Source organism: Heptranchias perlo, chromosome 10, assembly GCF_035084215.1.
Source record: "Heptranchias perlo isolate sHepPer1 chromosome 10, sHepPer1.hap1, whole genome shotgun sequence".
NCBI lineage: Eukaryota > Metazoa > Chordata > Chondrichthyes > Hexanchiformes > Hexanchidae > Heptranchias > Heptranchias perlo.
In genome coordinates, this window is record NC_090334.1 from 47,263,384 (window position 1) to 47,325,453 (window position 62,070).

The window sequence follows — 62,070 nt, forward strand, 5'->3', positions numbered from 1 at the left end:
CTGACACTCCATCCAAATGTCAACACATTTAGAATGGGTTTTCCCCTGAGTCTGACATAGGGGTTTTCAATGCATTTTGAAATGATACCCACTGATTTTTATATATTTTTTTTTAAAAAGAACACTGGTTTTCAGAAAGTTAATCTTTCCAAGCCAAGTATAAAGACTGGATTCATGAACTTACTTCACTATTGTGAATCTATCCAGATAGATGTGGATGTCATTATATTCACACCTTGTCACTCAGCCTAGGGTGTTAGCCATCCATTACATATCATTAATACTCTATAAAGATCCACTTTGAGCCAGTAGATTTACTAGCCCAATGGTGCACTACAACTTGTTTACAGTAATTAAATGCAAAATAATTTTAAAAGTGTTTATATTTTTACAATCTTTGACAATCAGACTTAAAAGGAGGAAGGAGAAAAACAAAACATAATTGGAAGAAATAGCTTTATATGAATTAGTGACAAAAAAAGTCCTTACAATCTCAGCACAGATAGTTTAGGAAAAAGATGAGTTAGCCCAACATAATCCATTGTGTTAGGCACCTCCTGCAAATGTACAGCCATCTTGCTGGAACAAAACTATTCACAGAATCTTTTCCATCAGTTTTTTTTATAATTCCTTTTCTAAACAGAAGCTCCCCCCTCAAAAAGAAAAAAAATCTATTTGAGAAGCCTAGTACCTGTATGCAGATATGCTCTCAAAGTTGTAAATAATTAATGGGCATTACAATTAGTCTGTTATTCTAGTATGTCCAAAGATTAGTTCAAAAGGCTCATACATGCTTCTGTCAGCTAAATATAACTGATGTGGCTATAAAAAAACAGGCATATCATAGCAAACAAAACTTGTAAAATCTAGTGTATGGATCACACTCTTTTGCAGGTGTTCATTGTCTACATACCTGGGAGTGTGATTTAAGCAACAGATTTCACCGCTTAGCATAAAGCAGCAGCTCTGACCAGTACACAAGATTTTTATGGTGATGTTAAGAGTCTTAAATCTAAACCAAAAATATAAAAGGTCACAATATTTTGCACCAATTCTACACAAAAATCGAACATTTCAAGAGCTGATTCTATGCACATTGAAAATATTTCTGTACACAAATAAACACTGTAAACTGTTTGGTACTTTTCCCAATACAAAATAAATCTCAAGTCCTTAAATGAAAACATATGCCCTCTTCAAATTGTAAATTTTTTTAAAGCACTGATGAGTGCCTGAGTGAGAGGCTAAACATATTTGAGGTACTATTTGTATAGTGGAGTGGGAGTGCTAGCTTACCTGAAACTTTTGGTCTTTATACATCCCATCCCATTTATGAAACAGTGGATTAAAAGGCAGCACCTTTTACCTGATCAAAAGGTTCTCCCATTGTGCCCCTCAGTGACATGCTCAGTACATTTCTACTGGCTCCAGCATTCTTCCAATACCTTACTTGTGGCCATAATTTATATCTAAGCCTGAACACTGAGTGTTAATGAGTTACTTGACGGTGAGGGCCATTACAGTCAAACCCAAACCTTTCCAGACATACAGGAATCACTGGGTAGTAATCATGAGGAAGCCTGGCTGATTTTTCTCCTCCTTAACCGAGGGATATTCAAACTAATTATAGAGCCCACTGCCATCACGACCCCCCGCACAGATCAGCTCACTCACTAAAGACCAAGGACCTTCCTGATCTATGCAGCTCAATGCTGCACAATATAGGCCATTTACTAATTGAGCCATCAGGTATGCTATTCATATTGTAAACTTTTTAAAAATTAGACCAAGTGGAAAAACTCCTGTCCCTCATAACCCGCTATAAAAGGAGAAAACGCAGGAAGGATGTATTGAAATTTATGCCAGCAATGATTATTTTCACTCAATTTCTAAGAAAAGTTATACTTTTACGATTAAATGGCTCGATGGACCAGCTGGTCTTTTCCTGCCCATCAATTTCATATGTTTGTATGCTCATAAATGAATAGTTTAGTTTGATATCTTGACCAAGTGTTCACATTATGGCAAGGACTTGAATAATGGAGTGCTTAAAGGTTTAAGAGAAAGGAATTCTGATACAGTTGAGTACAGATGAACAGGAACTTTGAACCTTGGATAAAAAATTAAAATGAATGTAGGGCAGGTGGAAAGACAAAATGTTTTGACCCATTTGAAGTGCAAGGTTATAGAATTTTGGATCCCAGTATTGGCTAATAAGCTGAAATTCTAAATGTGATCAATAACCACTTTGAATTTAACAAAATAAGCTCTAGTTTTCCTATGGAAATAAAGGGGAACAAAGTTAGCAGCCAAAAATGTAGCATTGTTCTGGAGCATACCATACAGGTGTTTTCTGTAGTACTGCAGAAATTAGCTGCTTTATGAACAGGTATAATTAGTCAACAGGTCATTTTTAAGCTGATGTTTTGAAAAGCAAATACCTTTTGCAAGTAGTTTGGAAGATTTGAATTTTTATGCTTAGGTCAAGGATACTGCCATCACAGTAATTTTGTAACTGCTACACTTCAAGTCTTCCACCAAAATAGTACAAAGGACTCAATAACATATTGACTATACAACCAGGAAGTGTGGAAGGCTTAAAGGAGCATGCAAGGTTCAATATCACCAGCTTCTCAACTTTGCAACAAAGCCTGCAGAAACAAAAGCAAGCTTAGTGCAACACTGCTATCCACCACTGCTGATCTCACACTTTAATGTACAGTTGCCTTGGCTCATAAATCCACTGCATAACCAAACAGTTCAATGCCTTACAGAAGCACCAAAGCTTCAGTCACCTTTCTGTTTTAGTCTGTTGTTAGAATCAGGAGTCATCAGCTCTGCTGTTGTACTCCACAGTACGTTTTCTCAGGCTGTCCAATAAATGATCACCACCGTCCTTCAGCAGACCCGTGTTGAATGTTTTATTATTGCTCTTATTTGCTTGTGAGCACAGATCATCTTCATTCTCATCATCCTCATCTTCTAACTGCCCATCCTTTGGCTTCAATAGCTTGGTTATTGGCATTTTTTCTTCCAAAAAGAAAACAAATTTGTAACATTTTCACTCAACTTTCAAGAAATCAAAAAATAATTTAATGGTATTAAGGGATAACAGATGTTATACTTGACAACATTACAGCACAACCATAGATTTGATGCAGTGGATTTACTGTTTCTTAAAACAGTAAAAATTACATTCTTGCTCACATCAGGTGAACGTCAATGATTACAATAACTTATTTATTTGAAATCTTACGTATAAGTTCCTTGCTGTTTAAAAATACTGTATTTAGGATCACTTATTGTCAGGTCACCCAAAACACAGCTACAGGAAACACCAATCACATACTCTTCGAATTTTAGAAGGATTAAAACTTGCAAAATAGTAATAGAATCATTGTGTATGTTATTAGAGAATGCCATATAAATGGGATATTGTGAGCAGGTAGATTAATGTATAAAAAAGGGCCAATTAGCCTGTCCGGTTCCTGAAAAGTCTTGTATCCTATTTTGTTCCCAGCTTCTTGCATGGTATACGCAAAGAATACTATAAGGAAAAGTCAAGAGAAAAGACCAGTTGGCCCAAAGGTCATCTCTATAATACTTCAACAGTTCAAATGACAACTGTGCCAATATTAGAAAAACAGCTGTTCATCTAGAAACAATCACTTTTCAAACTGCTGCTTTCCCCCCCATTCACTCTCCAATTACCAAAGCCCACCACTCACGGTCACATAAGGGGAAAGAGGGCTACACAAACATCTGATCTCAGAACTCTCATCAGCAGTTAAAAAACACGGTAACAAGATGCAACAGACAACTGTGGGAATACATTTATCTCCTTGTATGACATTGTGGATTATGTGAATTCGGTACAATACACTGCATTTTTTACTATAAGAGTTTAGAAGTGAATTATTTAGATATCATGAATCTGACATTCTCATTCCCCTTCAACAGTACTGACAGGCTACTCCTGGGAAAGGCTATTTTGGCCTCAAAGCCACTTGCTGCTAAAAGAAAGGTCTTTGATGGCATCCAGGGTATGATTGTTTTCACAGAGCATAGAACTTTTCTATCTACATACAGCCTCTACTACTAGGACACCAACAGTTACCACTCTTTCCACAGAACCTGTTTGCCACAGAGGATGTTTAAAAGACTCAAAACACAGAGCCAATTGGCATTAGTCCACAAACATATAAACTTTACAAAACTGTTTCCTAGCACATTTTGGGTCCAAATTCCCTGCTCCAGCGCAACCACTGGCAAGGCCTTTGGTTCCCGTCACAGGACTCTGCCACTTCAGTGTATATCATTCAGTGTAATGGTAAACAGGGCAGGAAAAAGAACTGGCCTGTCTGTCAGCCTCAGTGCCTTCTGGCTGTTGTTGGAAAAGGGTTCCAAGGCCAAAAATCAATGTTCAAGTTAAAAATAAAAGGTCACTCATCTACAGGCCTGTATTAACCTAGCAGCCAGGCTCTTGGGGTGTTCCTATGTCTGGGCACCCCATCGACGTACCTTCAATAAACTGGTGACAGAAAATGCCCCCTTTGCTTCATCAGCCTAACAACATTGGGCCTGCTTCACCCTCGGGAGAAGTGATTTTGCTCTCAAGCTTGTAAATTCCTGAGTTTCCAGGGGAGTTCAGTATCAATTGACTAGGCAAGTATTAAGATAAGGACATGAATTTGCACTAACCATCATCAAGATGGTAGTAAGTACAGGTATCTTCCAAAAACGTATGAGATACAGATCAGGGGTAAGTAACCCACATGTGTACCACATACATTTTTAGAAATCTTGTACTTACAAAAATTGTACTTTAAGGACGTTCCCTCATAGGTACAGATATACACTGAAGTGGCAGAGTCCTGTGACATGAACCAAGAGGACCTCTGCACAATTTGTCTGCTACATAGTGCTATGACTGGCTTTGATTCATTTCGAAAATCGATCCCGACGGTCTTTTTTTTAAATCATTCAAATTTTTGTACAACACAAATCACAGCATTTTCTTTAAGATGGCATATTCTTTATTACAATGAAGGAAGCAACACCCACACCTCACACTACTCCTCACCTTGACAGGATATTTTGTTACTGCAGGGGGCGAGATGTACACTTTGCAAGCTACATGATCTATCCTGTATCTGTTTCTAGGCAAGTTTCATTCCCTCCCACGAGTTTGTTTTTAAGAGGAGTAATTTGATCGCCGCACTCTCTATCTAGACACCTCTCCCAGTAATTGCTCAACAAAAAGACTTGTTTGATTGGCAATGTAAAGTCTGACACTTCTATGAGCTAAATACAAAGAAAGACTTGAACAACTGGGGCTTTTTCAACAGAGGGTGGGTGTTTTCAGGGCGGGGGGGTAGGACGGTGGCTTTGAAAGGCAGAGACAGTACCTGAGGAGAGGGAACCATCAGCTAGCATCGGGGCCAGGAAGGAAAGCTGGATGGTGAGTAGTTTAGTGGGAATAGGGTCAAGGTAGGAGGAGGTGGGTCTCATCGACATGCTCGGAGAGATCATGAGGGGAGATAGGAGAGAAAGATGCAGGATCGGAGCCAAGGTAGAAGGAAGCTTTGGGGGGGGGGGATATTTGGCTTGGGAAGCCGGAAAGCAACAGAAGCAACTTACCGGATAGCCTCATTCTTAATGACAAAAAAGTTGCCCTCCTCACATTTGTGGGGGCTGCAGGAGAGATGGGTTTAAGGAAGGTTGGTAGTGGAGGAAAGAAGCCGGGAATTATCTTTGCTCCAGGATGATCCCTGAGTAGTGGGCAGTTTTGGCAGAGGAGAGTAAGGCCCAACATCGCCAGATCTGCTGATGGATGGATAAACCAGTTGTGCACCAGATATGCTCAAGTCTATACCCCTCATACTTGGAGTGAGGATGAGGGCCATACCAAGGTGGTAGAGAATAAATGTTTTACTGCAGGACAAGGGCATCAAAGGTGGAAGCGAGTGAGCAGTTGAGCAGATCGCCAGCTGTAGAAGTATCATGGTGAATGAAAGGCTAAAGGCTAGACAGCTGGCAGCTTGAAAGTGCAATTGCAAGTGACTTGAAGGAAGAGTTTTTTCCCCAGGGGCTTACGCCGAAGGAAGTGGAATTGGCAGGGGATAGGCGGATACAAGGAAGTGTTCAGAGATGACCGAGACCATAGAATTGGGCAGCCCATGTGAGATGGCAATGTAGAGGGGTGGCCGTGAATATAGCTAGGAGAGTGAAAAATGAAGGGAGAGGCTTACGGAGGACAGGAAGGTAGTGAAATCAGAGGAGAGAAGCCAAGGTGAGTTGAGGTGGAGATTGAAATTACAGTGGACCATGAGACACTCAGTGCAGAGGCTAAGGGAAGAAAGGAGGGACGATATCTCTGTGAGAAACTCAGGATGGGTCGAGAAGAGAGGAACAACGTGGAGTGCTCGAAGGAGGAGAAGGTGCCAGAGGATTAGGGGGAAGAGGCCAACATGTGATTTGCTGATAAGGGTTAAACTGCCACCATGGTGGTTTAGGCAGGCAAGTGGTGGAAAGTATAGCTAGGCAGGGAGGCTAAAATAAGGGGCAAGGTGTCATAACTCATGAAACAAGTTTCAGTCAAAGCCATATCATCAGTGCAATCATCCACACTAAGACTGTGGATGGTACGAGCCTTATTCAGGAATGAACAGTCTGAAGGGAACTGCAAAGAAAAGCGATGATTGTTGATCCACTGACAGACTCAGAGGAGACAATGGTGGGTGCAGTGAAGGGAACGGGAAGGAGGTAGGTGAGTTAGCCCTCAGCAAACACATCGGTGGGAAGATCAGCAAGAGAGGAGGATGGTGCAGTTGGGGTTGCGCTTGTAAGGTGTCTTAATGGGCTCTTCAGAGGATGCTGAGAGAGGCACAGAAGGTGTCTGTGGACTTATGCAAGGGCGAATTCAAGCCTGGGACGGCAGGAGAGTAGGAAAGCAGAAGAGTAGTAAAAGGTTGAGTAGGGATTAGGGAACAAAGTACCCAAGGGGGGAGAAATGAAAGGTGACATAACTGAATGACAGGAAGGGGAGGGGCCAAGAGAAACGAGAAATCGAAGTAATGGGCTTGGATCTCGAATGGTAGGCAAAATATAGTAGTCTCGGCCGCCTGAATCTATTTGTTAGCATTAGGGAACCTTGAACGATATTACAGTGGAGCCATTCAGAACCCATAAAACAATTAGATGTGAACAGCAATCAGTTTTCGAAGACTAGTTTCTTCCCCTTAGGTGGATTTACACAAATATTAATAACTTGGGAAGCGCACTATATAGTCAGCTACTTCAAATATTAACAACACCACTGGAAGTATCTTAAAAAGAAAAAGATGGACTCACTTTGAGAACAGTGTGGTTGATGTCTATATTGTCGGGATGGCAACACACAGTCTGCTACAAAGACCAGTATCTAAAAAAGATGCAGATTTTTTTTTAAATAATCTCAATCTAACAAGGTATTACCTTCTAATTTTGTACGTGATGAACTATGCCTAAAGTTAACCACTTTTTAACCATGGGTTTTAGTTTCTCCTAAGTAAGATAGCATTATACAACATGTGAGTAGATGCAAATATTTTTTAACCGTTTCATTATAAGGTAACTGCTAGTGATTCCACCATTAATTGCATTAACTGAAACTCACGCCCCATTTGCATTGCTGAAGTGTTTCCATCCAAGTTGGTTGATGTGCTTCTGTTATATAACCTGGTTTGCTGCCAAATATGCTCTGTTCATACAACAGGTCAGATTGGCATCAACATATTTCCATTGTCATGGAAAGACACTTGGTACACTGCTAGCTTGTCTGTGGTCCAAGATTTCAGTCATTCACAGTTAGACCCAAATTGGCAAACCTGAATTAAGTGACACACACAGCACCCAACGGTCTGAGGCGTTAAACTAAAAACCTTCTGACTACACTGGCATCGCCAAGTCGAGTTTATATAGTTGCCATCAGAGATAACCATGTGAAGTAAACGGATTGAATACTGATTGAAAATTTAATTCTTTTTTCTGATATACCTCTATTTTCTATTTTCTTTAAATGCACATTTGCCAGTTCAATGGAGTGTGCAAGTTGGCCAATACAAAAAGTGTTTAGCATAAATCTTACAAGACTGCAGATACCCATGTAGTTATAAAGCCAGAGATTTCAAATTATTCATAGACTAGCTAAGTGCCACTTCAATGTATCCCTCAGGCATTGACAGTAACCACATTTCTACAGATATGAGATTACCAACCACAGCGAGTAGGACTACTTGGCAATTAGTCTCAATTCTAACAATTATGCACTCCTGCTCAAAAATATTCTTTGTCAGTTATTTTTACATTTCTAGCTCTATAATTCTTCATCCATCAATAATAGTTTGGAAAAAAAAGTGGTCTTACCAGCAATGCTCATCTCAGTTGCACAACTCAGCAGCTCAATGTCTTTCTTTGACACACACAATGGCATTCATCAAGTGGCTGAGATACCACGGTGATGAGTAGTACCAGTAGATCACAAATTGATGTTATTAAACTCTTACATCTCAAAACTATTGAGGTGTATAGGAGTCACAAAACTAGTGACTTTGATTAACTATATAAAAACTAGGTAAATGATTTTTGGGCGATACTTGCTTATAATTTTGGCCAGTAAGTAGATTTTAAGATGAACAGACAATTACCAAAAAAAGAGGTAAGCAGCAGTTCACGTGACATAACAGAAATACTGAAAATTTCTATTCTAGCTAAAAACCAAACAATGTTTCAGTTTGGTTCAGTTCACCATGACAATAGCATTCCTGAATGTCGAAATACTTACTTCTGATGTACATGTGACTTTTTGATTTCACCATTCATGTTGCAGATAACTGATCATTATTAGGTATTGAGGACGTCAGTGAAACAGCAGGAATAAGGCAGAAACCCAGCATAGTATTTGTAATCCTTAAGTCTTTCAATTGCAATTTAGTTACTTGCACAATTTCAATCATTGGCATAATTTACATCAACAATTTGGAAACATTGTGTAAGAAATGCCTGAACTATGACGTAAAAAGAATAATCTATAAAAGCCAGATTTATAAAACTTACCAGTCCAAGTACAAGACCAGAAAAAAGTGTTGCCAAAGCAAAAATGCTATATGATCCCCAAACTGGTAAGCCGATATCTTCAGTGAAGTAATTGTGACAATGCTGAAAAATAAATATTTCATGCAATTCAAAATGACAACCATAACCCGTCAGAGAACATAATGAAATCAGATACTGGCAATATACAGACTACACATATTGTTTTGCCAGGAATAAACAGCAAGCATAAGAAAAACAAAGCACCCAAAATCATGGCACAACACACCAGGGCACCAACGTGGCACACCAGAGCAGTAGGAGACATGGGTTTGATTCCCAAAACCATTGAATTTTGATCGCGCTTGTGCTGCTGAAGAGAGGCATCTCATCAAGAGGCGCCAAGCATTTTCACACAGAAAATACAATCATCCCAATTATGTTTTTAGGTACCACATAGCAGCCAGCCTAGAACAACGTTGGCAAATACCATCTGGAATTCACCAAATTATTCTCCCATGTACACACAATTACTCTTTCCTATCCTTCAACTGAAATCTTTACACAAAGTGACATGGGTTAGTAATTGGTTGGGAGGTAGAATGTAGAGTCGGGATAAAGGGAATATACTCTGATTGGCAGGATGTGTCAAGTACTATTCCCCAGGAATCTGTGTATCTGTGTATATATATATATTAAAAAAGAGTTGTATATCCAAGTATGCAGATGACACCAAGTTAGGAGGCATAGTAAGTTGCGTAAATGGGAGCAGTAAGTAACATAGACAGATTAAATGAGTGGACTAAACTGTGGCAGATTGATTTCAATGTGTGGAAGCGTGAGGTCATCCGCTTCAGATCCATGAAAGACAAATCAGAATATTTTCTAAATCGCAAGACTAGGGGGAGGAAAGAGATTTGAGTGCCCATGTACACAAAATGCTAAAACCTAGTGCATAGGTACAAAAAGTAATCAAAAAGGCTAATGGAATGTTGGCATTTATCTCAAGGGACTAGACTACAAATCACATAAAACTGGTAGATTTACAGATAAAATACATAAGCAGTAAAACACAGCTATATACCAAAGACTTACACTATATATAAACTGCTTCAAAACAAGAGAAGACAGTCCAAAATTCTTGTCAGTTCAGTAGCTCTAGAGACTATGATGGATGTTACATGTGATGTGACCTCTCATATGGACCGTTAGTCCCTCACATGGTTGAAGCAGTGCAAAGCAGGGAACAGGGGATCACAAGGCAGTTCCACAGTTATCTACAGCATCCGCAGTATTTTGTGTTTGTCCAGATATCTAGCTATCTTTGCTTTATTATTACAGAAGCAGTTTCTTCTCCGTGGTTAGGTAATTAAAATGTTAACACTTAAAAAAGTTACGATATGAACAGTAATTCCTAGCCATCTAATATTCCATTTTCTTTTGACACCTAACAGCAATTAAAACTATGAATTTAATTAATTGACATTAGCTAGAGATAAGACACAGAGAGAAGTTTTACAAGTCCACGCTGCCAGCAGGACCTTGCTCACTGATTAAACACACTCGTAAAATTGCCTCCATAACACCCATTGCCCTTCAAAGGATCAATATCCCAAATTGTACCACCTATGAGTCAGTACAACATTACACCATCGCAACTTTAATGCTAGCATCAAAATTAAAATAACTTACACGTATCCACATGGACAGCTGGAATAATGCTGACATGCTAGTCATCCTGCAATGGAATTACAACAAGGATATGAGTGACATTCAAGTTCCAGTAGCAGGAATGTTTTTTGGACCAAAAGCAATGCTGCCCCACTACAGGTCAAATCAGATCATGAAACACGCTGAGATGACAATTAGTTGGGCACACTGTTGGTTTGTTTTTGAGTTTCTACATTCTTATACATTAACAGAACTCCTATTTTAAGCAACATTAACTTGCATTACATGACAGTAGAATGCTCTCAATTAACAAATGACTATGTGTGAAACTGCACAACACTTCAGTGGTTTTTATGGGCTCCCAAATTCCAGCTGAAAATATCTGAAGATTCCAAGTATCAAAGTCAATTTTCAAAAGGAACAGCATGTGGCCAAAGGCAATCTCTCACCGAGTTTCATTAAACAATGAATGTTCTTACCTAATTACAGATCAGACTTGTGGATGGACAGACAGTACCAAGGAAGAACATCTTACACTAACACAAGCTTTCTGATACCCAAGGTACATTTATTTCTAGATGAGTGCCAACTTTATCCAATACTGTGGTCTCTGGAAGCTTACCCACATTAGAATTGTATTCTAACTTTTGTGTCCTCTATTGTAAAAATCAGGCTCTTTAGTGCGTTGAACTGCAAATTGTTTCTTCATACTGCACTGGGGTACCCACAAACATTTTCCACTGGTCTTGTGCTTGGTGTTCACCCAAGACTGTCAGCACCATTTTCCATCCCTTCCATAATGAGTTCTCTCTGGATTCTTCTACAATATGTCATATGCTAATAGTCAACCGATTGTTTGGAAGAGTCTATCGCAAACATAAGGGGGAAATAAAACCCATACTAAACCTCATATTAATCCCACTTTTAACTTAAGATAAAGAGGAGGTACATAAAAGGTGGGCAGTACTCAAAGTAGAAAAGTCACCCGGTCCGGATGGGATACAACCTAGGTTACTTTGGGAAGTAAGGGTGGAAATTGCAGAGGCTCTGGCCACAATCTTCCAATCCTCCTTAGACATGGGTGTGGTGCCAGAGGACTGGAGAATTGCAAATGCCAAACCCCTGTTCAAAAAAAAGAGATAAACCCGGCAATTACAGGCCAGTCAGCCTAATGTCGGTGGTGGGGAAACTTTTAGAGACAATAATCTGGGGCAAAATTAATTTGCACTTGGAAAAGTAAAGTATGGGCTAATAAATTAAAGTCAGCATGGATTTGTTAAAGGAAAATCGTGTTTGACTAACTTGATTGAGTTCTATGATGAAGCAACAGAAAAGGTAATGCGGTTGATGTCGTGTATATGGACTTTCAAAAGGCATTTGATAAAGTACCACATAATAGACTTGTTAGCAAAATTAAAGCCCATGGAAATTTAGGGACAGTAGCAGCGTGGATACAAAATTGGCTAAGGGACAGAAAGCAGAGAGTAATGGTGAACGGTTGTCTTTCAGACTGGAGGAAAGTATGCAGTGGTGTCCCCCAGGGGTCGGAATTAGTACCACTGCTCTTTTTGATATATATTAATGACCTGGACTTGGGTATACAAGGGGTATACTTTCAAAGTTTGCAGATGACACAAAACTCAGAAATGTAGTAAACAACGTGGAGGATAGTAACAGACTTCAGGAGGACATAGACAGACTGGTGAAATGGGCAGACACATGGCAGATGAAATTTAATGCAGAGAAGTGTGAAGTGATACATTTTGGTTGGAAGAATGAGGAAGCACAATATAAACTAAATGGTACAATTTTAATGGGGGTCCCAAAACAGAGAGACCTAGAAGTGTATGTACACAAATCTTTGAAGGTGGCAGGACAAGTTGAGAAGGCTGTTAAAAAGCCATGGGATCCATGGCTTTATTAACAGAGGCATACAGTACAAAAGCAAAGATGTTATGCTAAACCTTTATAATACACTCGTTAGGTCTCAGATGGAGTAGTATGTTCAATTCTGGGCACCACACTTTAAGAAGGATGTCAAAGCAGAAGGATCAAGAACCAGAGGACATAGATTTAGGGTGATTGGCAAAAGAACCAAAGGTGACATGAGGAAATTTTTTTTTAAACACAGCGAGCGGTTAGGATCTGGAATGCACTGCCAGAGTAGGTGGTGGAGGCAGATTCAATCATGGCTTTCAAAAGGGAACTGGATAAGTACTTGAATGGAAAAAATCTGCAGGGCTACAATGATAGGGTGGGGGAGTGGGACTAGCTGGATTGCTCTTGCATAGAGCCAGCACGGACTTGTTGGGCCGAATGGCCTCCTTCTGTGCTGTAACCTTTCTGATTCTATGAAAGCCTTAGAGAGGGTGCAGAAGAGATTTACTAGAATGGTAGCAGGGATAAGGGACTTCAGTTATGTGGAGAGACTGCAGAAGGTGAGGTTGTTCTCCTTACAGCAGAGACGGTTAAGAGGAGATTTGATAGAAGTGTTCAAGATCATGAACGGTTTTGATGGAATAAATAAGGGGAAACTTTCCAGTGACAGAAGGGTCGGTAACCAGAGGACACAGATTTAAGGTGATCGGCAGAAGAACCAGAGGCAACAAGAGGAATCATTATTTTTACACAGCAAGTTGTAATGATCTGGAATGCACTGCCTGAAAGGGTGGTGGAGGCAAATTCAATAGAACTTTCAGAAGGGAAATGAATAAATACTTAAAGGGAAAAAAATTACATGGCTATGGGGAAAGAGCAGGGGAATGGGACTAATTGGATAGCTTTTTCAGAGAGTCGGCACAGGCACGATGGGCCGAATGGCTATGTACTTTCAAGACATTATTCCATAACCTAACAAAGCACATCACTTCACTTCATCACTGAATGCCTTTAAGCATTCCAACAAATGCAAAACAAGCACAGAGAAATGTAATTGAAAAGCCGTACCTTAAAAATGAACAGAAGAAAACTTGGATGTATCTCAGGTTATTTTAATAGATTGCCAATAAAAAAGAAATGGTTAGGCCTCAGCACGAGTACTTTAAGAAGGATATCAAGGCCTTAAAGAGGGTGCAGAGGAGGTTTACCAGGATGGTTCCAGGGATGAGGGACTTCAGTTATGTGGAGAGACTCAAGAAGTTGGGGTTGTTCTCCTTAGAGCAGAGAAGATTAAGGGGAGATTTGACAGAGGTGTTCAAAATCATGAATGGTTTTGATTGAGTAAATAAGGAGAAACAGTTTCCAGTGGCAGAAGGGTCAGTAACCAGAGGACACAGATTTAAGGTGATCGGCAAAAGAACCAGAGGTGACATGAGGAAACATTTCTTTACGCAGCGAGTTGTAATGGTCTGGAATACACTGCCTGAAAGGGTGGTTTAGGCAGATTCATAGTAACTTTCAAAAGGAAAAAAAATGTACAGGGCTATGGGAAAGAGCAGGGGAATGGGACTAATTAGATAGCTCTTTCAGAGCCAGCACAGGGCACAATGGGCCGAATGGCCTCCTCCTGTGCTGTAACTACTATGAACAGACCTGTTCATACATCAGTTTGACAGCTAAAATCCACACCGAACCCTGTAAATTAATTAGCTCTGCTAGCAGTAACCATAAAAATGAGAAGCAAGTTGACATTCAAAACAGTTAATCTTTATAAATTTTCTGCTCTTTACTAGTGGGATATCACAATTTTAAATTAACTCTAAGGCACTTCTGAAATAATCAACTTTAATTTTAAATCCACTGTCAAATTTTAATGATGAAGTTATGCTAATTATTTACATCTTAGACCTATCAAATCAATTTTATGGACGTGATTAGAATCACAAAACTATCACAATGGAGTTTATGGTCCTCATCATGGCCAGATGATGATTGACAGCTAGGGGAAAAAATAAAATACCTCAATATAAATTGGAGGTTAATTTCTCAAATTACTACTTTGGAAACTAATTTACAATTTTAAGAAATTATGATTTAAATTACACAAATAAGGAGTAACATAACTTAAGCACTGCTAAAGAATTCTAACTAAGTGCTGGAATCTGGATTATTTAAACTTACAAAAATGAGGAAGGTCTTAACCAAGAAGACATTGGATCTATGGCTTCCCATTTCTTTCCATCTATAAAGTCAATAAAGTCATTCTTCATTCTAGGGCCTGGATATTTTCTAAACTCTCCATCCTTACAACTGAAAAAGAAAAAAAAAGCAACTCTAGAGCAATTAAGCAAATAGACTTTTTCATTATTTTATGCCTTTATAAAACTAATACAAATTACAAATGCCACTTAAAATAGTTATAGTCTAAATCACTCAAATACTTACCTAATTATCTTTAAATTGTACTCATTGTCCTCAATATGGGAAAAACCATTGTAAAATTAAAGATTACATAACATTTTACTTAAATCTACTTGTCAACATACAAACAGATAATGTAATGCAGGCGATACTGAGGGTGAAATCTTCGTTTTTACATTTGTAATAATATTAAAGATGTTCCTGAAATAATATAGCACTGAGGGCAGATTTGTGTTTATCACAATGTTATTATTAAAAATATTTAACAATTACTGGTAATGAATCAGATCACAATATTGATCAGCTATCTAAGTAAATTTTCAGAAAGTCCTATGATGGATAGTTTAGTCATAATAAATAATCATAAGATAATCTACATATTTTTACCATCTATTTAGGAGATGTAGTTAGTTATTTTCATTTTGCTTACTGCAGTCCTCTCCTGTGGTTGGAAATAAGTCATTAAGTCATTCTGCGTTTTTAGAGCAGGTGACGATAAGCAATAATCTCAACTGCTCTGATTGTTTAATCTCTTCAGGCCAACAGCAGGATGTCACAGGACTGATTGCTTCAGATGCCTACCACCATTCTTCATGGCCAGGCTATCAGAGTTGGCTGCACAAAAGCCCACCAAGTGCCTTTGGATCATTGAAATGTTAATAGTCATTCCCAAAGGGTTTCCTTGATAAGGTAATCCAGTCGTGTTGACTGGGAAAGATCCCACAGGCTGCCTCTGGGTGTAGGGGTTGGTTTACAGCTCCTTTCCCAGACAGCGAGATATATTTGCCTTTTTTTTTTGCCAGTAGTACAGGATTCATTGAGATAAAGAAGGATACCTGAAGACTTCACAGTAGTTAGAAAGTTCGTGCATGAAATTTATGTTACAGACCCTGGGCCAAGTTCAGTGTTACAAGGAATTAGCAAAACGTCATATCTTTTGCTATTATTGTATCTCAGAGGAGGTACAAGTTAAACATTCTCTAATCAAATTAAATGTTCTGTATTGATTTTCTGCTAATTTTTACCTTTAATAAAGTTGATTCATAGTTTATATTCTAAGTCACATTTGTCTGATATCCTTAGACTAGGAAAGTATTGCAGTAACAAGGGTTTCTGTTCAACCCCTGGGCAATGTTACACTACTAGATACCATGCATATAAAGTCACATTCCGATTCATAAGGAGTGTGGACTCAATTATGGGAGTAGTTTTTAATGCATAGAATGAGAACCATTTGGTGAAAGCCTCAAAAACGTGTTCTGCAGGACCAGTATGGGGAAGAAGTGCTTAAAGATTTGTGTATTTGCAGATTTGGGGTATCAAAATACAAAGAACCTAATTAGTACTGAAAAAAGGTTTGTTAAAAATACACAAGCAAATGTACAGTACAATTTCCCTCTGACCCATTTGTAACTAAAGATTATATACTCACTGGTATATCGTGGGAAGAGCTGTAATAATGAAACGACCACTCAAACCTGTTTCAAAAAAAAAATCATGGATGCTTATCACAGCAAAACTATTTATGTGATTTTTATATCAAGTTTATACATGAAGCATAATTACTTGTGAAAACATTACTAAACGTCACCTACAGAAATCGTGTCTCCAACTTTTAACAAACATTCACTTTCCCTAAGGAAGCAAAGCTTACTGCATTTCTCTTATTTTTCAGCAGATTAAGTCACTGACAACTTTGAAGGTTTTGTTTCAACACATGACTTATATCAATGAAGGAACAGCAACACAGCGACACAATCTGCATTTATGGTTCTGTGTTGGATTCTGTAGACTAGCAACACCAAAACTGGTCATTCTAAGCTGAAGAAAATATACCCGACTTCAAACACTGCAGACTGGTACAAGATTTAAAAATAAGACTCTACCAGATTTCTGACAAAAACAATGCTTGTGAAACTATAAGCCACCTGCCCCCAGTACAAAAGAGAATACAAAATGTATTATTGCTCCTTATTGTAGCAAGTACCTCAATATATAAAACATTCATTTTTAGCAGTTAAAGAGTTTTAAGGGATTGACTTAAGATTTAACATTTTAGCACCAATTTCTTATTTACATTTTTTTTATTGTATATTATCCTCCTGGTTCCAATGGCCCCTGCTTTTCCCATGGTTCTGGACTTGCTAAACTACACATTTTCTGTGATCAAAAGGGCAGGTAACATGCTCCAGACCGGCTAGAACCATGAGGATTGCGGTGGAGTTCCCTCTCTCGTATGGTGCAATACACCGATTCTCCAACACAGTTTTTACACCATTTCAAAACAGTCTGGAGGCTTGTTCATTAAATCGAGTTCCTAAATATGAAATTACCTAACAAAATAACTGGACCATTAACAAATGATAAAATACCAAGGCAATTTGGGGGAAGTGAGGGCACACACAGAAACACAGTAGCACTTGTGGTTTATTCCTCGGCAGCCTTTATTTACTGGGCCCAACCTACCCATTCTCAGTGCCGGCACACCCACCCACTGCCTGCTCCCTCATCTTCGTCTGTTTCAGACATTCAACTATCCTCACTACCACTGTACTCACCTGTCAACCCTAGATTTGCTCCCTCATCTTCACCAGTTTACTATCATTGAGCTTAGAAAGCCAGCAGGTTAGTTTTGAAAACTCCCATTCTGTTATAAAGTAGTTAGATGTATTATAACTGTTTTCAAAATGAAATGCTATTTTCTCAGATCAGTGTTGGGAAATTAACAAAAATCAGTGAGCAGGCCCAGGGTCAACAGCCATTGCTGCTGTAAAAACCTTTGGGATGGGATGTATGAGGTTGAGGGGATGAGGAAATAAGGGAGATAAGGTAGAAGGGTAATAAAGAAGCAAGGCTAAAGAGCCAGGAGGGAAGGCCATAAAAAGCTATGACAAGAGTAGGAAAAAATGAGGCGGCTGTAAAAAGGGAGCAGGCAAAAGTGGGCCAAGGAATATTCCCCATACAGATTATTACAACTACATCAAGAATAAAATATGGGAAAAGTGAAACCAGAAAAGATGAGTGTACTTGTAACCATTTGAAGTACTGTGCTATTCTATGTGGAACATCAACAGTAATAATGTTCCTTACAGCTGGTACAATAGGCTGTGAAGTTCTTGCAACCCTCAGAAACAATGACTAAAAACTGGTTAGATGAAATATCCCATGCAGTACTGCATGGAAAACTTTGTTCTTCTCAAGAGTAGAAACAATAATCAGTCTTTCCGATTTATTAACTCACTTGTGATGTACAAGTTGGTTCTTTACACAAGATTGGAGGCATGCTTTATTTCCTACAACAAAATGATCTAAGCACCCAGATGTCATTAGTGTAGAAAAACTAATAATACCTGGCTGCTCGGTTACATCTACTTTGGCAACATTGACACCCAGGTCATCGCTCCACTCTGCAAACTCATTCCATTCAGACTGAAGATGTTGGCAGGCAGGACACCAGGGGGCATAGCTGGAGATTAAAGCAGACACTGTGATTAATGCATGCACATAGTCATCATCAGAAACACTCAGCCAACATCTATTATAAGTCCACCGACTCCCACAGCTACCTCGATTACACTTCCTCCCACCCCGCTTCCTCTAAGAACTCTATTCCCTTCTCCCGGTTTCTCCTTCTCCGAAGCAAATGTTCTGACGATGCCACCTTCCACACCAGTGCTTCCGATATGCCTTTCTTTTTCCTCAACCGAGGATTTCCCTCCACTGTAGTTGACACGGCCCTCGACCATTTCCCGTCCTATTTCCCGCACTTCTGCCCTCACCACTTTCCTTCCCTCCCAGAACCATGAAAAACCTTGTCCTCACCTTTCGTCCCACCAGCCTCCACATTCAACGTATCATCCCCCGCCATTTCCACAACCTCCAGCGCGATCCCACCACCAAACACATCATCCCCTCCCCTCCCAGCATTCCGAAGGGACCGCTCCCCCCTGGTCCACTCTTCCATCATCCCCAACACCCGCTCTCCTCCCCAAGGCACCTTCCCGTGCGAGCACAGGAGGTGCAACATCTGCCCCTTCACCTCCTCCCTTCCCACCGTCCAGGGTCCCAAACATTCCTTCCAGGTGAAACAGCGGTTTACTTGTACATCTTTCAATTTAGCATACTGTATTCGCTGCCCACAATACGGTCGCCTCTACACTGGGGAGATCAAACGCAGATTGGATGATCACTTTGCTGGACACCTCCGCTCTGTCCGCAAACGTGACTCTGACCTGCCGGTCGCTTGCCATTTTAATTCCCCATGCCACTCTCACTCTGACCTCGGCCTCTTACACTGTTCCAATGAAGCTCAACGTAAGCTCGAGGAACAGCACCTCATCTTGTGTTTAGGCACTTTACAATCTTCTGGACTCAATGATTTCAATAACTTCAGATCATAACCACTGCTCCCATTTTTTCGGACAGCATATGCTGTTAATGGATCTGCTGTTGCCATTTACAGCTACTCTAGACTGATCTTTAGTTTCTTAACTACCACCCTCCTTGCCTTACACCATCATTCCTTTTGTCATTTAATTACTCGTGCCCTCTACCCTATCACAGACCTTCCCTTTTGTTCTTTCCTCCCCTCCACCTTTCCCTAGCTTTGTACTTTAAATCTTTAACAACTTCCACTTCTGACGAAAGGTCTTCGACCTGAAACGTTAACTCTGTTTCTTCCTCCACAGATGCTGCCTCACTTGCTGAGCTTTTCCAGCATTTTCTGTTTTTATTCCCCTGTTGTATTTTTTTTTAATACTTTTACTTCAGAAATGCTTCTGGGCAGCAGAATACTTGTCAATATTTTACACACAAGCATCACAATTTTCAAAAAGTAAGTTTAAACGCTGGTGTGATACAATTATTGACAGTGACCCTGCTCAGATGCTCTGGATGATGGTCACTGGTCCTGTCATTATCCCTGCCATGTTCCATCCATGTGGTTTCATCGCATTGAATTTTTAGTCTCGCTGACTTCCTCTCAGGACCAAGTTATTCGCACAACTTGCAGTAAACCACACGAGTTGCCCACTGCGAAGAGCTCGGTTATTAGTGTTAACGCGCCCCTGCCCCGGTGTTCAGCCGCACGGTGCGGGTGCCGCAGTGACTGGCTTCCCCGGCCCGCGATACTTACAACTCCACCATCCACTCGCCCTCCAGGATCTCTCTCCAGTTGTGGTCGGTGATGACTTTGACCAGACTCCTCTCGGCATGTACAGCCGGCACTAACAGTAGTGCGACGAGAAGTGTCAGTGGGAGCCTCACCCAGGCCCCAGCCGCCACCATCGTTCCCCTCCCTGCCGCCATCTTACCCAATGCTTCCGCCGCGCACTGCGCATGTCACGGGGACAGCCGCGAGCGCCTCCAGTGCAATTGGGCAGCGCGAGGTGTCGGGTAGCCTGCAGCACAAGAGGCAGCTGGAATGGGCACTTGCAAGGGTCTAGGGGGCTGGATGGGATGAGGGGGCATGTAAAAATAAACAGGGTATATTAAGCATATTAGAGAGCATGGAGCATCACAAGGGGGTATATAACCAGGTGCAGGAATTATAGAGCATCAGGCAGTGCAAAAGAGGATTAGACAGGATGTAGGGTGATGGATAGCAACATAAAACCTTGAGTATTGGACATGGTTACAATAGGAGCATAGACGACTGGGCAGAGGCATTCAGTATTATGCATGGTGGAAGGAAGGGCCAAGGGTTATTGGCTCTGAGTAGGGTGCAGGCAGGGCCATTAGTTGCTTTAAAGGGCATACAGTATGCAGGGCATGGAGCAGCTTTGGGGCATTGGCAAAAAGCATTGGCTATTGGACAGGGTGCAGAGCATGGAGCATGTCTAGGGCACAAAGCAGAGCTGGGTGCAAATTTAAGCAAGGGCATAGGTTAGAGGTGTTAGACAGGGTACGTGGCATGTCTCAAAACATTTTGCACAAAGTGTAATTTTTTTCTGAAGAACAGAGGTTGGACAGGTGCAGGGCAGAGGCATTAGGTAGAAGTATGGAACAGTGTAAAGGAAAGAAGAAACTCACACATATAGTGCCTTTCACACCCTCAGGATGCCCATAAGTGTTTGAAAGCCATTGAATTACTGTCACTATTGTTGACGACAATTTGCATACATCAAGGTTCCACAAACATAAAGCTAGGTAAATGACCAAATAATCTGTTTTTTGGTGTGTTGGTTGAAATGTTGGCCGGAAAACTGGGAGCATCCCCTGTTGGTCTTCCAATAGTACCATGGAATCTTTTGCATTTACCTGAATAGGCAGACAGGGCATTGGTTTAATGTCTCATCCAAAAGGCAGCATTTTCAATATGGAGTAATTCATTGAAGTATCAGGCTCGACGTTGTGGTTAAGTCTTTTACCTCTGAGTGGGAAGGATGTGGGTACGAGTGCTACCAACTAAGCCAAGCTGACACAACATTAAGCTAGATTTGCTATAAGCACTATCAAAATGACATCCTATAGTATCATCAAATGATATTAATACAGCATATTAATACTAAAAATTATTGAACTGAGCAGTAACATTAAGTAGGGATAGATTTTTGTCTTTACCAGTCCAACGTAGAAGATCATCTTGGTGGAGCACAGAGATGAAAATCAAGAGGGGGGGATTGCACACCTGTAGTAGAGCCTGCCTAATTTTCCTCTGATGTGGAGATGCCGGTGATGGACTGGGGTTGACGATTGTAAACAATTTTACAACACCAAGTTATAGTCCAGCAATTTTATTTTAAATTCACAAGCTTTCGGAGGCTTTCTCCTTCCACAGGTGAACGATGTGGAAATGAAATCCTCGAAATGAAATCGCATTTATAATTCACAGAACAATGCTTGGTGAGTACAGACAGTTTTTTCAACTGCCCGTTGCCAAGGCAATCAGTGTGCAGACAGACAGGTGTTACCTGCAAGGTCTCAGAAGATACAAATCACCAAAAAAAAACAACAAACAAAAAAAAAACAGAGATAGAGAGGTAGAAACATAGAAAAGACAGCAACTGACCCGTTATATTAAAAACAGATAACATTTGTTCGCTGGTGGGGTAATGTGTAGCGTGACATGAACCCAAGATCCCGGTTGAGGCCGTCCTCATGGGTGCGGAACTTGGCTATCAATTTCTGCTCGACGATTTTGCGTTGTCGTGTGTCTCGAAGGCCGCCTTGGAGTACGCTTACCCGAAGGTCGGTGGATGAATGTCCATGACTGCTGAAGTGTTCCCCGACTGGGAGGGAACCCTCCTGTCTGGCGATTGTTGCGCGGTGTCCGTTCATCCGTTGTCGCAGCGTCTGCATGGTCTCGCCAATGTACCATGCTCTGGGGCATCCTTTCCTGCAACATATGAGGTAGACAACGTTGGCCGAGTCACAGGAGTATGAACCATGCACCTGGTGGGTGGTGTCCTCTCGTGTGATGGTGGTATCTGTGTCGATGATCTGGCATGTCTTGCAGAGGTTACCGTGGCAGGGTTGTGTGGTGTCGTGGACGCTGTTCTCTTGAAAGCGAGGTAATTTGCTGCGAACGATGGTCTGTTTGAGGTTGGGTGGCTGTTTAAAGGCGAGTAGTGGAGGTGTGGGGATGGCCATAGCGAGGTGTTCGTCGTCATTGATGACATGTTGAAGGCTGCGGAGAACATGGCGTAGTTTCTCCGCTCCGGGGAAGTACTGGACGACAAAGGGTACTCTGTTGGTTGCGTCCCGTGTTAGTCTCCTGAGGAGGTTTATGCGATTTTTTGCTGTGGCCCGTCGGAACTGTCGATCGATGAGTCGAGCGTCATATCCCGTTCTTACTAGGGCGTCTTTCAGCGTCTGTAGGTGTCCATCGTGTTACCCTAACCACGTCAAAGAGGCCATCCCCTATGGACAGGCCCTGCGAATACACAGGGTCTGCTCAGACGAGGAGGAACGCGATGGAGACCTACAGACGCTGAAAGACGCCCTAGTAAGAACGGGATATGACGCTCGACTCATCGATCGACAGTTCCGACGGGCCACAGCAAAAAATCGCATAGACCTCCTCAGGAGACTAACACGGGACGCAACCAACAGAGTACCCTTTGTCGTCCAGTACTTCCCCGGAGCGGAGAAACTACGCCATGTTCTCCGCAGCCTTCAACATGTCATCAATGACGACGAACACCTCGCTATGGCCATCCCCACACCTCCACTACTCGCCTTTAAACAGCCACCCAACCTCAAACAGACCATCGTTCGCAGCAAATTACCTCGCTTTCAAGAGAACAGCATCCACGACACCACCACAACCCTGCCACGGTAACCTCTGCAAGACATGCCAGATCATCGACACAGATACCACCATCACACGAGAGGACACCACCCACCAGGTGCATGGTTCATACTCCTGTGACTCGGCCAACGTTGTCTACCTCATACGTTGCAGGAAAGGATGCCCCAGAGCATGGTACATTGGCGAGACCATGCAGACGCTGCGACAACGGATGAACGGACACCGCGCAACAATCGCCAGACAGGAGGGTTCCCTCCCAGTCGGGGAACACTTCAGCAGTCATGGACATTCATCCACCGACCTTCGGGTAAGCGTACTCCAAGGCGGCCTTCGAGACACACGACAACGCAAAATCGTCGAGCAGAAATTGATAGCCAAGTTCCGCACCCATGAGGACGGCCTCAACCGGGATCTTGGGTTCATGTCACGCTACACGTTACCCCACCAGCGAACAAATGTTATCTGTTTTTAATATAACGGGTCAGTTGCTGTCTTTTCTATGTTTCTACCTCTCTATCTCTGTTTTTTTTTTGTTTGTTGTTTTTTTTTGGTGATTTGTATCTTCTGAGACCTTGCAGGTAACACCTGTCTGTCTGCACACTGATTGCCTTGGCAACGGGCAGTTGAAAAAACTGTCTGTAATCACCAAGCATTGTTCTGTGAATTATAAATGCGATTTCATTTCGAGGATTTCATTTCCATATCGTTCACCTGAGGAAGGAGAAAGCCTCCGAAAGCTTGTGAATTTAAAATAAAATTGCTGGACTATAACTTGGTGTTGTAAAATTGTTTATAATTTTCCTCTGGCAGGGGAGTCCAGAACAAGGGGGCATAACCTTAAAATTAGAGCTAGGCCTTTCAGGGATGATCTCAGAAAACACTTCTTCACACAAAGGATAGTGAAAATATAGAACTCTCTCTCCCCCAGAAAATTGTTGAGGCCAAGTCAATTGAAAATGTCAAAATTGAGATTAAGAGATTTTTGTTAGGCAAGGGTATTAAGGGTTACAGAACCTAGATGGAATTAAGATACAGATTAGCCATGATCTAATTGAATGGTGGAACAAGTTCGAGGGGCTGAATGGCCTACTCCTGATCCTGTGCTCCTATTTTTCTTCCATTCATTTGAATGGAAGGAAAATTGGGCTAGCTCTGTTATGGGTGTGCAACCCCTAACCCATTTTCATTTCAGTACAGGCAATCCTCTACATAAAAGCAATAAGGATGGAAATGTACCCTATGGTAGCTTAGGTGGTCATCTGCCTTATCAAGTAAAAATGCCTGAAAGCACCTCACACAATAAATAATTTTTTTAAGGATCAACGGACGTTGTTGTGTATGCAAACTTAAAGGGGGCCATGTTGACTATACAAGACCTCATATCAGTTAAAGAATGTTAAACATATTGTAGTGCTCTTCAGAATCACTGCCATATAAAGTGCAGTTTTGCACCTGGACAGTTGTTTGATAGCCATGGTCAGGATACTTCTTTTCTAGGATCTAGATATTATCTATCAGCCTTGGCTCAATGGTAACATTCTCATCTCTAAGTTAGAAGTTTGTAGGTTCAAGCCCCACTTCAGAGACTTGACTACTTAATCTATACTGATACTTCACTGCAGTATTGAGGGAGTGCTGCGTTGTTGGAGAAGCTGCCTTTTGGATGCGATGTCAAACCAAGGGCATGTCTGCTGGTTTAGATGGACGTAAAAGATCTCAAGGCACTCTTTAAAGAAAATCAGGGGAATTGTCCTGGCCAACATTTATCCCTCTATCAACACCACTAAAAAAACAGATTATCTGGTCATTTATCTCATTGCTGTTTATAGGACATTGATGTGTGCAATATTGGCCACCACATTGCCTATATTACAACAGTTCAAAAGCACTTCATTGGCTGTGGCTTTATCAAGTAGTTTAGAGCAATGTTTTAAACACTCTAAACAATGTACTGTGAATACTTTGCTCACATGGCTGAGCAAGCCTGATGAACAATAGCATCTACAAACCAGAAGCTTGCCTTCCTTGAAGATTGAAATGATTATTATATTATTACTGGTAGATCTCCCAGAAGAGTGTGATGAGGAAAGTGTTACAAGAAGTGCATGCTTTGTGCAAGACTAAATATATTAATAATTATAATACCAGCCAGCTGAAATATGATTCCCATGTTTTGTGAATCTGCCCCCCTTTTGTGCCTGCTGTGTGAAGTGTATTTTGATGGTTTCAGCCCAGACCAGTTCTTACAATATCAAAACTCCCCACAGTTTATCCAAGTTGGCATTTTCTGAGAGCCCATAAAGTTGTCTGGTGTGAGAAGTGGACATGTCGTGCTAGTGCAGTAAATGTTTTAAGGTTGATGTTTAGCTACATTGTTGAGGAAGGATAAAAAGAGACCTGACATGTCCTTGGAGTACTTGATGGGTGTAAAAGTAAACAATTTTACAACACCAAGTTATAGTCCAGCAATTTTATTTTAAATTCACAAGCTTTCGGAGACTTCCTCCTTCCTCAGGTAAACGCTCCTGAACATTTACCTGAGGAAGGAGGAAGTCTCCAAAAGCTTGTGAATTTAAAATAAAATTGCTGGACTATAACTTGGTGTTGTAAAATTGTTTACAATTGTCAACCCCAGTCCATCACCGGCATCTCCACATCGTGTAAAAGTAGACAAAGTATTCCATTCCCCAGTACTGACATATTTTATTTCAATTGGTAAGTATGAAAATTTAGTGAAGATAATTTTTAGAAAGTTCAACTATGATATAGTGTCAATAATTTTTACTACGAAACATCTCAGTGTAGGCCCTAAGGCATCAACTACATCCAGTTCACTGATTTCATTTTTTTTTGCTGAGAATACTGCCTTGAACATTGAATCTAGCCAGTGAGTCAGTTTGCACTACAGCATTAAGATTAATCATGTCAAAATAAACACAATCACACAGTCGTCGATTCTGGCTTGTTTTCAGGCCCAGAATAGGTGACAGGCTACAAGCACGTGCCAGAGGCCTGAGGCTCACCCAAAATTGGGCCTCAACAACAGATTAAATAATATAGGCAAGTTGCTGAGGCCGGTCAAGTCTGTTTAAGGCAGCCACCCAGGAGGCCTGAAGATCGTCCTGCGCCAATATGGTGTTGGATGTATTTCCGGCGTCCTTGGGACACAGAGCATAGCCCTGCAAAATTGTTTTTTGTTACCCTGTTTTCCACCTGGAAAATAAGCGCAATGAGGACTAATTTCTACCCCAAAGTGATTTGAACCAGAAAGAGGACAGACACTCAAAATAAAACTCCAGGCTCTAAACAGTAATTTATTTAATACATAAAACGCTCCTTAGCATTTAGTTGTAGTACATTTTCTTTATCATTTTATCTTTGCTGAAAAATTAACTTTCATTTCCACTTACCAATGGAAGTCATTAACCACTTCAGAGTTTTCATTAGGTATGATTCATTGTTGAAGAATAAACTGAGGAAGAATTTATCTTTGTTAATGACTATCTTGGGCTCTGCTGAAAAAAAATACAAATTTTTAAAACACAGAATCACTGCTTTCCATTTTTTTTTACAGTGAGCAGAACATATTTCTGTGTATAAAAGGAAAACTCTAGTCATTTTATTAAAATGTCTTATCAATTGATTGTCATACTAACCAATATTACTAACCACTTTTCATTATAGTCGTGTTAAAGTGAAAAACAAAAAAAAAGGTCAAAATTATAGGAGCAGATTATTTTAATTTATTTCCCATCATTCTTAGCAGCTTGGTGATGCTTCTCAGCTGCCTACTATTTTTAGTGTTGCTGTGGGGGAGGCCTCGGTTTGACCTTGTGCAATGACATCATCATTTACAAAATAACACGCAAATTACTTATAAACTGGTACATCCAGAATGGACCAATGATTTCTTGTCAAAATGGAAAACAATCAATTTTATATTTAAATTGTGGTGGTCTGTTATGTTAATAATAACAGAAACATTGAATCACTGCAATGTTACATCCTATCATTTGGAAGTAAGGCTTGGAAACAAAAAACACAGAACAATGGCAAGCTAACAGCATTTGAGTTTAAATGTTACTTGCATATCCTGAGATAACATTGTTAATGAGGAAGTGAGGAGGCACTCGCTTGCAGGTACTACAGTTGTGGAAGGAATAAAAGCAAATCAAATCAGGACATTTGGCAAAGATTAATGGTGAGCTATTCCCACAGCTGGTGCTCAAAGGGTGTATCCACTGCAGATGGGGACAGCAAGTCTAAAGCAAAAGTAATTCAATATTAACAAGGACTGCTAGAGGAGCAAAAGTGTTCCAACTAAAGGAAACAGTATAGCAGCTAGAAACAGGGACATCAAAAATAAGCGCTTTAAAGACTTGCATACAAGTCATACCAGTGAATAAGTAACACCCCTGTTATAAAGTTGCTTTCTGAGTAACATCTCTGCAGTTCACCCCTGTTTTCTAGATTTTGTTGCAAATTTTCTCCTCTCGTCTCCTGAAGGCACTTAGCTTCAGTTCAGTGAACACCTCAGGTATTTTGCCCAAGTGTGCATACTTCATGTGCGACTCTAGACAGTGTCACTAAGCTATTTGTCTGTGGAGAGCATCACAACTGAGCCCAATCCTGTTCTGAGCTGAAGTCCACACATGTACACTTATCAGCTGAATTGGAATCAGGAAGTGGAAGCCATGGCTGATTTTCCCCATCCTTAGTACTGGGGTGCAGAGGCCAATTGTAGCACCCCAGTTGCTGCCCAACCTGATACCAGTGAACTCAGCACTGACACATATCAAGCCTGGTCTGCTTCATTTAGTCCTGCACCGGACAGTGCCTTTAGCCCCTTATCCACCTGGTCACAGCTGTTTATGAGACACACTCTACATTTGGAACATATTAAAACATACATGAAGATGAGCTAGCTGCAATATTTTTAAGATTTTCAGTTTTCTTGATTCCAAATACTATATATGGTTTATTTTACTCATTTTGTATTTATCTACTTTTGTGCTCGTCAGGTGAGGAATATAACTAGGTGAATTGAAATACTCTTCCACTTTTTGCATCTTTCGAGTCAGGATTAATATAGATGCAAGACAAAACTCCCCCAGTGCCCTAACAATGTACCTAAATTCCATTGGCAGGAGAAAAGGTCACAGCAAGGCCTCTTCCTCCATCAGAGGACTTTGACAGGCCCAGGGTAGGGGCAGGAATGCTATCACCACCTTCTACCAGGCTGTCCTGGGGTTTGGCGGTAAGTGGGGCAATTGACAACATCTCTGATGATGCAGCACTCCCTCAGTACTGCATTGAAATGTTAGTCTAGATTATGTGCTCAAGTCTGTACTGGAGATTGAAACTACAACCTTCCAATTTAGAGGCAAGATTACTACCAATAGAGCCAAGTTGACGCTATGTAATATATTTGTTCGCATTGGCTGGAGCACAACTGTGATATTTAGTTACTGATGTAGAGCTGTGCTAAACCTGGCCTGTCCTTCAACACCACTGTTCAGCTACTCCTGGTGTGGGAAATGATCTTAATAGGTACATCTTGAAGTCAGTTAGAGGCTAATTACTGTTCCTGAAGAAAGTTTCTCTAGATTGGCATCTGTTTATAAATCACAGGTTACCAATTGAGACACTTTGTAATATACTTGCACTTCTAAAGCCAAAAGAAACCAGCTGAAATATTTTATATATTGTTTAGCTGTGATTTGTTGTCATTTTATAAATATCACATTTGAGCAATTCAGGTGCGTTGTATGTCAAAGTATTACATTTCCAAGTGTGATACTTTCAGGTGTGACACATGCTAACCGCAATACTTTTATACATAGCTTTGATTAATCACAGGATGTGGCACTTTTTTTTCCTCCTATTTAGCATTAACTATTTAGGGCGCAATCAATAGAATAAAGTCATGCATATTAAAAGTAGAACAGCCCATACTGAGTGCTATAAATAAATAACATGAGTAATGCTAATGCAGACTTGCTTCATTTTCCTGATTGTAAAACCTAATGATGTCAACTCCTGGTTGGTTTTCCCCCTATTAAACATTTTTTTTTTCAAAGTTCTACAACTCTAATATTTAGACTGCGATGGATATATCAGCTAAGATGGAAGACATTTTTTGCAGGCCAACCAATGGAATGCTAAAATTTTGCAATTCTTTTAATTGTAAAATGTGACTTTTACACGAGGGCTTCCAAAAGACCCCAGCTCCCTCCCAGGAATGTTCAAAGCCAAATGCAAAGCGAGCGCAGAACAGAAGCATCTGCCAGAAAGATTTTCCATCTGCCATGGAACCACAGGAAGTGATTAGGAGGCTACCATCACATCAAGAAACATTTTCATCTTCAGTTTGTCATTTTCACAGAAAGCAATGTGATATCTGGATTGATTCATCTATTTCAAAAACATCTGAAGAGTAATAACATTTTCAGAAAATATTTTTAAAAATTGCTAGGAAGTTTTAAATTATATGATGTGGTATTTTCTTATAATTATGAATAACTTAATTTTTACCTTGAGTTATTTTTAAAATAGGATCATTAAACCCATTTGGGTTAGTTTTTTGCAATTTTTTTTGAATTGTGCAAATGTACATTGTATGTCTCACTTCACTAACAAATACACATATTAAGATTTTTGGGCAGTTGTAGCCATTTGGATAACGGTTCATCTAGTTTTATTATACTAATAGAAATGGATTGAGGATTTGCAATGTGTGTTTGCTACATTTTAAACACCAGGTGACGCTAAAGATAGCAATTAGACTGCAAACTGCAGTAGCAGGCCTCACTGTGGCACTTTGAGCACTTTTACATAAGAAAATGATTGCTCTTTTCTTCACTTCCTTATTGAGAGGTTACATTTTTGTATCCCAAATGTAAGTGCAAAAGTACGGAATAAAAATCTGTTCATTCTCTACTTCACAATTTGCATAATTAGTTCTAGCTACATGGATAATGCAATGACGCAGCTTGCCAACCAATCAAACATCCAACGCAGCGTTCTTTAATTAGAATCTTCCCACGCCACATCTCCCACACTGCCACTAAGCAGATCACACACATTTATTATGTGTCAGCATATGAGACATTTTCCACCCCCACCATTCACCCACTCCCAAAACCTACTGCATACCTAATACAAAATTCATAGAAATTCTGCTCAAAAAATAACCATGTCCTGGTCTAATAATCTACAAAATAGATTCAAAAAATAAATCTTCAGGAAGCAGTTTATCCCAATCTTACACCACACATGTAGGCAGACCATTTATGTACAAATTGAATGCACCAGCTCCCCTCCTCACAGTCCTGATCCACAGATAACAAGCTTCCTTAGTCTGCTCAAAGCTCCACTAGCAATGTCTGCTCTCTGTAAATTTCACTTGCACAGTGATGATCTGATGCTGGTTACAACTGACCTATCCCTCACATCCTCACAGTTTCTACCACCATCCACACCGAATTAAAAGACTTCATAAAAAGGAAATGTTCCGGTACTGTTGATGAAGAAATCATATTTTTGCTATACGAGCATTACCCATCCTTTGTGTTATACACAGTATCTAACACATACTCATATCTCAGTGTCAAATTGAAAATTATACAATGATGGATTGGTGCAAATAATTACAAGACATCAAATGATATCACATACTAAAACTTTAAAAACCTCAATTGTTTTGTGTCACTTAAACCCTGAGATTGCCTTGAAATCACTCCCATTTTTCCCAATATGCATTGTATGGTTATTACTGTCAGTTTTAAACTATTTTCAGACCTTTTTTTGCCAACAGCTGTTGCTCTGCAGACATGAACAATCAGGACATAGTTGATGTTTGGCAATGTCTTCATTGAAGGATTAATGATTCTGATACAATCACTGCAAATTTATTAAGTGCAGCTGCTGACCAGAAAATAACACAGCCATTATACAGGTTTAATCCCCTAGTTTGAGGATGTCATGTAATAGTATATCAGTTAAAACAAATCAGTGACAGCAATCCAGCCCAGGAGGATCAGTTTGAGGATGTCATTACTTTTGTTTTCTCTTGTAAGTACACAGTCAGTATTTATCTGTTCAACCAGATTTCCTAAAACTGTAGAAAGACCTTAACAAAAAAAAGTGTTGATGAGTGTTAAATATAGTACACTATTAAAATTCATTCTCGGGATGTGGTCGTTGTTGGCAAGGCTGGCATTTATTGCCCATCCCTAGTTGCCTTTGAGAAGGTGGTGGTGTGCCTTCTTCTTGAACTGTTGTAGTCCGTGTGGTGAAAGTGAACCCACAATGCTGTTAGGTAGTGAGTTCCAGGGTTTTGACTGAGCAATGATGAAGGAACGGCGATATATGTCCAAGTCAGGATTGTGTGTTACTTGGAGGGGAACTTGGAGGTGCCGATGGCCCCACCCACCTGCTGCCCTTGTCTTTCTAGGTGCTGGAGGTTGCAAGTTTGTGAGATGCTGCTGAAGAAGCCTTGTCAAGTTGCCGCAGTGCATCCTATAAATATTACACAGTGCAGCCATGGTCCGCTGGTGGTGGAGGGAGTTGATGTTTAGGCTTGTGGATGAAGTGCTGATCAAGCAAATTGCTTTGTCCTGGATTGTTGCAGCTGCACCCATCCAGACAAGCGAAGAGTATTCTATCATACTCTTGACTTGTGCCTTGTAGATGGGGGAGAGGCATTTTGGAATCAGGAGGTGAGCCACTCTCTGCAGAATATCCATGCTCTGACCTGCTCTAGTAACCATGACGTTTGTGTGGCTGGTCCAGTTGAGTTTCTGGTCAATGGTACCCGCCCCCATGCCAAAGTTGAGGGTGAGGGAATTAGCGATGGTATTGCCATTGAACATCAACATGAGGTGGTTAGGCACACTCTTGTTGGAAATGGGCATTGCCTGGCACTTGTGTGGTGAAAATGTTACTTGCCATTTATCAACCCAATGTTGTTCAGGTCTTGCTGCATGCGAGCATGAACAGCTTCATTATCTGAGGAATTGCGAATGGAGCTGAACACTGTGCAATCATTGGTGAATAACTCCACTTCTCACCTTATGATGGAAGGCAGGTTATTGATGAAGCAGCTGAAGATAGTTGGGCCTAGCACGCTGACCTGATGAATTCCTGCAGCGATGCCCTGGGGCTGAGATGATTGACCTCCAATTATTGCAACTATTTTCCTTTGTGCCACGTATGACTTTAGCCACTGAAGAATTTTCCTCCTTATCTCCATTGACTTCAGTTTTACTACGGTACCTGCTTTTTGTAGTCAGGACATACCTGGGCAATTTTCTACATTGTCAGGTAGATGACAGTGTTGTAGCTGTACTGAAACAGCTTAGCTAGGGGTGAGGCTAGTCCTGGAGCACAGGTCTTCATCAGTACAGGCGGGATGTTGTTGGGGCCCATAGCCCTTGCTGTGCTTAATGCACTCAGCCCTTTCCTCGTGTCACGTAGAGTGAATCGAATTGGCTGAAGACTAGCATCTGCGATGGTGGTGACCTCAAGAAGCGATCAAGAAGGATCATCCACTCGGCACTTCTGGCTGAAGATGGTTGCAAACGCTTCAGCCTTGTTTTTTGCACTCACGTGCTGGGCTCTGCCATCGTTGAGGATGGGGATGTTCGTGGAGCCTCCTACTCCCGTTAGTTACTTAATTGTGCATCACCATTCATGACTGGATGTGGCAGGTCTGCAGAGAATTGATCTGATCTGCTGGCTGTGGGATTGTTTAGCTCTGTCTATAGCAAGTTGCTTCCGCTGTTTATCATGCATGTACTCCTGTGTTGTAGCTTCACCAGGTTAGTACCTATTTTCGGGTAGACCTGGTGTTGCTCTTCTACACTCTTCATTGAACCAGGGTTGGTCATCTGGCTGGATGATGATGGAGGAGTGAGGGATATGCTAGGCCATGAGGTTATAAATTATGGTGATATACAATTCTGCTGCTACTGATGGCCCACAGCGCCTCATGGATACCCAGTTTTGAGATGCTAGATCTGTTCTTAATCTATCCCACTTAGCACGGTGATAGTGCCACATGACACAATAGAGAATGTCTTTACTGTGAAGACGGGACAGATTCCACAAGGACTGTGTGGTGATCACTCCTATCAATGCCGTCATGGACAGACGCATCCGCGACAGGTAGATTGGTAAGGACGAGGTCAAGTAGATTATTCTTTCATGTTGGTTCTCTCATCAACTGCTGAAAGCCCAGTATGGCAGCTATGTCCTTCAAGATTCTTATGTTCTAAGACTCGACCAGTTTGGTCAGTGGTGGTGCTATCGAGCCACTCTTGGTGATGGATATTGAAGTCCCCCACCCAGAGTATATTCTGTGCCCTTGCCAACCTCAGTACTTTCTCCAATTTCTGTTCAACATGGAGGAGTAAGAGATTGACTAAGAGGGGAAAAATAGAGTATGAAAGTAAACTTGCAAGGAACATAAAAATGGTCTGTAAAAGCCTCTACATTATGGAAAAAGAAAAAGATTAGTGAAGACAAATGTAGGTCTCTTACAGTCAGAAACGGGAGAATTTATAATGGGGAACAAGGGCAGAGCAATTAAACAAATACTTTGGTTCACAGACAAGCACACAAATAACTTCCCAGAAATGCTAGGGAACCAAGGGACTAGTGAGAAAGAGGAATTAAAGGATATTGGTATTAGTAAAAAAAATGGTGCTGGAGCAATTAATGGGACTGAAAGCTGATAAATCCCCAGGGCCTGATAACTTGCTTCCCAGAGTACTAAAAGAGGTAGCCATGGAAATAATGGATGCATTGGTTGTCATCTTCCAAAATTCTATAGATTCTGGAACGGTTTCTGCAGATTGCAGGGTAGCAAATGTAACCCCACTATTTAAGAAAGGAGGGAGAGAGAAAACAGGGAACTACAAACCAGTTAGCCTAACATCAGTAGTAGAGAAAATGCTAGATTCTATTATAAAGGATGTGATAACAGAACACTTAGAAAATATCAACAGGATTAGACAAAGTCAACATGGATTTATGAAAGGGAAATCATGTTTGACAAACCTACTGGAATTTTTTGAGGATGTAACTGGTAGAATAGATAAAGGAGAACCAGTGGATATGATTTATTTGGATTTTCAGAAGGCCTTTGATAAAGTCCCACATAAGAGGTTAGTGTGCAAAATTAAGGCACATGGGATTGGCGGTAATATTCTGGCATGGATTGAAAATTGGTTAACAGACAGGAAACAGAGAGTAGGAATAAATGGGTCTTTTCCAGGCAGTGACTAGTGGGGTACCACAGGGATCAGTGCTTGGGACCCAGCTATTCACAATATATATCAATGATTTGGATGAGGGTACCATCATCAGGCGGCTCACCACCACCTTCTCAAGGGCAATTAGGGATGGGCAATAAATGCTGGCCTTGCCAGCAACGCCCACATCCCATGAACGAATAAAAAAAGTTATACAGGGCCTTGGTGAGACCACACCTGGAGTATTGTGTGCAGTTTTGGTCTCCTTACCTAAGAAAGAATATACTTGCCATAGACGGAGTGCAGCAAAGGTTCACCAGACTGATTCCTGGGATGGCAGGACTGTCGTATGAGGAGAGATTGGGTCGACTAGGCCTGTATTCACTCAAGTTTAGAAGAATGAGAGGGGATCTCATTGAAACATATAAAATTCTGACAGAGCTAGACAGACTGGATGCAGGGAGGATGTTTCCCCTGGCTGGGGGGGTCCAGAATGAGGTGTCACAGTCTCAGGATATGGGGTAGGATACTTAGGACTGAGATGAGGAGACATTTTTTCACTCAGAGGGTGGTGAACCTGTGGAATTCTCTACCACAGAAGGCTGTGGAGGCCAAGTCACTAAATATATTTAAGAAGGAGTTAGATAGATTCTGGACGCAAAAGGCATCAAGGGGTATGGAAAGCAGGAATATGGTATTGAGATAGACGATTAGCCATGATCATATTGAATGGTGGAGCAGGCTTGAAGGGCCGAATGGCCTACTCCTGCTCCTATTTTTTCCATGTTTCTATGAGTACTGATTCATCAGCTGAGGGAGGATAGTAGGTGGTAATCAGCAGGAGGTTTCCTTGTCCATGTTTGACCTGAAGCCATAATACTTCATGGGATCCAGAGACACAGTTGAGGACTCCCAGATCCACTCCTGCCCAACTGTATATCACTGTGCCCCCACCTCTGGTGAGTTTTATCCTGCCAATGGTACAGGACGTACACAGGGATGGCAATGGAGGAGTCTGGTACATTAGCTGATAGATATGATTATGTGAGTATGACTATGACAACTGAGTTGTCTTTGCTGTGTCCTGATTCAATGAATAAACAATACTGATCAGTATGTTTCAATACCGTTTTATATCTCAGGGTTCACGTGGCTTTTCTCTCATAGTTTTTGATGTGACCGTAGTCCTTCAAAACGTGATTTAACACACCCCTATTTAATACGCTCTATTTAATCATTATTTAAAGAGGACTGACCAGTCACATCACAAGGATAAATTTCAACACCAAGATGACAAGAACCACTTTATTACATATTTACACTGATATAATGTTAGAGTGGAAAACAATGTATGCAGCATTACATATAGACAGCTAAACGAGGGAACTTTATTCTTCAGTCATCAGTTATCATTTCATAGCCCAGAGATATAACATGTAGTTCAAGTGAAAATAATAACATTATATCTAACTTGAATCAATTATTATTGATCTGTCCCCACCATATCACACACTCTAAAACCTTACTGGTAGGATGGAAAGACCATTGCATCATAGTAATCAGTGTTCGGGATTTACTGCTCTTTCACAAAAATGCAGTTGAAAAGATTAATTTTGTATAGAATAACAAGGGTTATCACATCACTACACATGGTTCTGTTGTTTGACATTGTGGGCTCAATTTTAGGGGGCAATTGCGGGTCTGCTGGGGGCAGGGGGGTTCCGAAAATCACGGAAATCCCATTCGGGTTCTGAAGCCGGCTCCAACCCATCGACTTCCGAGTTTCCCAGGGACCCACCTGTGTGCGCGTGGGCGAGCCACGAGCGGAAGTCCCGCCGGCAACTAAAGCCGGCAGGATGACAGCTAAAGAGCCAAATGCACCTCATTGAGGTACTTAAGGCACTTTACCTGTGACAGATGAGTAATTGTAACGATTTTTAACTTACCTGGGTGGCTTGCCACTGCTTCTGATTCACGCCTGGTGAAACCAGGTCAAGGAACAAATACAGTTTTAAAACAGAAGTATAAAAGGACTGTGAAAAATAAAGTAAAAGGTACAACTATTAAAGGTTAATTAAACTGCCTGAACAGCAATGTACACAGCGTCCAAAATAAAACAGGGGATCTGGAGGCAATAATCCACAGTGAGGAACCAGATGTAGTAGGAATAACTGAAACATGGCTTTATAAAGAACAGGACTGGCAACTAAATATTGCAGGCTATAACATAATCAGAAAGGATAGGGAAGGAAGAAGGGGGGATGGAGTAGCTGTACTAATTAGAGATAAAACAATGGCAGTAGAAAAAAGGGATATAGCTAATAGAAGGATATAAACAGAATCCATATGGATTGAAATAAAAGATAAGGGATCGATCATGCTAATAGGGGAATACTACAGACCACCTAACAGTGGAAAGGAGGTGGAAGAAGAAATATGTAAGCGAATATGTGAAATGAGTAAAGGACATAGAATAATATTCATGGGAAATTTTAACTATCCCCAAATAAACTGGCAAGAAGAAATAAGTAAAGGGGTACAGTGAATGGGTTTTTTACAATGTGTGCAGGACTCTTTTCTGAATCAGTCTGTAAAAAGCTCAACAAGAGAGGAAGCACTGCTGGATCTAGTAATGAGAAATGAACCAGAACAGATAAGAGAAGTAAGCATAGGGTGACATCTAGGCAATAGCGATCACAACATGATAAGGTTTAAAATAAAGATTGAGAAGGACATCGGTACGACAAAGACCAAAGTAATAAATTGGAAAAAAGATGATTTTCAGGGGATGAGAATGGAACTGGGGAAACAAACTGGAAACATTTACTGATAAACGAAGAAATAGAGCAGCAGTGGGAATCATTTAAAACGTTGATCAATAGAGTCCAGGATAAATATATCCCACTAAAAAGCAAGAACAAACTAGCCAGTAATGATACACCATGGATGAATAAAGAAATAAGGGCAAAATTGAAACTAAAGAAAAAGGCATACTCTAAGTACATAGACAACAAAGGAGAGGATGACTAAAGGGAATATGAAAAGGTTAGGAAAGAAGCTTTAAAAAACAATAAGGAAGGCAAAGAGAAACGATGAAATTAAATTAACAAGGAATATAAAAAGAAATACTAAAGGATTCTACAGACACATAAATAACAAAAGAAAAATCAGGGTAGGGATGGGGCCATTAAGGGATGCACAAGGTAAACTCACAGGTAATGACAGTGAAATGGCAAAAATGTTAAATAATTACTTTTCCTCAATTTTTATCAGGGAGACTAACATGACATTAGAAGAAGAGATCAAAACAGATATAAAAACACTTAAGATAGAAAGGGGGGAGATAATTGATAAACTACTCAAACTTAGAGAGGCTTAAACCCCTAGTCCGGATGGATTGCATCTGTGCATATTAAAAGAAGTTAGGGAAAAGATAATAGAGGCACTATTACATATATATAAAAATTCATTAGAAAATGCAATAGTGCCAGAGGACTGGTGGACAGCTAATGTTATTCCTATATTTAAAAATGGAGATAGAACCAGTCCAGGGAACTATAGACCAGTTAGCTTAACGTCGGTGGTGCAAAAGATAATGGAATCCTTACTCAAAAATGTAATAGAAAAACATTTAGAAACCAAAAAGAATAGTCAGCATGGATTTTAAAAGGGAAGGTCATGTTTGATCAACCTTATTGAATTCTTTGAAGAAGTGACAGAAAGAGTTGACAAGTGTAATGCAGTAGATGTAATATATTTGGATTTTCTAAAGGCCTTCGATAAGGTGCTGCATAGTACTCTCATGACTAAGATCAGAGCATGTGGAGTCAGGGGACAAGTAGCACAATGGATAGCAAGCTGGCTACAAAACAGAGAATGGAGTTAAAAGTAGTTATTCAGATTGGCAAAAGGTGGGAAGTGGTGTTCCACAAGGATCGGTGCTGGGACCACTGTTGTTCACCATTTACATAAATGATTTGGACTCGGAAATCAACAGTACAATTTCAAAATTTGCAGATTACATCAAATTGGGGGGCATAGTTAATACTGAGGGGGACTGTGACAAAATACAGGAAGACATTAATAAACTTGCAGAATGTGCATGTAATTGGCAAATGAATTTCAATATGGATAACTGTGAGGTATTACATTTTTGTAGGAAGAATAAGGGGGTCACATTCTGCTTGGATAATAAGAGTCTAAATGGGGTAGAGGAACAGAGGGATCTGGGGGTACAGATACACAAATCACTAAAAGTAGCAACGCAGGTTAATAAGGCCATTTAAAAAAAAAGCAAATCAAGCACTAGGATTCATTTCTAGAGGGAAAGAATTGAAAAGCAGAGAAGTTATGTTAAACTTGTATAGAAGCTTAGTTAGACCACACTTGGAGTACTGTGTACAGTTCTGGTCTCCATATTATAAAAAAGATATCGAGGCACTGTAGAAGATGCAAAAACTATTTACTAGGATGATACCAGAACTGAGAGGTTATACCTATCAGCAAAGATTGAGCAGGCTGGGGCTCTTTTCTCTAGAAAAAGGAAGACTCAAGGGTGACCTGATAGAGGTCTTCAAGATTATGAAGGGGATTGATCGGTAGACTTAGAGAAGATGTTTGCACTTGCTGGGGAGACCAGAACTAGGGGCTATAAATATAAGATAGTCACTAATAAATCCAATAGGGAATTCAGGGGCAACTTCTTTAGCATAGATGCATTTAAGGGGAAGCTAGATAAACACAAGAGGGAGAAAAGAATAGAAGGCTATGCTGATAGGGTTAAATGAAGTAGGGAGGGCGGAGGCTCATGTGGAGCATAAACACCAGCATGGACCTGTTGGGCCGTATGGCCTGTTTCTGTGCTGTACATTCTATGTAATTTGTGGAATTATATTTCATATATTGGTCACTCATTGTGTGAAGAAGAATTTCCAATTATCAGTCCTAAATTTACTTTTTACTAGTTTGAACCTATGTTCTACACATGCAATTTTAGATAATATTATGGATTAACCGTTTCCGAGTTTGAACTCATGTCCCCTTGTCGTACTTTTACAATTGTAACATTCAGGATTAACTGTTACTATTCACTTAATTATCATAAACCTCTGTACGATCACCTCTCAGGTGACTCCTTTCAGTGCTGAAAAACCCAAGGGGTAGGTTTTTACCCCAAACAGACTTTGTGACCAATAGTCCCGGTGGGAGGCCCAGCCCGTTTCGAGGGCCGGGCCTCATTAGCATTCAGCCGGTGGGCTGCGAGCGGAAAATGAGTGCCCCAGGGTAGCCCGCTGGCTCCGAGCAGTTGAAATATAGGCCTCCAGGCCGGAAGAAGGTAGGTCTGTGATGGGGAAGGGGCGATGTAGGGGGGTGGGGGGGGGGGAGGGGAGATCCGGAGCGGTAGTGGCTCAGGCTGGTTTTGTGGAGCCTGGGGAAACTAAACACAAACTTACCTGTCGGCGCCTCTTTGGCTGAAATGCCAGCTGATACTGGGCAGAGCATACATGGCGCACACTCCACCCGGTACTGCCCTAAAATGACAAACGGGATCTTATGTACGTGATCGGTCCCCTATTTCCATTTTAAATGGGCCTACCACTTGACAACAACAACTTACATTTATATAACCCAGGTGGGCACTCTGGCCGCCCAGCATTAGGCCTGGGAATGATTGCAGCTGCCACAGTGATGGGGGAAATAAGGCGATAAGTAATTCCCCACCATTTTCAGGGCACTACCACCCGTTTCCGCTGGGTGGGTGGCCTCAAAATCTACCCCCAATCTTCTCATAACTCAGCCCTTTAACACTAGGGATCACCTTCATGGCTCTTCTCTGCACTGCATCTAGTGATTGAATGTCTCCCCTCCCTGTGCCTCGATGACCCGAACTGGACGCAGTTCTGAAAATGTGGTCGGACCAGAGCACTATATATGTTTTTCATGCATTTTTTTGTGGAGTGGGTCACAATGCTAGCTTGATTTATCAGAAATTTAATGCAGGTTGACATTGTACAAGTAGCAATCCATTAAGCGTGGCTGTGTGCCTAATAACACAGCCCATAGCACACAGAGAATTGAAAGATGCAAAAAAGATTGCTCTTGTCTAGAATTGAAGATCAGCAAATAATGACTCTTCACCATCCTCTCCAGATAAGCACTTCTGATGAATCATAGAACTCTAGTTTCCTACATAAATGTTCCATCACAAACCAGACACATCGGGACAGTTTTGTGCCAATGCCAGTTTAAATGAATGCTAATATAAACGGCAGTAGGCTTTTGAGAAAATCCCACTATACTGCCGAGCACATTCCCCTTTGCAACCCCCACACACAGGCTGCTGTATCCCTCCATAAAACCATTTATTCTTAGCACTTTTATTCAATCCTCATCTCTCTCACCCAGTAATTTATTGTAAACAATTTTACAACACCAAGTTATAATCCAACGATTTTATTTTTAATCCCACAAGCTTTCGGGGGCTTTCCCCTTCCTCAGGCGGTGTGGAATTCCACACCGCCTGAGGAAGGGGAAAGCCCCCGAAAGCTTGTGGGATTAAAAATAAAATCGTTGGACTATAACTTGGTGTTGTAAAATTGTTTACAATTGTTAACCCCAGTCCATCACCGGCATCTCCAGTAATTTATGTTATCGGTTTACACACACACAACCATATACTTCATATAATGTATGCAGCTATTATTTTTGTTAAGTGTGCGGATGCCATAACCATGGGAACTGGTGGGGAGAATTACTGAAACCAAAAAATGAACATCAGTAGAGGTTGCAGTCACAGCCCATGATGCTTTAACAATCGTGTCATTTCAGTTGGTTAGGGAAATCTAACTTTCTCAGTTTATCAGGTTTACTAACTTCTCTGGGGCACTTCCTCTAATGCGGTCATCAACATCTACAATTCAAACAAAAAAAAAAAAAATTTTTTTAAATGTCAAGCAAAAATACATTAAAAAGATGTTAAGGTAAATGATAATCCTTTGGAGTTTTTCACCTTCTGAAATAATAATCTGCAATCAAAATCCCATCCAAACCACAGAGGCTTCTATTGCAGGGGTAGCACAATGTCAGCTCTGGATCCAAACCTGCACCAGGTGCACTTTATTTCTCAGGCCTGCAGAAGCTTCATTAAGGTTTGATACACTATAAATCAGTTTATTTCCACACTTTCCATTTACTTGCACATTCTGTTTACTCCACCCAGCTTCAACAATAGGAACTATCCCAGCTTGTATACTCGCATATACTGAATATGCCCATTTTTTGTTTTTAGAAGTAAGAGTAGGCCCACTTTTTGTCATCTTGAATATACCCACTTTTTATCTTTGGAAGCTAATTTGTGAATGTGGATTAAACGTAGTGCGGTAAACCTATGATCTTTCTTGCAGTATGGAGGTTTATGCAGTGGAAGTGCGATAATGGAACTTCAGGTGTGCACTTTGGGATCATTGTAGAAGTAGATATGCTGAACAGTATATATGGGATTTATTTTCTGGGGGGAGACTTGCTCAGTTTGATTTAAAAATGTAATCTAATTTGAAGTATCTCATTTTTAAAAATAAACACAACTCCACTTATTTCAAAGTATTTGTGACGTCTCCTCTTTTTGATCATTAATTTTACATCTAACATTTTTCCAATGCTGGCGGCTCTTTAATTAGATTGCAATTGCAATGTGCCTGAGGAATTTGTTAATAGATGCCATCTTACTAATGGCATGCAGAATAGACTGCCTCTTGTGCTTAATGAATCTCACCAATATTAAACTAAGCTATTATTATGACTATTGTACCTTCTGGACAAAGAATTTCCATATGGTAACTGAATAGAGTTCCAATTAGATTGGCACTCTTCTTACTCCTGATACCGCTTTCAAAGAGTATTCTTTCAGAAAAAACATCTAAGTATGGCTTAAAGTTTCACAATCTACCACAGCGTCAACACCCAAAACCATATTTAGCGCAGTGGCCTCCTCCTCTTCTTGCTTTATCCTGCAACATTCACAGCATCTTGAAGTCAAAGGAAAAGAAAATCGGCAGAGTGCTCCTCCAAGCCCCACAAGGAAACCTTAGCCCCCCCCTCCCCTGCCCCCCCCCCCACCGGCCTGGGCTTCCTTCCCCTTCCCCTTCCCCCGACCATGATTTCCTCCAGACCCCCCTCCTAACCATTTATCTGACCGCCGTAGACCATTCTGTGGGTCCCCGGTGGCGGCTTCTTGCTGCTTGAAATGCCACCCCTGCCCACCGGCCAGGTAGCACTTCCCACTGGGTTCAGGGGAGAGAGTGACATAAGCCATGCAGATGAGGTCTGAGAGTTAAAATCTGCCAGGACTCACTCTGCGGAGGGCCGGACGGTTTCCCGTCAGCCTTAGCCCGTGTACAACGCCCCCCACCCCCCCACACCCAACCCCCAACAACTCCCACTGGGGGATAAAATCTGGGCTTTGGATTCTCAACAAAAAAAAAGTGTGTGACTTATACATATCCTTTGGCTACTAGTATACTGGCCCGGAGTTTACGCTTGATTGCAATGGCTTTCTCAGCGTAATCCAGCCAAATCACTGCAAAACATGAAGGAATTTTGACTTACGCCAGGTGTAATTTGTGCCCGGCGTAAGTCGAGTTTGGCGTAAGTCGAGTTTGGCGCTGACTAAAAAGAAATCGCTGAAACTAGCTCCGCCCACAAAACTGGTCAGGCTCCCTCGCTCGAAACAACGAGGATGGTGAGTTTTCTGCCGACTGCGCCAACTGAGGAGGGTCTTAAAATTATTCTAGCTTTCTTGGGCGCGAAGGCACAAGTAGGCACCGTTTAAATGTCTTTAAATATTAAAAAATATTAATTTACTAAGAAACAGATTAGTGTATACCAATGAAAGGAGTAAATGCTTCAATATAGTTTTTTTGAGTCATTTTCAGTGATTTTAAATCAGGTTACTCACATGATTGCACGGTGTTCAGTTCCATTCGCAACCTCTCAGATAATGAAGCAGTCCATGCCCGCATGCAGCAAGACCTGGACAACATCCAGGCTTGGGCTGATAAGTGGCAAGTAACATTCGCGCCAGATAAGTGCCAGGCAATGAACATCTCCATCAAGAGAGAGTCTAACCTCCTCCCCTTGACATTCAACGGCATTACCATCGCCAAATCCCCCAACCATCAACATCCTGGGAATCACCACTGACCAGAAACTTAACTGGACCAGCCACATAAATATTGTGGCTACAAGAGCAGGTCAGAGGCTGGGTATTCTGCGGCGAGTGACTCACCTCCTGACTCCCCACAGCCCTTCCACCATCTACAAGGCACAAGTCAGGAGTGTGATGGAATACTCTCCACTTGCCTAGATGAGTGCAGCTCCAACAACACTCAAGAAGCTCGACACCATCCAGGACAAGGCAGCCCGCTTGATTGGCACCCCATCCACCACCCTAAACAGTCACTCCCTTCACCACCAGCGCACCATGGCAGCAGTGTGTACCATCCACAGGATGCACTGCAGCAACTCGCCAAGGCTTCTTCGATAGCACCTCCCAAACCCGCGACCTCTACCACCTAGAAGGACAAGGGCAGCAGGCACATGGGAACAACACCACATGCACGTTCCCCTCCAAGTCACACACCACCCTGACTTGGAAATATATCGCCCGTTCCTTCATCGTCGCTGGGTCAAAATCCTGGAACTCCCTACCTAACAGCACTGTGAGAGAACCTTCACCACAGGGACTGCAGCGGTTCAAGAAGGCGGCTCACCGCCACCTTTGTGAGGTTATGCACTTTGGCAGGAATAATCAGAGAGCAAGTTATTATCTCAATGGCGAGAAACTGGAAAGTACTGCAGTACAAAGGGATCTGGGGGTCCTAGTGCAAGAAAATCAAAAAGTTAGTATTCAGGTGCAACAGGTGATCAAGAAGGCCAACGGAATGTTGGCTTTTATTGCTAGGGGGATAGAATATAAAAACAGGGAGGTATTGCTGCAGTTATATAAGGTATTGGTGAGTCCGCACCTGGAATACTGCATACAGTTTTGGTGTCCATACTTAAGAAAAGACATACTTGCTCTCGAGGCAGTACAAAGAAGGTTCACTCGGTTAATCCCGGGGATGAGGGGGCGGACATATGAGGAGAGGTTGAGTAGATTGGGACTTAACTCATTGGAGTTCAGAAGAATGAGAGGCGATCTTATTGAAACATATAAGATTGTGAAGGGGCTTGATTGGGTGGATGCGGTAAGGATGTTCCCAAGGATGGGTGAAACTAGAACTAGGGAGCATAATCTTAGAATAAGGGGCTGCTCTTTCAAAACTGAGATGAGGAGAAACTTCTTCACTCAGAGGGTAGTAGGTCTGTGGAATTTGCCCCAGGAAGCTGTGGAAGCTACATCATTAAATAAATTTAAAACAGAAATGGACAGTTTCCTAGAAGTAAAGGGAATTAGGGGTTAAGGGGAGCGGGCAGGAAATTGGACATGAATTTAGATTTGAGGTTAGGATCAGATCAGCCATGATCTTATTGAATGGCGGAGCAGGCTCGAGGGGCCGATTGGACTACTCCTGCTCCTATTTCTTATGTTCTTATGTTCTCAAGGGCAATTAGGGATGGACAATAAATGCTGGCCTTGCCAGTGATGCCCACATCCCATGAACAAATAAAAAAAGGCAGTGATCTAGAGACCTTAATTAAAATGCTTATTTTTAGTCATAAGTCCATTGTCCGCTGTTTTAATAAAACTGCACCAGGTTACCACTCTTAAATACATCTCTTACTCACATCAATGAATTTTTTTATTGCAAAAAAAAGAAAAGATTACGCTATGCTAAGATGTCGAATTGCGCTGATTCATGGCAGATTTTACGTTTGTGATTATGTTAATGCATTTTTGCCGAAACTCAGTGTAACTCGGCGTAATTTGAGCTGTGCAGAGATTTGTGGGAGTGACATTTATTGCCACAATCACCTTGTCACTGTTCTTTGAATACTTCCTTTGGATAGCTTTCTCTATTCATTCCCAAACAGGACCTTCCTTCTCTGCCTGATTTTGGGCAGCACTTCCACCGAAGAGTTCAAAAACTCTGAACTGTAATTAACCCCTGAGACATTCTGCACAGATTTCCAATGGTACATTTGAAATAAAACATTTCTTTGCTAACGACTGTTGCTGCAGCAGCACACCCAATCCTCCCCAGTGGCAGGCTCCCAATCAGAGGCAGCAATACTACTGAGAACCCCCTTTTCATTATTCTAATTAAGCTGGCTGCAGAAAATTCTCGGGAGTCAGAGCGAAAGCCAGTCGGGCAGAAGTATTGTCCTACCACATGTTCACCAACAATCAAACCAAAGAGGAAAATTTAGCTTTGTGTCTTTGAAGAATTGAGAGAAACAAGATTTTCATTGTTCCAGTGAAGAGCAAAGAGCAATGCAATACACCAAAACTCATTAGGATGTCAGAGACTAGGCATCTGGATTGGAATTTGGAGAGTTTTTAGAGGGCTAATTATAATGAACGATTTCAGAAGTTGTACAACTGTTGTAAAGTTATTTTTTGTGTTTGGAACCTAAATTATTCACAGAGGATGCATCATGCATGCATTATTCATATCCATATGGTGTTGAACAGGAGGGTGTAGGTGATATTTAGATACCCTGCTGACTATAAACGTACAATTAATTTACCCAAACAATGTGGAATCAGAAAAAGATAAAGATCTTGCATCAGCACTGTGGGAGTGTAATTGTTAACATTTCTATATTAAAACTGCTGCTTTCCCGATGAATAGAAGTGTAGTTCTCTTGATATCTTCCACTTGATGCAATATGAGTTAAGTTGTGCATTGCAGTGAGATAGTGTTGGTGGCATCCGGACAATAAAAGAATACTCCATCACTTCTCACATGAGCTGCACCAATTATACAGGAGTGGACCGGTTCCTATCAAGAAATCAGTCAGAACTATCACATTTTGCGTAAGATATTTTGATTATGGAAAAATGAATTGAGTGCAAATGAAATCAATGGCAATCATAACTAATTAAATATATCCATTTGTACAGTTTACAAAATGTAAATCCTAATAGTGCTTTCCCTGAAATACCAAATATGAGCTCAAAATACATTGACCCTGAAAATTGATGGGGACATTTACGTTGTTCTTGCACTCCAGAGGCAGGGCCACCAATGAGTTGCAGCACTGACTCTGTTATCATGTGTGGGTCCAGCTCATTTGCATAGCCATTGACATTGAGGCAGTGCAACTCCCACATAAAATACACTGGGGGAAGAATGTAAATGCAACTGAGAACTGGAGGACTAGCAGGTAAATAGTGATAGCTCTAGCAGTTTGGATTGTATGTCAGATTTTGTGGCCAGATGTGTTAACAAAGAATTTCTGTTGTTTTGCAAGAATGGCTTTAACTTCAGGAACAGCCAGAGGAACTCATAGGAGGCAACAGCCACTGCAATGAGGCAGAAAAAAGAGTTAATAACTTTGAGTTTGACCTTCAGAACCCTAGAGCTGAGATGTTAGGAGGGAATGACTGCTGGGTTCTCATAGTAGAAAATCCCCATAAAAGTGTCTCTCGAGCTATGTGGAGGGAAGTTGCAGTGGCATTGAGGGCTACCTCTCTGACCCCTAGAGCAGCAGATCAGTGCAGAAAAGTTAAATGACCTGAGAAGGGCTGGCAAGATAAGAGAATTGCCATTGTCCCATGTCTCTCTTTGGTATAGGAACCAAAATACTAAGCACCCAGTATTATTACATGGCACACAAATCTTTCCTTCATGTTACACTGTGGTTCAAAGGCTGTATCTTGCAAAACATGCTGCCATCACCCCTTACTTGCATGCAGCTACTTAAACATCCTTCATATACTTTAACAAGATTCTACCAGAAGAGCTATTAACATCAAAAGTCTGATGCCACCTGGGAGAGACCCTTCACTTGCTGGCTTCACCTAATGCACTCAATCTTCTTTCAGGAAAAACTGGCTTATAATGCTCGTGAAAGGTGAGGACCGGAGACAGTATTCTTGGCATCAAAGAGCTAATGAGCAGACCATCAAGCTCGTGGAGACGAACTCAGCTCAAGCCATGGGATCCTGTCCAGTGTACCTCTGCCCCGACACTCTTGATATTGCCCCCTGCATCACTTACTTTCTCATTCCCATGCACCAGCTCAGATACATTCACCTGGGGGTGGGGTGGTGGAGTGGGGGTTGGATTTAGATAGTGTAAGTGAGAAATGAGCACTGGGTGGCTCACAGACCAAAACAGAGCCAATGGCTTGGGGAATGGGTGAGGGTGTTCCTATTCTCTAGTGGAGGCGGCAGAAACAGCTAACCTTGCTTGGGAAGTCATTGGACTTAGATCTCATTGGTCCTGGGATGAGAAGAAGATTTTCAGAGGAATATCAATGGCTATGTGCAAGCACTGAAGTCACACTCTCAGGATATGAGCAAATGGCAGATATGAATGTGGGGGGATTCTCCTGATCATCCGCCATTTAAGCTGTTGCTCTGGGTTTTCCACAAATCTTCCACTTAAGTTGCAGCAGATGATGAGGAGAAACCCCTGAAAATTAATGGTGGTACAGTTTATAGCCCTTATATGCAGTAACATCATGAAAGTATTTGACACATTGCAGACAACAACGGAGCATCTGGCAGTTTCACTGGAATCTGCAAATGTCCCCCACATGAGAAGTGTCCTAAAACAAGTCGGTGCCTCCTTCTCCTCATGGAAGCACAGACACTGGTCCTGGAGGCTCTGAAGGAAAGGTTGGAGAGAAAGTATTGCATTTCCATACCGCATTGGGCTTGGTTACAGGCCTCACTCTTGCAGACCTTTCAGGATCTGATTCAAATCATTAGATCTGCCATCCTTCTGATCAGTGGCCTCCCAAAACCTGGGCCCAATACAACGAGACCAGCTGGAATTGGCCTGCCTGAAGCTGCTGTTTTGCAGGACAGAAGCTTATGCAAAGCATCTGTGCATCATACTTATGTCATAGGACCTCGATTTGCATATTAAAAGGGGCCTACCACCTGAAACAGGCAGGTACTTCCACTGCCCAATGGTAGGCCCTGTGAAAGTGGCAGCAGGCTGATAGTCAACATCAATAGGGTAGTAAGTCTATCGGCCCCATTTTGAGGTCATTATGGTCCCAGTAACGCTGATTTCTGCATGTTAAAGTCAACCCCCAATATGATTAATAAGGCGTATGTTTCTGCCTGGAGCCAGTGTTGGATCTAATCATATGTTTACATGTCTACTGAACATTTGCAATCAAATTAGACACACAGGCCAGGATTTCCACATTCTGCACTTGCCAGCTCGTAATTTTCCACCCATTAGAGTGAACGGGCAGAAATCACAAACTGGTGAGCACAGAAGCCATATAAAGGATCAAAGATGTTCAAATTGGACAACCAATCAATATATTAAAATCAAAAGCTGGCTCATTATTGAGATTCTGGCACTCGGGGGAGAAATTGTTCCACGTCGTGCCCTATTGTGCAAAAAATTGGACCAATTTCCAGCCGCGGTCTCACGCACGTGATCTCCCCCCAATTGGCAAATTCGGCATAAATTGGACAGAGCATGCACTGCAGATACTCTGCTCAGTTTTTCTGGGTCCACAGTGGCTGAACCAGTGGCCCATAAAAGGATCACTCAAGGCCACCGATGGAAAGGCAAGTAAATGTTTTTTTACTTACATTAATGTACCAGTATTACGGGCTTCTGCCAGCCTGGGCTCGCTCCCCTGCTGTTGGCCTCTGCTCTCACCCCAGGACTTACCTGTGGCCGTTCTCAGGCCCAGAGGCAACTGAATTTCCCAGGGTCCAGACCAGCAAGCTGCATCAGGACACCCAACCGGCATCCACAGCTCACTGGTTTTATGTAGCTGAGGCCCAAGGCACAACTTGGAATGAACCTCAGGCTAAGGTCTTCAGGCATGTGTTCCAGGAACGTCGCCCACATCTCACCAGCTTCCAGCACTAAACCAATTTCCTGGCCTAGGTATCTGTAAACGAAATATTATTCACTATATATCATAGTATCATAATAGGTACAACACAGGATGAGGCCATTTGGCCCATTGTGCCTGTGCCGGCTCTTTGAAAAAGCTATCCAATTAGTCCCATTCCCCTGCTCTTTCCCCATAGCCCTGTAAATTTTTCCCCTTCAGGTATTTATCCAATTCCCTTTTGAAAGTTACTATTGAATCTGCTTCCACCACCCTTTCAGGCAGTGCATTCCAGATCATCACAACTCGCAGCAAAGAAATGTTTCCTCATGTCGCCTTTGGCTCTTTTGCCGATCACCTTAAATTTGTGTTCTCAGGTTACCGACCCTTCTATCACTGGAAACAGTTTCTCCTTATTTACTCTATCAAAACCATTCAAGATTTTGAACACTCTATCAAATCTCCCCTTAACCTTTTCTGTTCTAAAGAGAACAACCCCAGCTTTTCCAGTCTCTCCACATAACTGAAGTCCCTCATACCTGGTACCATTCTAGTAAATCACTTCACCAACCTCTCTAAGGCCTTGACATCCTTCCTAAAGTGTGGTGCCCAGAATTGAACACAATACTCCAGCTGAGGCCTAACCAGTGTTTTATAAAGGTTTAGCATAACTTCTTTGCTTTCATACCCTCTGCCTCTATTAATAAATTGTAAACAATTTTACAACACCAAGTTATAGTCCAGCAATTTTATTTTAAATTCACAAGCTTTCGGAGGCTACCTCCTTCCTCAGGCGCACCTGAGGAAGGAGGTAGCCTCCGAAAGCTTGTGAATTTAAAATAAAATTGCTGGACTATAACTTGGTGTTGTAAAATTGTTTACAATTGTCAACCCCAGTCCATCACCGGCATCTCCACATCTATTAATAAAGCCCAGGATCCCATGTGCTTTTTTAACAGCCTTCTCAACTTGTCCTGCCACCTTCAAAGATTTGTGTTTTTGCACCCCCAGGTCTGTCTGTTCCTGCAACCTTTAAAATTGTACCTTTCAGTTTATATTGCCTCTCCTCATTCTTCCTACCAAAATGTATCATTTCATATGTCTCTGCGCTAAATTTCGTCTGCCATGTGTCTGTCCATTTCACCAGTCCATCTATGTCCTCCTGAAGTCTGTTACGATCCCCCCTTGTTTACTACATTCCAAGTTTTGTGTCATCTGCAAACTTTGAAATTATACACTCTATATCCAAGTCCAGGTCATTAATATATATCAAAAAGAGCAGTGGTCCTAATACTGACCCCTGGGGAACACCACTGTATACTTCCCGCCTGTCAATGTGTAAGAAAACATCTCCATAGAATATCACTGCAACACTATTTTCACCACTTTGATTTTTGCATCCATTTTGAGCTCCTGAAAACTGGGCATCTGGCCTAAATGGAGAACAAGCTTCAGAATCTTCTTCCATCGGTGCCATATGTGTAATATTGGGATCCTACCCCCAGAATCAATGTTACTTGGCACATTAGGAGCTGGGCACAGTTCATTATCTGTTCCCTATTTCATTTCAGCAAGTGTAAATGTCATGTACTACGTTTTAAAAATTTTTCTAATGATCTAAGTACGTCTGCACATTACTTTGTACGTTCACATTTTATATGTAAATGTTGGATATATTTATAACATGTACTGCAGATTGTACAAAGGTTTGTCAACCCACAACATATGCCAGTGAGTCACATCCAACTAATCCTAACCAACCACTCATCAGATTGCACAAATGATAAAAGAACGAAAGATGCATTGCCTCTGATTAACATTACAGAAATCTTGAAACTCCTCTTTTGTTTCCCTTTATTTTGTACACTTTACAGTCTGTTAATTTATTGGCCAGGCCAGCACTTCCGCTCCAGTAACAAGAACCATGTAGGGCGGGAGTGCACAATTACATTTTGGTGAGAGCTACAAAGCAAATGCTGCTTTTATATCAGAAAACTGCTTCGTGAATTGGTTCTGCAATACTGACTACAGATCTCGTTGCTGTAGAAACTGCCCTATTTATTTGGCATGGTGATTTCTACAGTGAGCTTCCACATGGACTTCAGATCTGCCATTGGCAGCAATCCAGCAATGTAAATGTGCTCCAATTAAGTAAAACCACTAGTGCTGAAAATCTAAAATAAAACCAGAAACTGTTGGACGTGTATAACAGGATGAATCACATCTGAAAGAAAATGGTAGGTAAGGCTCTGCATGTGGCCCTTCATCAGAAAATTATAAGAAAGATTACAAAATTAATGCTGCATTTATATTGCAAGAATCTAAGCGTCTGAGGTGCATTATGATTTCACATTATAATGTCTAATGACTATCATCCTTTGGAAGAAGAAGAGGTAAACTGAATCTCTTTGGCTTCAAATTGGCAGTATGATAACATGCCTGCCGATTGAAGATTGGAACCGAAGCAGCCTTCCATGGCAGACCCGGTAATCCTAGCTCATTAGTGAGCCCTGGAGGGATAGACCTGTCTCTAGAGAGTGGATTCTTTCCACTTGGCTCCACATAATTCTGTAAGCCAATGCCAAAATAGGTAAAATGGTCCTGGCTAAACAAGCAGCTGGATGCTTATCAGAGCTCTGTCCTAGTAAGTTGTGTGGTTTTCCCAGGTTAAACGCCTGAGTTCACGTGAAGGTCCCTAAAACCTTGCTGCCGTCAGTTTGTGCCTAAGGTCTCTGGATTTTAGTTGGGCATGCCCCTACACTGTAAAAGTATGCACTCAATTTTTGGCAAACAGAAACTCTATCTGCATGGATTTCTCAGTAACTTGGTTTTGAGACTTTTAAACATGATGATGGGGTTCTGTACATGTCAGGCACTCATCTGAGCAAACAAAGAAAAATTCCCATTGCAATAATGTCAAATACATTATGGGAGAAAATGGGTGGGGATCAGGTGAAATAAGTCCCTGCCCAATGTTCCACCATTAAGCAGTGGCGAAGATGAGGAAAGTCCTGTCATAAGTCTATCAAAAGTTTGTATGTATCAAACCATTCAAACAATTGAGGTATTGGTAAATAAGAACAAGAAAAACAGATTGGAAAAAAGCTCAACCATAGGTGCTGTAACATAAATGCAAGCCAAAAACAAACATTCTGTTTACAGTTGTAGAACCAGACAAATAATCTACTCAATGAGTTGCTGACTTTGTGATTTCCTGGCATTTCAATCCACTGGCATTTCAATCAGCTGTCATTATACATTGGATGTCAACTACAGGATAATGTCTTAAACCATGGCTTGCAGGGCATATCCCTGCCAATGGCTATCCATAGTACAGTAATACTTTGTTTTAGATTACATTATTTAATTGCAGGAGTACTGCTATCTACCAGGATATCTAATGTCAGCAAAAAATACTTCCTAAAATCAAAATAACTTGCTTATTGAAACTACATATAATAACAGAAGTAAAGTGGGTTTCAAAGATGTTCAGATGACGTTGATAAATTATTTAAAATTTGCTCTTGTGCATTTTGATGCTATCTGAACTCAGGTTGTAGTATGTTAGTAATACAACAAACAGGGGAATTTTACGAGTTTGTGCTGCCAGCAGAGGGCCTCACCCAAATTGGAATTGAAGGCACACAGTGCCCATGGTTTTCCAACAATTAAGATGAATGGTCAGAAATTCATGGGAAGTGCGTATCCAATTTGCACTGTTAGTGGGCAAGGCTCCCCTCTAGCAGCGTATGCCCATAAAATTGGTCTCTACTTGTTATCTTATATATAGCTTGTGAAATAACATTGAAGATTGTTATGGAGCTGCTAACCAATCAAAAGTGTCATTATAAGTTTTGAGAAGTTCATCTCATACATTTGAAAATTCATTTTGTTTCCATGCCAACTCTGATTCAAGAATTCAGCATTTGAATTCCGGGCTCAAAAATATTGTTCAAAATCTTCTGAAGCACATTATTCTTTTACTAAATGATGATTTATATTAAATGGTGTAGTTTTTCAAAAATCATACCTCTAAAATCCTTTCTATGCTCTAGAACTATGTGGCTAACATTTTGCATGTCTCGAGTTTGATTTAAATATTTCAAGAAGGAACTCCCATCCTGCAGATAATTACCGTTATGTGCCTTTGTAAAAACTCTTCCAGTGCTGTGGTGGGGAAAGGTACCACCCAATGTTGTAATGTGCCATAAAAACTATAACTTTCCACTTAAATTTCCAATCTCTACTGACTTTGATGATCTCAGCAGAGTCATCAGCTGGACAGCTATAATTGGCATCAGTCGAGGTGGGTTAGAGAGGAAATTGTTTTTCAGGGACTACTGCTGGAAAGCATACATGTGTGGATTTTGAGTGAGAACAGGATAGGATTCAGCTGTGATGATCTTCACGGTTGATTAAGCTGCTACCACTCAGTGTCTAGGCTCTTATGTAAAGAATGACAACTCAGATGGGGTATCAGAGTGCTGCTGACACCTGTGGAACTGTATCCTAGCACCACTCAGTGTCTTGAGGAGAGGAAGAGAGAAAATTAGAAAAATAAATGAAATGAAACTGGAGTGTTTTTTTAGGCATTTTCTATTGCGATTTAACTTAAAATACACTTTATATTGTTTCAGCATAAATCATATTTAATGTGTTGCCTTTCAGTATCTCAATTTATCTATATAGGTCATATGTATTTAAGTTCAGTATTCAAGTTAACATATTGAAATTTTGTGTTTATCCTTCTGTGGAAGTTAAACAAAGCTGTAGCCAGTGAGTATAGAAATAGAAAGATAGAACAGACTAATGCATGGCTGGAGAGATGGTGCAGGAGGGAGTGCTTTAGATTCCTGGGGCATTGGGACCGGTTCTGGGGTGGTGGGACCTGTACAAGCTGGACTGGTTGCATCTCAACAGGGCTGGGACCAATATCCTTGCGGGGAGGTTTGCTAGTGCTGTTGGGGAGGATTTAAACTAGCTTGGCAGGGGGATGGGAACCTGAGTGTAGATCCAGATGGGACAGAATCACAACCGGAAATGGAAGGCAGAAAATTAGTCAGTGAGTTTGGAAGGCAGAGGAAACAAAGGTTAGAAAATAAACAACAAAGCAGTTTGGCAGTGCTTAAAGGTATATACCTCAATGCAAAGAATATAGTGAATAAGGCAGATGAGCTGAGGGCACAGATAGACATGTGGCAGTATGATATCTTAGCTATTAATAAAACATGGTTTAAAGGGCAGGAATGGCAGCTCAAAGTTCCTGGTTACAGGGTTTTCAGATGAGATAGAGAGGGGAATAAAAAAGGAGGGGGGTGGCAATTTTAGTTAAAGGAACAATTACAGCTGTGAGGAGGGTTGATATGTTCGAAGGATCATCAAATAAGGCCATATGGCGTGACCTAAGGAACAAAAAAGGGGCAGTCACACTACTGGGAGTGTATAATAGACCCCCAAACAGTCAGAGGGAGATAGAAGAGCAAATATGTAGGCAAATTTCTGAGAAGTGCAAAAATAGTAGGGCAGTAATAGTAGGAGATTTCAACTACCCTAATATTAACTGGGATAGAATCAGTGTGAAAGGTATAGAGGGTGCAGAATTCTTAAATTGCATTCAGGAGAACTTTTTTAGCCAGTACATAGCAAGCCCAAAAAGAGAGGGGGCAGTTCTGGATTTAGTTTTAGGGAATGAAGTTAGGCAGGTGGAAGGAGTATTAGTAGGAGAGTATTTTGGTGGTAGTGATCATAATTCAGTTAGATTTAGCATAGTTATGGAAAAGGACAAAGATAGAACAGGAGTTAAAGTTCTAAATTGGGGAAAGGCTAATTTCACTAAGCTAAGAAGTGATTTAGCAAAAATGTACTGGAAACAGCTATTTGAAGGTAAATCAATGTCACAGCAGTGGGAGGCATTCAAGGGGGAGATTCAAGGGGTTCAGAGTAAACATGTTCCTACAAAGAAAAAGGGTGGGACTGCCAATTCTAGAGCCCTCTGGATGTCAAGGAGCATACAGGGTAAGATAACGCAGAAAAGGAAATCTTATGTCAGACACCGAGAGCTCAATACTGCAGAAAGCCTAGAGGAGTATAGAAAGTGCAGAGGTGAAATTAAAAAGGAAATTAGGAAAGCAAAGAGAGGGCATGAAAAAATATTGACAAGTAAAATCATGGAAAACCCAAAGATGTTTTATAAATACATTAAGGGCAAGAGGATAACTAAGGAAAGTATAGGGCCGATTAGAGACCAAAAAGGTAACCTATGTGTGGAAGTGGAAGATATTGGTATGGTTCTTAATGAATGCTTTGTGTCTGTCTTCACAAAAGAGAGGGACGATGCAGACATTGTAGTTAAGGAGGAGGAGTGTGAAATATTGGATGGGATAAACATAGTGAGAGAGGAAATATTAAAGAGTTTAGCATCTTTGAAAGTAGATAAATCACCAGGCCCAGATGAAATGTATCCCAGGCTGTTAAAAGAAGCAAGGGAGAAAATAAGGGAAGCTCTGAGCATCATTTTCCAATCCTCACTAGATACAGGCGTGGTGCGGAAGGATTGGAGGATTGCTAACGTTGTACCATTGTTTAAAAAGGGAGTGAGGAATGGACTAAATTATAGGCCAATCAGTCTAACCTCGGTGGTGGACAAATTATTGGAATCAATTCTGAGGGACAGGATAAACCGTCACTTAGAAAGGGACGGAGTAATCAAGGACAGTCAGCATGGATTTGTTAAGGGAAGGTCGTGTCTGACTAACTTGATTGAATTTTTTGAGGAGGTAACAAGGAGTGTAGATGAGGGTAGTGTATTTGATGTAGTCTACATAGATTTTAGCAAGGCTTTTGACAAGGTCACACATGGCAGACTGGTCAAAAAAGTACAAGCCCATGGGATCCAAAGGAAAGTGGCAAGTTGGATCCAAAATTGGCTGAGTGTCAGGAAGCAAAGGGTAATGGTTGATGGGTGTTTTTGCGACTGGAAGGCTGTTTCCAATGGGTTTCCGCAGGGCTCGGTACTAGGTCCTTTACTTTTTGTGGTATATATTAATGATTTGGACTTAAATGTAGGGGGCATGATTAAGAAGTTTGCAGAGGATACAAAAATTGGCCGTGTAGTTGATGGTGAGGAGGAAAGCTGTAGACTGCAGGAAGATATCAATGGACTGGTCAGGTGGGCAGAAAAGTGGCAAATGGAATTCAATCCAGAGAAATGTGAGGTGATGCATTTGGGGAGGGCAAACGAGGCAAGGGAGTACACAATAAATGGGAGGATAGTGTAGAGGAAGTGAGGGGCCTTGGAGTGCATGCCCACAGAACCCTGAAGGTAGCAGAACAGGTAGATAAGGTGGTTAAGAAGGCATATGGAATACTTTCCTTTATTAGCCGAGGCACAGAATATAAGAGCAGAGAGGTTATGCTGGAACTGTATAAAATACTAGTTAGGCCACAGCTTGAGTACTGTGTACAGTTCTGGTCGCCACATTACAGGAAAGATGTAATTGCACTAGAGAGGGTGCAGAGGAGATTTACGAGGATATTGACAGGACTGGAGAATTTTAGCTATGAGGAAAGATTGGATAGGCTGGGGTTGTTTTCCTTGGAACAGAAGAGGCTAAGGGTTGTTTTAATTGAGGTGTACAAAATTATGAGGGGCCCAGATAGAGTGGACAGGAAGGACCTATTTCCCTTAGCAGAGAGGTCAATACCGGGGGGCATAGATTTAAAATGATTGGTAGGAGGATTAGAGGGTAGCTGAGGAAAAACTTTTTCACCTAGAGGGTGGTGGGGGTCTGAAACTCACTGCCTGAAAGGGTGGTTGAGGCAGAAACCTTCAATTCATTTAAAAAGTACCTGGATGTGCAACTGAAGTACCGTAACCTACATGGCTATGGATCAAGTGCTGGAAAGTGAGATTAGGCTGGGTGGCTCATTTTCGGCCGGCACGGACACGATCGGAATGGCCTCCTTCTGTGCCATAAATTTTCTATGATTCTATGATTCTTAAATTCTTATGTCAAAACTACAGAAAAGAATTGTAGTAACAATACAAATCAACGTAACTGAGATCGAATCTAAAAGTATTGGAATATGTTATTTTTGTGGGGTGTCTGTAGAAGAAGTCAACCTATTACATGTATTTCATATTTTTAAGTAATTATTATTCAATTTTTGCTTAATTCATTGATCAAATGCAGTACTTTAGTGTGTAATGCAAATCGACATTAATTAGGCCACCTAGCAGATTGTAAAAATTCCCAAATAAACTTGTGTTTTGGAAAACATGTTGTTGAGTCTAATTAAAGATAAAAAAAACAATTTAGAAGTGAGATATTCTTCTGTACAACAGTTGCGGTATTTTTGTAGCTGATGACTGGAGATCATTTATACAACAATTGGTCTCACTGCATAGAGCATAAAAACTAAACAAAATGTCCTTCTGTAAAAATAAGCTATTTCTCTGTGCAGTGCCTAATTTATAACTCTATCATCGATATAGCCTAAATTGTATTCTAGAGATTACTAAGGATTTTTTAATATAAATATGGGTATCATTATAATTAGCGTCTGGAAAAATATACCAATTAGGACAGGATGGAGTTGCTTTCATATCCATTGCCCCTCCCCAACACAGTTCACCTCAATACAGAAAGTACCTTGAAACTGAAAAACATGTTCCAGAGGCAATGAAGCATCAATTATAACAGTAATAGATGTGGGCGGCCATTATTTTGTAAGTGCCGTTAATCAGCAAAGCAAGCTTAGTAATTATCTTTTCAGCTTTTGTTCATTTGTCATCCATTATCTTTGGGATTCTTAGAAACTAAAGGACTACAAGATAAAACTTGTTTTTAACTTTTCTGCTTTCTTAAAAAAAACCAGACATTTACAGAGTTAACAAACATATTCACAGGGTATTAGCATGATGCCAGTTAATAGACTCATGAAGTAATCCGTACTAATGTAAACCCCAAATAATACAATTATCAATGGAAACTTTTTAAAATCAACTTGCAATTTATAATGTAATAATAAGAAAAATGTCTCAAAAAATGTTTTTTTGCTGTTCAACAAAATCAGATATGTAATTCCTGGGAGAATGCAACATTTTGGCACTCAATCTTAGCATTGAGTGCTCTCAGGTCATGTCATGTGGGTAATGCAGAATAAAGCTTCCCCTATTCTGCTCCTACAATGTATCTCAACCCCAACCTCAGGGGAGGAGGTTGCTGTGTGTGTGACATTCCCATTTCCTACATCAAACATCCTTTTGGCTTGAGTAAATCTGTGTCGAATTATTGTCAATTTTGTGCTATGGACTTGTGGAACGGGGGAGATTTTCATACCACCAATCTGAGCTGGATTTAAGCCCAGGTCATTGATATGAAAGAACAGTGCTCTGAGTCATTGTGCCACCCAGTCCCTAACAGGTCCTCATTTTAACACTAGAAGTCAAAATGATCCAAATGTCAACCTGTGCAGCTGGAATGGTATAAATTTGTTGGGTTGGGAGAAGTAGATGTTCCTAATACCCATATTTGAGATTATTTTCAGAGAATAGTAATTAGTTTTTTTTTATTCGTTCATGGGATGTGGGCTTCGCTGGCAAGGCCACCATTTATTGCCCATCCCTAATTGCCCTTGAGAAGGTGGTGGTGAACCACCTTCTTGAACAACTGCAGTCCGTGTGATAGAAATCATTGAGACGGGAATTGCTAGAGCACACGGATGTAAAAAGCATTTAGGTTCTGTTTTTCATAAGTTAATTCATAAATGAATTCAATCTCAAATTTGGTGCCTTCCTCATCACTTGCAAGGAAGCACAATGCCAATACTAGTCACAGGTGAGGCTGATTTTTCCTCTTAGTCTCTTCAGTTACATTCTGGGATATGAGAGGCTAATATTCCTCCGGTCAAAAAAGGCAAAAGGTATGTTTTTCATTCATTTCATTGAAATACTAGCAAAATTATGGACGTTCACAGCATTCTTAAGTAGCAAATATGAGAATAAATTATCAAAATATATTTGACTTCAGAATAAATAACAGCATGATTAATATTTGTAATTTCTCTTATTGTAAATATTGACCTAAAGCCTGTGCTGGTACCAGTTTCGACTCATGAGTTCTGCACTCCTGAACCTGTCTTTCCATCTCCTCCAACATAATATGGCCAGCATGCTCTCAGTCAGAATTTTCAATGTTCTCATTACTTTCCTGTTTATCTTATCACTACTAACAGCAGGTTTGACCTAGAGTAAAATACTTACCCTTTAATGTGCCTCTCCAGCTGTAAAATGCTGCAGGGACTCTTCATAATGACCTTTGACAAGTTAAGTTAGCCTTTTTAAGAACATTTTTTTTTCACTCCTGTATTGAGGGATATGAATGTGCAGAGCAGCCTGAGCACACACAATTAATCACTGGTATTATTTCTAGTAGCTACCACTCTTCATTCCTATCTAATTTTTGCTAAGATTCACAGAGAAATGTTGACCACAATATTATTAACAAGAACTGTTATAGGTTTAAATGTTATTGGGATTATATTTTATACTGGCAAACTGCTAGTACTTAATCCAAGTTGTAATTTTTCATGCATAAGTCTGGACAATGGGGGAAATTTTTTGGTCTCACATCCGGCTGAAACGGTGCAAAGCCCCAAAAATGGCAGTGGTGAATTGTTGCCTCATTCCCACGGCCATCTCTTTCTTCCCCAGGGTTTATCACCAATTGGCCGGAGCACCTGCCTGAGTCTGGAGGTAGGCCCTTATAGCATGGAAATTGGGGTCCTATGATGTACATAGGACCCTGATTGTCATTTTAGGGCCCAATCAGTTTCAGTTCGCGGGCAGACCCCATCTGGAGTACTGAGTTCAGTTTTGGGTATCGCACCTCAGGAAGGATATATTGGCCTTGGAAGAAGTGCAGCGTCGATTCACCAGTGTGATACCGGGGCTTAGAGGGTTAAATTATGAGGATAGGTTGCATAAACTTGGCTTGTAGTCCCTTGAGTATAGAAGATCTGATACACCTGGTATAGGTGACCTGATCGCGATGTTTAAAATGTTAAAAGGATTTGATATGGTAGATACAGAGAAACTATTTCCTCCAGTGGGAGAATCAAGAACAAGGGGACATAATCTTAAATTTAGACCTCATTCAGGAAGCACAAAAGGTAGTAGAACTCTGGAAACCTCTGCTCCAAAAGGTTGTGGATTCTGGGACAATTAGAGTGTTCAAGGCTGAGATAGATTTTTGTTAGGTAAGGTTATTCATAGATATGGAGCAAAGGCAGGAAAATGGAGTTGAGGTGCAGATCGGCCTGATCTAATTGAATGGTGAAGCAAGCTCGAGGAGCTGAATGGCCTGATCTTGTTTCTAATGTTCCTATGTTCCTATGGTCCAGCTGAAGAGAAGCCCAGAAGGTAAGTTTTAATTTATTTTTGTGGGGCTGGGAGGAGCAAGAGATAAAATAAGTTAAAACAAAAATAATAGGATATCCGAAATAAAAACAGCAAATGCTGGAAAATAGAGCATTTATAGAAAATAGAGAAAAATAGGTAAAAATTTCAGGTGTTTCAGGATACCATAGTTTATATTACATAACCTATTGATTGTAGGCAAATGCAAAGAAGAACTGTACGCTTAAAGAACTTCTAGCACCTTGCTTAGGAAATCATTATTATGGGAGAGGGTTGGCCGATCGCTGGGGTCCAATTGCGGCAGGTAAGCTTGCTGGGCCTGGAGGGAACACTCCTGCTCCTCTTGGCCCACAAGCAGTGAAATAAAGGCATTTATTTCATGGATCAGCTCTTCTTGCCTCTTTTCACCCGACGAGATTCAGAAGCCATGAGAGACCTGTGCAGTGTGGTTAAATTAGTTTCAGCCTTAGAATCAACAAAAAATTAAGTACCTCAGTTATTTCAATGAGGCAAATTGTTCCTTTATCAATCCGCCCGTCGGCATTAAGTGGGGATGGGACTTCCAAGTTTCGGATGTGCGCGCGCATCCAAACACGTCTGGGTTAAACCCGGAAGAAGGCTCGTTGGAGCCGCGTTGCGGCCAAGCTTCAAAAAGCTGCTACTTTAACCTCCCACCAGCCCCCAGCATTCCCATTCTTTGGAGGTAAAATTACCCTCTTCATGTCTATTCTCTGAAAAAGTTTCAAAATATCTCCAAACAGAAATATTGAAGATGCAATGTTCTTGTCATTTATATTTTTAAGTAAAGTTTAGAATAATAGAACTGAGCTAGCAAAAACGCTAATATAAAATTTTTATTTCTGCTGCAGATATTGAAATTTCACATGCATTTTGTTTAAAAATGTCACAGACCTCTGCTCTGAACAGTTCAGCCTGGGCACCATGCTTGATAGGAACCAGTAGAGCAGAAGTTGGCCAAGGGAGGGTCTCAGTGTCAACTGTCAAAGTGAAAATTCCAACCAAACCCAAGTAAATTTGTTTAATTCTGAATTTCAGTCTAAAATATTAATGTGCGGGCTTCTGCCACTTTAAGCATGCTTGGCCCATCATAGATTTCAAACAGAGGA

At 41.0% G+C, this 62,070-nt stretch overlaps 1 protein-coding gene across 1 annotated transcript; it reads right to left on the reverse strand.

Annotated features, from left to right (window-relative positions):
* Positions 1–439: 439 nt before the first annotated feature.
* tmx1 (thioredoxin-related transmembrane protein 1) lies at positions 440–20,410 on the reverse strand. Its single transcript, XM_067991636.1, has 8 exons — positions 20,177–20,410; positions 18,393–18,508; positions 16,475–16,520; positions 14,803–14,931; positions 10,765–10,810; positions 9,097–9,198; positions 7,354–7,423; positions 440–3,030 (listed from the first exon to the last, which is right to left on the reverse strand). Exons 1-8 carry the CDS (start codon positions 20,347–20,349, stop codon positions 2,822–2,824), a joined length of 891 nt encoding a protein of 296 aa, XP_067847737.1. The 5' UTR covers positions 20,350–20,410; the 3' UTR covers positions 440–2,821.
* Positions 20,411–62,070: the final 41,660 nt, after the last annotated feature.

Excerpts from the sequence above, each read along its gene's own strand:
- tmx1 (XM_067991636.1), bottom strand. The coding sequence starts at position 20,349 with ATGGCGGCAGGGAGGGGAACGATGGTGGCGGCTGGGGCCTGGGTGAGG. Across the intron at positions 9,199-10,764 it reads AGCTGTCCATGTGGATACGT|CATTGTCACAATTACTTCAC; the intron begins GTAAGTTATTTT and ends TTTATTTTTCAG. Across the intron at positions 3,031-7,353 it reads TCAACCACACTGTTCTCAAA|AAAAAATGCCAATAACCAAG; the intron begins GTGAGTCCATCT and ends TCTTTTTGGAAG.